The 72,089-nt window shown below is 39.1% G+C and overlaps 1 protein-coding gene and 2 long non-coding RNA genes across 4 annotated transcripts; 1 reads left to right on the forward strand and 2 right to left on the reverse strand.

Moving 5' to 3' along the window:
* Nucleotides 1-7,214: 7,214 nt before the first annotated feature.
* LOC102414238 (C-X-C motif chemokine 6) lies at nt 7,215-9,377 on the reverse strand. The gene is made up of 4 exons (XM_025289907.3): nt 9,184-9,377; nt 8,911-9,043; nt 8,704-8,787; nt 7,215-8,351 (listed from the first exon to the last, which is right to left on the reverse strand). The coding sequence occupies exons 1-4, from the start codon at nt 9,287-9,289 to the stop codon at nt 8,336-8,338; spliced, it is 339 nt and encodes a 112-aa protein (XP_025145692.1). The 5' UTR covers nt 9,290-9,377; the 3' UTR covers nt 7,215-8,335.
* Nucleotides 9,378-9,506: 129 nt separating this feature from the next.
* On the forward strand, nt 9,507-51,504 carry LOC102413257. 2 transcript variants are annotated; one of them, XR_003110566.3, is made up of 5 exons: nt 9,507-9,731; nt 12,428-12,609; nt 26,172-26,292; nt 42,116-42,176; nt 51,375-51,504. It is a non-coding gene; the product is annotated as an uncharacterized LOC102413257 (long non-coding RNA). The 2 variants fall into 2 exon arrangements; XR_327656.4 differs by lacking the exon at nt 12,428-12,609.
* Nucleotides 51,505-56,724: 5,220 nt separating this feature from the next.
* LOC112586168 lies at nt 56,725-59,483 on the reverse strand. The gene is made up of 3 exons (XR_003110567.3): nt 59,402-59,483; nt 58,734-58,795; nt 56,725-56,861 (listed from the first exon to the last, which is right to left on the reverse strand). It is a non-coding gene; the product is annotated as an uncharacterized LOC112586168 (long non-coding RNA).
* Nucleotides 59,484-72,089: the final 12,606 nt, after the last annotated feature.

Genomic DNA, 72,089 nt, shown 5'->3' on the forward strand with positions numbered 1-72,089 from the left:
GGTGGTGAGACATGGTGTAGGAGTGGAGGGAGAGGAGAAAGAAGAAGTTGGAGGCGGAATATCTTCCTGGGTGCTATTACACAAGAACATTGCAAAGTTCTGCAGGCATGTGGATTTTTAATGATGTTGATTGCTGCCATTTGTTGAACATTAGATGCATGATGATCATTTTTCAATCCTCTTTTGCTGCATAACAAGCCATTCCAAAACTTAGTGGCTTACAAGTCTGTCATTTCTGATAATTCTGTGTGCTAATGAGAGGTTGAAGAGCTGACTCATTGGAAAGGAGCCTGCTGCTGGGAAAAACTGTGGAAGAAAGAGGGAAAGACAAAAGAAGAAGGGGGTGGCAGAGGATAAAATGGTTACATAGCATCATTAACCCAATGGCTTCCCAGGTGGAGCAGTTGGTAAAGACTCTGCCTTCTCAGTGCAGGAGACAGAGATGCGGGTTCAATCCCTTGGTTGGGAATATCCCCTGGAGGAAGAAATGGCAACTCAATCCAGTATTTTTACCTGAAAAATCCAATGGACAGAGGAGTCTGGCAAGCTACAGTCCATAGGATTGCAGAGCCTGACAGGATGGAGCATGCGTGTACCCCGCACCAAGTCAATGGACATGAACTTGAGCAAACTCCGGGAGATTAGTGGAGGACAGCAAAACCTGGAAGGCTTCAGTCCCTGGGATCCAGAGTCTTACATGACTTAGTGACTGAACAACAACAACGAGAAGTACTTCTGCTTTCATCTTGCCTGAGTACACTTGAGTGGGGGTGGTCAGAGGGCAAATGGAAGGGCTGAAAAGTCCAAAATGGCCTCATTCACTCGGGAGGTGGTTCGTCCTGGCGACTGACTGAGATTTCTGCTTCAGCACCTGGGTCCTCCTGTTCCTCCTCCTATAAGTAGTATCATGATATTTCTCAGGAATAAATGAAGGAAGAAGGAAGGAAGGGAGCGGGAGAGAGAAATGAGGGAAGAGAAGAGTAGGAAAGGGAGAGGAAGGAGAAACAAAGAAATGAAAGACAAGAATGCGACTTCCTTGGTGGTGCGGTGGTTAGAAATCCACCTTCCAATGCAGGGAACTCGAGCTCAGTTCCTGATGGGGGAGCTAAGATCCCATATGCCAAGGGATAACTAAGCCCACTAGCTGGAATTGCTGAGTCCGTGTGCTTCAACAAGAGAAGCCAGTGCACCTCAGTGAACACCCAGCACAGCCAAAACACAAAGAAAAAGGACAAGAGCCTTCCACTCTCCTCCCCTTCCCATTCCCTCTCCTTTCTTCTCCTCCTCCTCCTGCTCCTTCCTTATGAAGAATGGCCAGCATGCCTTTTCAGGATCCTCTGAATGGCGCACCACGGCTTTTTTCCCGTATCTGTGGTGGCCCCAGATAGCACAGAACAAACATCCTCTCTGGGTTCAGCTCACCACTTGAGGGCACTGTCTTGCCCAAAGCTATGCCCACTCAACACAGGTAGCCCACACCAAATGGCTGGCCAGTGGGGGATTCAGGGGTCTGTCTGCTTGCCACAATTCAGAATAACTCTACAAGGCCATCCCAGCTCCAGAGCTTCTCATAAGCTCCCCCTGAATCTTCTGTTACAGTGGCAGTTCTCCATCTACCCACTGCTGCTTCCTTACTTGCTAAGAGATGTTACTTTTAGAGCAGTCCTAAAGACATTTCCCGCAGGTAGATCTCCTCTCAGAGTTTGATTCTAGGCACTGCCACTTAAGATGCTATTTTTCTCTTTTTCTCTTTAAAAAAAAAATCTAGTTTCTTTTCATGCAACTTTCAAGAGAAGCTTTGTAAGAGAAAACTGAGTATCTTTGCTGCCAAAGGACCTTAACTAAAGTTGAGAGCTTCTCATCTTTGTTAACCTGGCATCATAAGATCCCGTACAAGGTCTGGTATGAAACAAGATTATCAATAAATGTCAATACTGATGTTTCATTGATTTATCAATGATAAACATGGGTAAACATTCAATATGGATGAATGTTTATAGAAGGGAAATACATCATACATTTTTTTGATGTTGTCACATCATTGACAGAAAATATGTAGCATTGTTTTCAGAGGCTTTCTGAGAAAGACTGGTGGAAAAAAATAAGATTTCTTAAAACACTAAAAATTAATCATTCACACACATGTAGAAAGGATAGTAATAAATATGAAAAAAAATTAAAAATTGAGCTTTCGTTTTCTCATTTAAAGAAGAATTTGAGTTAGGAGACTCGAGAAAGGAACTACATTTATCAAAAAATGACTTTGTTCCAGGTTAGTCCTTATTGCCTGAGAGATAGATATTATTGTACTGATTTTACAGATGAGAAGACTGAGGGATGCAGAGGTTAAATAAATTGCCAATGTCACATATCTAAAAATACAAACTAGACTTGAGATACAATTGTTTTAACTTTGCTCTTTATCACAAACTACAAAGAAATATAGCTGGTCTCTCTTACTGGGAGTGAATCAAATCAACTATTTTTCTCTTTATCAAATCTGAGAAGTGGGTCAGAAATAATCATCATACATTTATGTGGTAGTGGTACACATCCATTAAGAAAATGGATTTTTCAGAGGGTGGGGGATGTTCTTCCAGTTTCTCAATATTTAAGAAATTGGAATCTATAGGCTTTGTAGATGCGAAGTTTTGAAACTAAACTCTGTTTCTCTGTGTCATTATTTCACTCTACATATTTGAAGTATGAGCAATCCTTTTCAGAAATATATTATTAATTTTTCTGACTAAAAACCACCAAGGACCATCAGTCAAAATCAGAATCACATGCATGCTCCTTGTCTTCCGTGACTTAGTCAGTGAGGCAAGTTGAAATCCCCAGATGCTTCTGCTGCCTGGTAAATTTCTCAGTTTGTAACATCCAGGAAAGAGATAGAAGTTATGAACAACATGAGAATTAACCACAACAATTCTTTTCCTTATTCAAGAATTAAAACTATGATAGATAAACTAAACCACTAGTCATATTTTATCATAGATCTTGTCATATCTTCAGGAATTGAAGGATTATGTGAATGTGACACACCCAGAGGCAAACAAGAAAATCTGGTAGAATGAACAGCATTGATTGTACACTGAAAATTGTCTGGATTGGGGGAGTAACATACAGTACATTTTATCTGAGCATTTGTTCAATTCCCAGTGATTTCATATATGACAGTGAATTTCAGAGGGATAACAGAGTGAACATAGTATGTAGAGACTTGGAGGAAAATATAAGGTATATCCTTAGAAGACAAATATTAGATTAATTTCCCCTGGATCTGTTCCAGTATTCTTGCCTGGAGAATCCAATGGACAGAGGAACCTGGAGGGCTCCAGTCCACAGGCTCGCAAAGAGTCGGACACGACTAAGCGACTGAGCATGTGCACATGTTATTTTTGATCTTGCTAGTGTCTTTGATTGTCTTTGTCTTTGTCTTTGTCTTTGATTTTGCTGGTGGCAGGATCAAAAGTAGCATCAGGGTTGATGAATAGTAGCTGTCACTGAGGTTCTTGTGTAGATTATACTTTGGTAATATACTGTGATCAATTTTATTTGTAGAACGGGCAGTTATGGCAAGCCCATAACAAATACAACTTCAAGAATATTGCAGTGAGGTGTTAGTCTATGATCTACAAGCAAACTAAACTTTTAAATCTTGCTTCTGGGGAAAAAAGATCTTGAATTATGATAAAGAAGTAATTAGTAATGTTTATTTCTTCACATAGCTTGTGTTTTATCCATTCAAAAGGCATCTAATACACTTTCATTGGCCATTTATCAAGCACCTAATGAGTATTTTGGAGCTGATATAATAAATGAGGGATTGTTTAAAAGACTGAAATTTATAATTCAAACTTTTATAGTGACTTGGTTTGAGTTTTTAGTGTTTCCTTAGGATAACGATATAAATCACAAGTTTAAAGGAAAATTGCTATTTGAGAGAGCAATAAAACACTACAGAAGTTGAATTTTTTTTAATTTGAGGTATTTTGTGCTTTTTAATATTGCTGAAAAAATTTGTCAGCAAATTCATCTCTTTGAATCTACTCTAGGTGCTATCATATCTTTGTATCTCTGCTTGCCTTACACACACTCTATTATATAGATATATTAATATGTAATCATAGAACATCTGTTAATCTAGTTGATATTTTATATATATGGAGAGAGATGAAAAGATATAGAATTACTTAGGTGAACTATGGGTATGTTAATAATACATTAGTATACACTATTAAATGTACGTATATGTTAATATAAGCATCAGTTCAGTTCAGTTCAGTTGCTCAGTTGTGTCTGACTCTTTGCGACCCCATGAATCCCAGCATGCCAGGCCTCCCTGTCCATCACCAGCTCCCGGAGTTTACACAGACTCATGTCCATCGAGTCGGTAATGCCATCCAGCCATCTCATCCTCTGTTGTCCCCTTCACCTCCTGTCCCCAATCCCTCCCAGCATCAGGGTCTTTTCCAATTAGTCAACTCTTTGCATGAAGTGGCCAAAGTACTGGACTTTCAGCTTCAGCATCAGTCCTTCCAATGAACATCCAGGACTGATCTCCTTTAGGATGGACTGGTTGGATCTCCTTGCAGTCCTAGGGACTCTCAAGAGTCTTCTCCAACACCATAGTTCAAAAGCGTCAATTCTTTGGTGTTCAGCTTTCTTCACAGTCCAACTCTCATATCCATACATGACCACTAGAAAAACCATAGCCTTGACTAGACGGACCTTAGTTGGCAAAGTAATGTCTCTGCTTTTGAATATGCTATCTAGGTTGGTCATAACTTTCCTTCCAAGGAGTAAGTGTCTTTTAATTTCATGGCTGCAATCACCATCTGCAGTGATTTTGGAGCCCCCCAAAATAAAGTCTGACACTGTTTCCCCATCTATTTGCCATGAAGTGATGGGACGAGATGCCATGATCTTCGTATATTGAATGTTGAGCTTTAAGCCAACTTTTTCACTCTCCTCTTTCACTTTCATCAAGAGGCTTTTTAGTTCCTCTTCACTTTCTGCCATAAGGGTGGTATCATCTGCATATCTGAGGTTATTAATATTTCTTCCGGCAATCTTGATTTCAGCTCATGCTTCTTCCAGCCCAGGGTTGCTCATGATGTACTCTGCATATAAGTTAAATAAAAGGGTGACAATATACAGCCTTGACGTACTCCTTTTCCTATTTGGAACCAGTCTGTTGTTCCATGTCCAGTTCTAACTGTTGCTTCCTGACCTGCATACAGATTTCTCAAGAGGCAGGTCAGGTGGTCTGGTATTCCCATCTCTTTCAGAATTTTCCACAGTTTATTGTGATCCACACAGTCAAAGCCTTTGGCATATATAACATATTAATATAAGCATATATAACATATTAATCCATTTAGAGTTTGTGTGTATGTATACTAATTGGATTAGTTGCTCTCTTTTTGTTTTCTTGCTTTTCCTTAGAATGAGCTATTTATGTTAAATTGCTATTTCCATACCAGCGAGACAGTGGGATTTGCTTAGGTCACTAACCTGTTTAAGCCCTATGTGTTACTATGTGTTAGTCACTGTCTTAAGAACAGAAGGGAATATGATAAATATAGTCCTCCCTTTATGAAGTTTACAGTGAAGTTGGAATGCTGCTGCTGCTGCTGCTGCTAAGTCGCTTCAGTCATGTCCGACTCTGTGCGATCCCATAGACAGCAGCCCACTAGACTCCTCTGTCCCCGGGATTCTCCAGGCAAGAATACTGGAGTGGGTTGCCATTTCCTTCTCCAATGCATGAAAGTGAAAAGTGAAAGGGAAGTCGCCCAGTCGTGCTCGACTCTTAGCGACCCCATGGACTGCAGCCCACCAAGCTCCTCCGTCCATGGGACTTTCCAGGCAAGAGTACCGGAGTGGGGTGCCATGTGTATAGTCTCCATAGGCTCTACAGTCATGTTGGTGACAAAATGTTATGAAGGAAAAGAACAGTCATATGACAGGATATAAAAGGGGCTTTAATCTAAGTGGGAGAGAAGGGTCAGAGAGGCCTTAAGTGACAGGTAAACTGCCTTTGGAAAAAGGATGGGAGTTAGTCAGGTGAAAGTTGAGTGTTCTGTGTTATAGATTTATGCTTACCAAAGCTCTCATTGGATTATTTGTAGACAAGAAAGGAAAAAGGGTAAAGGAATTACAGTTTATTTAGCACTTACAATGAGCCAGGTAATTGATTTTAGGATACTATCTACAACCTGAGTTTCAAGATAACTTATTTAATTAAGTCAATCTGTATCAGGTATTGAAGATACAGAGATGAATGAAATGTGGGAGATGCTCTGGGAGAACTGTAGTAGAGTAGGGTAAACATCCTTTTAAGCAACTAAAAGCGATGCAATATTGGCTATTCCTGTGAATTCAGATACTTAGAAGACACTATGGGAACATCAAAATGGAAACCATAAATTCTGCTGGTAGTGCCAAGGAAAACTTGAAGGAAAAAATGAAGGAAGTATTGTTTTAATAGAGCTTTGAAGGGTGAATAAGCTTCCTTCTATAGACAGAAAAATATGAAGGCCTTTCCAGGGACAGGGCCTACCAAAGGCATAGACCTGGAAGGAACATGCCCAGTAGGGAAACTAAATTCTTGACTGCAATTATGCTACGGAAAAATGACTTTGAAGTAGTAATCAGGAGTCATAAGACAGAACCTGATTTGTCATGCTTTGCAACTTGTATTTCATGTTTAGGAAACAGGGAGTCAGTAAAGGATTTAAGGTAAGGAAGTCTTACATATTTGTGTTTTTGAAAGAGCCCAAAGGTTGTTGGTGTTATGAAGGAACTGGAAGGGAAGTGAGCTTGGAGATAGGTTGAACTAACACAAGGACATTGGGAAATGAGGGTCCTGTCTGCTAGTCAGAGAGGAGCATGGTTAATTTTTACAATTTGGTAATGTAGAACCAGGGGCTTCCCCAGTGGCTTAGCAGGTAAAGGATCCACCTGTAAGGCAGGAGACACAGGAGATGCAGGTTTGATCCCTGAGTTGGGACAATCCCTGGAGGAGGGCATGGCAACCCACTCCAGTATTCTTGCCTGGAGAATCCCATGGACAGAGGAGCCTGGCAGGCTATAGTCCAAAGGGTCTCAAAAAGTCAAATATGACTGAAGTGACTTAGCAAGCACATGTGCAATGTAGAATTAAGGAGGAATGACATTTTTGTAACAGTACAGTAAACTATGAACTTAAGTAAATTTTATAAATCTTTTATTTTTTTCCAAAGAACAAAAGAAGCACTATAAACCATTGAGATACATTTAAAAAGTACAATTTTAACATAGTAATTGTGATGCATATGTAATTCTTTGTAACAAAATGGTCAAACACTTAAAAAGATACAGTATATATGTCTGCACATTTTAGCAAGGCTGTGCATTTTTTATAAACTACATGAGTTTATATTCAAAGACTTTGAATACGCTTTCAGAACTTTCAAAGTATAGATCATTGTTAAGACTGCCTTCACTCTTAAAAACCTAAAGGAATGTATTTCTATAAAAACTAGAAATAAGGAATTTACCTAGTTCCTAGATTATTTATTAGTCCAGAATACATACTTAGTGGCTAGAAATATAATACTCCTAATAAAATAGCTAATAAATACCATATAAAATCAAAGGTTTAATGAGTAAGTCATGACATTATGCCATACTAGGAAGACATCAAATGTCTAAATTTACAGAAAAAGAATATATTAGTCCTTATAGAATTCATATATTTAGAAATTCTAAATAAGGAAATATATTCTACACAGATAACTGTATAACACTCATATTTCTAATGCAGTATAACTTAAATATCTTCCAAGGGTCAAGAGTAAGAAAATTCTCTAACATATTCCCCAAAAAACAATACTAAAGTTGTTCCTATTTCATAAGAGAGTGAGGATAACAATTTATCTCCATATACAGCATTCCAATGAAATTCCATTCACTCTCACACAGCTTTTTCCATGGCAGTATAAGAACTACATTCTAGAAATAACAGTAGTCACGTTGAAAGGATTAACAATCAGTGATTCCTTGATTCACAATTTAGTCAACTCTTAAAGATTTCAATAGCATAACAGTTAAAATAACAGCAAATAAGGAGCAGGAAATAATATGCTAAACAGGACATAAACTGAGTAGAAAGCTGCAAGGACAAGCATAGATTCCCTCTTCCTTTCTCTCTTTCATAGTGGGGAATTCGTACAGAAACCTAACTCATTGGAGAAAATGAGCCCTTGCTTCTTGTCTTCAGTGGGTCCAGAGGTCCCCAGAAAATTCTGCTGAAGAACTGGGCAATTTTTCTAACACATGGTCTTTTCTTTCAATTGTTCTTTCCACTGTTGAAAAAAAAAATTATATCAGTTTAACCAAATTTCCACACACCTGTCTACCCCAACTCATTTTCAAAACAGGATTTAGGGATCAATAAAAAGCAGAGGGTGGAGTCCTTAACAAACAAAATACATCTCAATAATGAGTTCTGTGTAACCTCCTAGGCAATTCTTGTTGAGATTCAAGATAAGAGTTTCCCCAGGACCTTCGAAAACAACTTTCCCTTCTTCTCCGGAACATCCTTTTTATTTTAAACATGGTCTGAAATGTGGTCGCCAAATCTCAGAGAGTAAGGACTTTGAGAAATCCACACTCCAAGAGAGATTAAGAAACCAGAAAGAGCAAAGTGACAGATACCTGTCCAATATTTTCTGAACGATCTTCTTGATCAAAGGAGCTTCTGGGTCCAGACAGACTTCCCTTCCATTCTTCAAGGTGGCTCTGCAGAGGGAAAACGAGGATGCGCCCATCAACGTGGGGGCTGAAGACTAAGGCGGGGGGGTGTGGGGGGAAGCTTCCCTCTTGCAAAGGTCACGGTGGACAACGCCGAGCACCAGGACTTACATCACTTCCACCTTGGAGCACTGCGGTCCCGCGGCGATCACCTGCAGATCACTGACCGTTTTGGGATGAATTCCCGGTGTGGTGGTTAAACATACACAACGCAGCTCTCTCACAACGGCCGCGACAGGACCGGCTGGGATAGGAGAGACACCGTTATAGGGCAGGTTGCTGGGAGAGCTCTTCCCCAGCCCGCCCGCCCGGGACACTTCCCCACGCCCGGGACGCCGCTCCGCTCCACCCGCCGGGTGCGCTCGGCTGGTCTAGCGCTCTCACCGCTGGCGAGGGGCCCGGGCGGCGTCAGCAGCAGCAGCGCGAGTAGCGCGCACAGGGAGCCCGAAGGGCCGGAGACGCGGGCGGCGCGGCTGGATAGTAGTCTCATAGTGGCGAAGAGAGGACTGCAGAGGGTTCCGAAGGAGGCAGAAGGCGCGGGATCCGAAGCTCCAGAGCGCTTGTGACTGCCTCGGGTCTTCAGCGTACCTTTTATAACCCTGGCCCCTTCCTCCAGGCAGGAAACTCAACCTTTAGGATGCTTGGGAAATTCCCTGAACTAAGTGGGGGGCGGGGAGAGGGGGCCGGGTGGAGGGGCCTGGAGGAGCGGGGTTTGAGGAGAGTGGTTGGGAGGAGCAGCCCGCAGTGGATCTGTTAGGTCGCCCAGCGGTGCCTGGAGTGGATGCTGCTTTCGCTGGAAGTAAGAAGCAATCCTGCGGAGATTTTGTCCACCCGGGCCAGCCCGGGCTAGCGAAAGCTAGCTTCTCCTGGGTGACAGGTGTCTTTTCAGAGATGCCCCTCATCTTCATCTAAACAGAAAGACTAGGCACAAAGTAAGCCGCTGGAAGGGTTCTTTGGGGGGGGGGGGGGGGGTTTGTTTTTGTTTTGTTTTTCTTTTTGTTTTTTATTAATTTGGCTCTGCCCCAGGCGAGGTTGGGGCGGGGGGTGGGGGGGGGCGGACATGTGGTATCTCTGTTCCCTGACCAGGGATCCATCCGCAACCCCTGCATTGGAAGCATGGAATCTTAGCCATTGAACCTGCAGGGAAGTTTAGCTGGGAGGTTAGATTTTAGAAAAAATTTCTGAACTCTTTCCCAATTATTATTATACCTGTAATAATTGTTACTATTCAGTTAATGTAAGCTGTAACTCAAACTACACTAAACTGAAAAACCTTTCACTCCTGCTTGCCGGCAAACCATTCTAGCTTCTTCAGATTAGTTTATAATTCTCTGGACTTCAGCCAGCAGTTAGAAGCCAAGATAAGATGATGAAAGTATCTGTACTCCCACTTGAAGTCAGTGGCAGGAACAGGCTGCAAAAGCAAGTCCACTTTCTGGGAATTCTATACATAGTTTTGCAAACATGCATGTCAAGGTAGTTTAACAAAAATCATCAAAAAATCACCCACCAAATCGCCCTGGGAAAAAATGCCTTGCTTTCAGCAGTTCAATACACTATGGAATTGGAAGACTCTGTGGTCTTGGTTGGGGGTGGGATGAGTGCAGACTACAGCAATGCCCCAGAGCCCATCCTCTTGGTATGGCTCCAAACCTAACCAGATGTGTAATTGCCCCAGTTTGGAGAAGCCCTGGAGTCTAATGAGTTTAAGGGGCTCATCTGGAAGTTTGGTTCTAGGGATCTGAATCAGTTTGGCAGTGAGATGGCAACCCACTCACTTCACTCAATCAACTTCATGGGATGGGAAGATGACTCACACACACAGGCTTCTGGAACCATCTAGCTTCATAAGCAGTGGTGTGACCAAGCCTGTTTCCACAATCCTGCTGTAGTCCCAGTGAGCCTACAGCTGCTTCCTGAAGCTGTGGGTGAGGTAGCTTTTTATCTCCTCTGTGGAAGCAGTTAGTTTTTTTGCTTGTTTTCGTTTTTGGCCGCACCATGTGGCATGTGGGATCTTAGTTCCCTGACCAGGGATTGAACTCACATCCCCTGCATTGAAAGTGTGGTCTTAAGCACTAAACTGCCAGGGAAGTCCAAAGAACTCTAAAGTTTTAACAGCTGGGTCTTTCACATGTCCAGTTTCATGGCAGGCATGGCAACGATATTGGAATGGCATGTAGGCTTTCTTCATGGAAATCTCACTAGATCCTATTCTGGATTGTTCTCAAGACTTGTGTCCTCACAGTTGGCAAGCCAAGGCAATCAGTGAGCATGATGACAATCAGAAATCAGTCATGGAACAAAATTCTTTTCCTTGTCTCCCATGACCCTGGAAAATTTTCTTAACACCTCCACACATCTTCTTTGGTAGGTTATCACTTCCATTGATGAGCAGGGAGGAGGTTTCATAGACCTTTAGAACTTTTAGTCTAGAAGAAAACTTAGGAAGTTCCCTAAAGAGGGCTGAGAGGTTTGACCTCATTTTGTGGGAAATTAAATGGGAAGTTCTCTATCCTGCGTAGCTTCCTGATCCCATCAGCATCATACCTGACTCAACTAATGCAATCCTTCGTCCTTCTAGGGAGTGGTGACCTGGGAAAATAGCTTCAGACTTATTATATTGCCTTTTTAGACATTGTGTGTATGTGTATGTTAGTCACTGTTTTGTCCAATTCCTTGCGACCCCATGGACTGAAGCCTGCCAGGATCCTCTGTCCATGGAATTCTCCAGGCAAGAATCTGGAGAGGGTTGCCCTTCCCTTCTCCGGGGGATCTTCCCCACTCAGGGATTGAACCTGGTCTCCTGCATCGTAGGCAGTTTCTTTACCATCTGAGCTACTAGGGAAGCCCTTTTAGACATTAGACTGTATCTAAAGACAAAAGCTTCACTGATGTGGATCAGATAAAACTTCAAAAATATAATTAAAGATCTTGGGAAATTAAATTCAACTTAATCACTGGGAGGAGGGGTGTGGTGGTGGTGGGGAAACACTCAAGGTATAAGATTTTATGGGAGGAAATTGTTTAATGACTCAAATAGGTTATTGAGTTTTTATAAATGTGCTTGTGTGTGTGTGTGTGTGTGTGTGTGTGTTTCAGATCCAAATAAGCTGTGTTAGGTATAAAGGAACACATGAATTAGTTTTGGCATCAAATGGTAAGATCATAGAAAGGTCATGAAATGTAATTTCCATTTCCCTGAACACTCTTACAGATTGTATGCTTCACCTGGTTTGCACCCTGAATCAACTTACCTTGGGTTGCTTACAGAATATAAGGCAAAAATAAATATTAATATAGCTAGAAAGCAGGTAATAGGAAGTCCTCAATAGGAATTGGCTGTTGGGTTGCCAAGAAGCAGCAGGTAACTTAACCTAAGTTCTCACTGAAATCATTCAGGTGCGTTGCCCATTCTGGCTCCTGTCTAGGCATTCCCAATGTAGACCTTGTGCAAAAGCAGATAGAATGTGGCTGGTCTGAAGACTTCCTACAGTTCACAATGACACCCAGTACCACAGGAGGTGGAGCACTTCAAAAGTAATTGCTTCTTTATTGCAAGTCTAAAGGGAAGCCATTTTGGCCTGCCTGCAGGTAGTAGAGAAAGACACTGTGTTACTTTTCTCTCAAGGTATAACAAAACAATCCACAAAATGACATCCTGCTAGCCTGAAAGGTTGACTGTTTGTCAAAAGCAACCTTTAGTCATAACACCACAGAGGAATGTGAGAGGAATTAAAACATCCTTGATGGTTTGCAGCTCTCAAAACACGTTCATGATCTTTCGAGCCTCATATTGCTTCTCAGAGGCAGGTAAGAAATATTTTCTTATCATTTTTCAACTTGGGATAGAAAGGCCAGAGAGTTAAGAAATAGAAAATTTAAGATTGGAAGTCAAGCACTAGAGAATCCACCTCACGAAAATTTTAATAGTTTCCAGATTATGAAGCACTTTCTTCATAGTATTGGCAAACACTCTGTGGCTCTCCACATCTGGTTAACCTCTTTACTTTATTGCCCAATAATCATATTTTAAGCTGTTGAAATCCACAGTTTATCTACTCCTGAGGTCACAATGATGTCAAACATCCAAGAGGCTTTCAGGCTAACCAGTCAAAAACTGCTGCCTGCTTTCTAAGTCCTTTTCTTTCTTCATGACCAGTTCAAAGTCTTAGCTTCTCAGAAAGGTTTATATGACAAGGCCAATGGAAATGTATTCCTTCCACTTTTGATCTTTGAACAATTAATGTACTTGTAAACCTATCTCCTGAGACAGAGTTAATTATTAATTATTCCATAATTTTTCTCTTGTCTCTCCCATGTTAACCATAAACTTTAAAATCAGCCCTGATGTTTTATATTTCTCCCATGACGTCCCATAATTCCAAGTTCAGTAGCAAGCAGTCTATGAATATTTGATGGCAAATATTGATAACTTTTAAATTTTGTAGTGTTAAGTTACAAGTAGATCTTAAAGTTAATGAGGAAAGAATAGGGTGGTTTACTGTCATTAATCATTTGAACTTATCTATTTGGAATTGGCTTTTCTTGATGTTGGAAATTGTTTCTGCTTAGGGACTATACAGATGGTATTTTCAGTCTTTGGACTCCGAACTATTCAAAAGAATGTTCAGAAACCAGCAGGATATTTGATATTAAAAGAAAAAATATACTCAACAAAAGTATTGACCAAAATACGTATTTTATGTAACTTAGTGATTGTTGGAGATAAGTGATCAGGGAAGATTCTGACTAGGTTATACTGTGTTGAATGTTAACAGTATGGGGATATTATTCTAAATTGATCTCTTCCAACAAATCAGAGAGGCCTTTAATGATTTAGTATATGATTTAGGCCATTTAGTTTGTGACAGGCCGTTTCACATATTTTTCTAAGTTTCTATTTTTTTAATGTCTACTATTCTTTGTATTACCTTTAAGAAATGGTATATATTGCAGTAATAAAAGATGTAGACATATCATTATCAAGTTAAGCACATCAAAGATAACAGTTTATCAATCAGTAAGAGCTGAAGTGGAAAATAGTTACTTGTTTGCATGCAAGTAACAAAAGAAAAGGAAAAGGCCAGTTACTTTGGGGTTAACTTGGCAACATCAACGCAGTTCATCTCCTTCCACATTAGGCTTGACAGACCAATGAAAAAGGAGCATCATTTAGGGATTAACTTGGCTTCAAAGTTGCCCCAGAATTACTACATGTCAAGAATGTTTTCCCTACTTTTGTTCATTATATAATTTTCCTGCTACCCATTTACAATTAAATCTGCTTGCTGCTGCTGCTAAGTAGCTTCAGTCATGTCCAACTCTGTGTGACCCCACGGACTGCAGCCTACCAGGCTCCTCCGTCCCTGGGATTCTCCAGGCAAGAACACTGGAGTGGGTTGCATTTCCTTCTCCAATGCATGAGAGCGAAAAGTGAAAGTGAAGTTGCTCAGTCATGTCTGACTCTTCGAGACCCCTTGGATTGAAGCCTAGCAGGCTCCTCCATCCATGGGAGTGTCCAGGCAAGAATACTGGAGTCGGGTGCCATTGCCTTCTCCTGGAGTAAATTAGTACTGAATTTTGATTGAGTCTAGACTAAGCAAGGCTCCAAGTAACAGTAGGTGGGCTTTTCCTTGCCATCTCCTGGGCATACGGGGTAGCTAGTTATTTTTGTTCAGCCTTGCAATCCTGGCCTGCCAGAAATTTTTTGACAAGAGATGACTACACAGAAAATAAAGAAAAGACAAGCATTAAAATGTTAAATGTTGTCAAAAGCTTTGGGCTTCTCAGAAATGGGAAGTTTTCAGAAATTTGGTCTGGGCTCAGCAAGAAAAGAAAATCTTAGAGGGGATCAGCTAGTTTAAATAGCTTCTTTTTTTTGATACTACAGAGATCCTTTGTGGAAGTTAGACTTCTAAGATTGCACTTAATAATGGTCATTTACTATACTGTTTTTGAACTCCATTATCTTCGTAATATTTTTAAGGAGAATATCCACTTCTGCATGAACTTACAATACCATTCATTCTTATTTAATATATATTAGAACATAATTGATTGCTGTTTTAATAAGAATAATTGTGATGTGCTTATATGTGTGTAATTTATGTACTTCCTAGAGAATCAGAACTCTATTGGCCTCCCTTTGTCACTACTTGAACAAATAGTGAAAGACTCAACATTTGACAAGTAATACTTTGGCCACCTGATGCAAAGAACTGACTCATTTGAAAAGACCCTGATGCTGGGAAAGATTGAAGGCAGGAGGAGAAGGGGATGACAGAGGATGAGATGGTTGGATGGCATCACTGACTCAAAGGACATGAATTTGAGTAAGCTCCAGGAGTTGGTGATGGGCAGGGAAGTCTGGCGTGCTGCAGTCCATGGGGTCCTAATCCTGAATATGATGGTATTAGGAGGTCAATCCTTTGGAAGGTGAGGAGGGCTGATCTATCATGAATGGGATTAGTGTGTACATAAGAGAGGCTCCACACTGCTTCCTTACTCCTTTTCATTGTGTGATAACACAATGAGAAGGCACGATCTATGAAGAGAAAACAAGATCTCACCAGACACTGAATCTTTCAGGACCTGGATCCTAACCTTCCCAATGTCCATAGCAATAAATTTCTGTTGTTTATGAGCTACCTAGGGACTTTGTTATAACAGGCCAAAGGGACTAACACAAACAGTAGCAACACCAACAAAACAAAATTAAAAACATAAAACTAGGAATGGACTATATAGTGACATTCACCACAAAACTTTCCATAAACCTTATCATGCATAATCACTTTTATGCATTTTTGAAATATTATTTTCATAAAAACTTGGAATTAGGAAATTGAGCCCAGTGACATAAGAGGTGTTGCAATGCCAAACCAAAAGTCACAAAATCCTAGAAATTCTGGCTAATGATGGACTATGAGTAGCTTACTAACCTGTTGGGGTTTTAAAGCATGGCTTTCCTCTGGAGGGTAAACTGACCAGACCATTAATAAAATGTTTTGCTTTGAATCATTTTGGTTTAAAAAATTTTTTCAGTTTTAGTAAATCAGACGGAAGTAATTTTCTTTGGAACAGAATGTTCCTTGGGAACAACTTTCATTTTTCCCTAGTGTAAATTTGAGAACTAAACTGGTGAATGCTATGATCAAGGCCTATGTCATAGAAAAGAAAAAATAATAGAGGCTAAGATATTAGAAATAGACTAAAGCTGGTTTTGCTCACAATATGATTATGCACAAGTAATTTTTTTAATAATAAATGACAGTTTTGAAAGTTTTATATGAAGTATATCCAATTAGCTTTCCATGAAGATTTGAAAATAAAATCATAACTTAGATTGAAAGAGTACAGTTAATGAAGGGAAGAATTGACAACCTGTATTTCATTAAAATGAAAACTTTATTTCTGCAAAAGACATTACCAAGAGAATGAAAAGTCAGACCACGGACTAGGAGAAAATATTTGTGAAAAACATATTTGATGAAAGACAATTGTCAAAAATACCCAAAGAATTCTTGAAACTCAAAAATAAGAACACAAATATCATGATTAAAAAATAGGAAAAAAGATTTTAGAAAAACTTTACCAAAGAAGATATACAGATAGCAAATAATAGGAGATACTAAATATTATTAAAAGATATTCTATATTATATATCATCAGGGAAATGCAAATTAAGACAACAAGAGTGAAATACCACTACACATCTATTAAAATTATCAAGATCCAGACACTGACACCACCAAATGCTGGTGAGGATGTTAAGTAATAGGAACACCGCTCACTGGGCTTGGGAATGCAAAATGGCATAACCAGCTTGGAAGATAGTTTGGCAGGTTCTTACAAAACAAAACATATTTTCTGTTTACAGTCTCTCAATCATTCTCCATTACCTAAAGAAGTCAAAAACTATGTCTACACAAAAACTTGCACACAGGTATATACAGCAACTTTATTTGTGATTGCCAAAACTTGGAACCAACCAAGATGTCCTTCAATAGGCAAACGGATAGATAAAGTATGATATATACAGACAGTGGGATATTATTCAGTGCTTAAAGGAAATGATCTATCAACCTACAAAAATAAGGAAACTTAAATGCCTATTATGGAAAGAAGCTAACCTGAAAAACCATACATACTGTATATTCCAACTATAAGACATTCTCACTGGAGAAGAAGAAGGCAAACCATCACTTCATGGCAAATTGTTGTTGTTGTTCAGTTGCTCAGTTGTGTCTGACTCTTTGCAACCCCATGGACTGAAGCACATCAGGCTTCCCTGTTCTTCACCATCTCCCAGAATTTGCTCATACTCATGTCCATTAAGTTGGTGATGACATCCAACCATCTTTCACCCCCTTCTCCTCCTTTCCTCAATCTTTCTCAGCATAAGGGTCTTTTCCAATGAGTTGGCTCTTTGCATCAGGTGGCCAAAGTAGTGGAGCTTAGCTTCAGCATCATCCCTTCCAAGGAAATCAAGGGGTTGATTTCCTTGAGGATGGACTGGTTTGATCTCCTGGCTGTCCAAATAACTCTCAAGAGTCTTCTTCAGCACCACAGTTCAAAGGCATCAATTCTTCAGCACTCAGTCTTTTTTATCGTCCAGATCTCACATCTATATATGACTACTGGAAAAACCATAGCTTTGACTATATGGACCTTTGTTGGAAATGCTTTTTAATAATGTCTCTGCTTTTTAATATGTTGTCTAGGTTTGTCATAGCTGTTCTTCCAAGGAGCAAGCATCTTTTAATTTCATGGCTGCAATCACCATCTGCAGTGATTTTGAAGCCGGAGAAAATAAAGTCTGTCACTATTTCCATTGTTTCCCCATTTATTTGCCATGAAGTGTTGGGACCGGATGCCAGATCTTCATATTTTGGATGCTGAGTTTTAAGCCAGCTTTTTCACTCTCCTCTTTCACCTTCATCAAGAGGCTCTTTAATTCCTCTTTGCCTTGTCATAAGGATGGTGTCATCTGCATATCTGAGGTTATTGATATTTCTCCCGGCAATCTTGATTTCAGCTTGTGATTCATCCAGCCCAGCACTTCACATGATCTACTCTGCATATAAGTTAAACAAGCAGGGTGACCACACAGTCTTGATGTATTCCTTTCCCAATTTGGAACCAGTCTGTTGTTCCATGTCCTGTTCTCACTGTTGCTTCTTGACTTACATACAGGTTTGCAGGAGGCAGGTAAGATGGTCTGGTATTCCCATCTCTAAGAATTTTCCACAGAATTTTCATGGTAAATTGATGGGGGAAGTGGAAATAGTGACAGATTTTATTTTCTTGGGCTCTGCAGCTTTTAAATCACTGTGAATGGTGACTCCAGCCATGAAATTAAAAGATGTTTGCTCCTTGAAAGGAAAGGTATGACAAACCTAGACAGCATATTAAAAATCAGAGACATCACTTTGCCAACAAAGGTCCATAATAGTCAGAGTCATTGTTTTTCCAGTAGTCATGTATGGCTGTGAGAGCTGGACCATAAGGAAGGCTGAGTGCTGAAGAACTGATGCTTTCAAATTGTGGTGCTGGAGAAGACTCTTGAGAGTCCCTTGGACTGCAAGGAGATCCAACCAGTCAAACCTAAAGAAAATTAAACCTGAATGTTCATTGGAAAGACTGATGCTGAATCTGAAACTCCATTACTTTGGCCACCTGATGCGAAGAGCCAACTCATTGGAAAAGACCCTGATGCTTGGAAAGATTGAGGGCAGGGAGAGCAGGGGTGACAGAAGATGAGATGGTCAGATGGCATCACCAACTCAGTGGATGTGGGTTTGAACAGACTGTGGGAGATGGTAATAGACAGGGAAGCTTGGCAGGCTGCAGTCCATGGGGTTGCAAAGAGTCAGACGTGACTTAGCAACTGAACAACAGCAATATTACATTCTGGAAAAGACAAAACTATGGAGACATTAAAAAGATCAGTGGTTGGGAGAGGTTGAGGGGCTGGGTAGGGAGAGCATAGAGGATTTTCAGGGCAGAGAAAATGCTCTGTATGATATTGTAGTGATGGATACTTGTCATTATGCCTTAGTCCATACCATAAAATATGTAATACCAAGAGTGAATCTTATTGTAGACCAAGGATTCTGAGTGATAATGATGTGCCAATGTAAGCTCATCGGTTGTAAAAAATGCATCACTCTGATGGGAGAATTTGTTAATGGGGAAAGCTATGCTTATGTAGAGGCAGGAAATTTCTATACTTTCCTCTCAATTTTCTGTGAACCTGAAACTATTAAAAAATAAGCTTTTTTTTTTAATTAGAAAAAATTTTTGAACAAAGTGTTTTTTAACCATGATTGTTGCCCTATCTAGATTCTACTTACATATCAATGCCACTAACTTTCTGTGACATCTTAACTTATTACTTCTTTAAGTGAAAATACTAAGACCATCTTCTTCTTCATATGACTGTTGAGAAGAAGAAAGAGGATAGCTATGAACTTTTTATTTTTTATATTTCAAATTGAGATAAAATTTACATGTGAAATGCATACATCTTAAGTGTACAGTTCAATGAGTTTTGAAATATGTAGACAAGTAATCAAGATATAGAACATTTCATCACCTCAGAAAATCTGTGTTCTTTTCCATTCAGTCTCTCTTCTCCAGAGGAACCCATTACTGTTATTAGTTTGGCTGTACTTGAATTTCACATGAATAAAATCATTCAATATGTATTCTTTTGTGCCTTGTTTCTTTTGCTTAACTTAATGTTTGTGATATACATCTGTGTTATTATCAATATTAGTAGCTACCAGGGTCCAGCCCCGGTTGGATCCAGGGATTCCCTCCGGAGGACAGCGTCGGCGATTAAAAGAATAGAGAAAGAGATAAGGAAAGAATTTTGCAGTTAAAAAAATAGAGGAGAGAAAAGAGGCTGATATTCCTTGGTTTATGCAGAAAGCCAATAAAGCCCCAGCACGGGACTTGCTCTGTTCATGTAGGCTGCAGTTGCCCTCTCAAATCGCTGAAGGTGCCCCATCTTAGGCACCTTCTCGAGTGGGTCTTAGAAGCCCAGGCAGGAAAGTGAATGCAGAGAGCCCCTGCACTCCAGGGGATCAGCCTGAAAAGGAAAAGGAAAGAGAAAGAATGACACGGGGAAACCAAGCCTGATGAGCAAGGCTCGTAGCTTTATTTTCAAAGGGAGCTTATATACCTTAAGTTGTGCATAGAGGGTGTGAAATCATGCAAAGTCAGCAGTCTTCGATCCTTATCGAGACCAGGCTTTCTTTTCTGCAAACTTATCCTATACAAATGGTTTAGGTGATTTACATCATCTTCTGGCCAGAAGGCCTGTTAACATTTTATGACTCTGATAAAGGTTTGTCAGCCATAAGACTTATTTTCTCTAAGAGTAATTATTTTAAAGTTTGGCGCCATCCTCCGAAGGTGTTTAAGTTGCATTCCTATAGGGCAGAGGTGCAGTGGGTTTACAACAAGGAAAGAATTTATTACCTTAAGGTCTAAAGTTCTTAGCACCAAGGCCACTACTTATTTTTTCTAGGTACCAACTCTATTAATTAATACACTTTCAAGGATACAATACAGGGGATGTGGAAACTTGGCAGCAAGCATTGGCTCAACAATGAAATCTTCTACTAGTTCTAACAATTCCTAACTCTCCGAGAGGCTCTATACTATTTGAATATCTTAAGCTTCCCATGCCTCTCTTGGTTGGGAGACTGTAAACAATCGTATGAGTAGCTGTAGGAGTCTGGGTAAACCTGTCAGGCAAGTTAGAGAGCCATCTGAGGGGTTTGGATTGAAACACTCCTATTATGCCCAAGAGGCTAATTAACTAGAGCTCTAAGTTGATTTCCTTCAGAGAAAGGTGATCGGGGATAGCCCCCCGTTAATGTCAGAGGAGTTGGTGAAAGTCGTAAAATAGTAAAACAGACAGATTCTGGTTTTGGGGTAGATGCTCAGGCAGGTCCAGGGAGGCTCCTTGAGTCCTGACTCGCCTTTGCATATCAGGCCTCTCCGCATGACCTTTGTCATGGGTGGGAACTCCCGTGCTGGCTCCCTGCAAGTAGCTATTCCTTTTCATTCAGCTGAGTGTTCCTTAAATAATTCATATGAGATTCAGGTGTACAAATACACCAAAATTTGTTCACCCATTCATCTGTGAATGGAAGACTGGGTCATTTTCAGTTTGGAGTTAACAATTTGGCTTTATGAGTAAAGTGTCCATAAACATTGTATAAATATTTTTGTGTGTTCTCAGAATAAAGATGGCCATAAATTACTGTTGTTTCTCTCATTTTAATATGACACCTATTTTTCATACCCTTGAATCTGAACTGTTTCTGTGAATGCTTCAGATCAATATAATTTGGCGGAAGTGCTGCTGTGTAACTTTTGAGTGTTTATCTGCTGTGTCCACCATTGTCTTCTGGAAAGTTCCTTCTAGGAACTCAACCATTCTGCTGTGAGAGGCTCAAACTATGTGCAGATACCACAGGGAAGAGAATCCAGGCACTCCAGTGGACGTCCCCAGTTGGGTTCCCAGCTAAAACAAGCACCAGTTGACATCCATGTAAATGATTATCTTATGCATTTCAGCACAATCAAGTTTCAAAAGACTGCAACTTCACCTATATGGAGCAAAGAACCACCTGAATGAGTTCAATCAGCTCAGATAATTCTGAGACAAAAAGCAGCTATTGTTTGAAGTCATTCGATTTTGAGTTTTTTTGTTTTTTGTTTTTTGTTTTTTAAAAACAACACAGGAACAGATGAATAAAATAAATATTTTTATTTTTTGGATTAGTACCTAGGAGTGGAATTGCTAAGTCATAGGAGAGGCACTCCAGTACTCTTGCCTGAAAAATCCCATGGGCAGAGGAGCCTGGTAGGCTGCAGTTCATGGGGTCATGAAGAATTGGACATGACTGAGCGGCTTCACTTTCACTTTTCACTTTCATGCATTAGAGAAGGAAATGGCACCCCACTCCGGTGTTCTTGCCTGGAGAATCCCAGGGATGGAGGAGCCTGGTAGGCCACCGTCTATGGGGTCGCACAAAGCCAGACACTACTGAAGTGACTTAGCAGCAACAGCAGCAGCAGGATATGTATATAGTCAGCTTCATAAAAGACTTCTAAATTGTTGTTATATTCCCACCAGTAAAGTAAAAGTGTTCTGGTTATTCCACATCCATATATATATTTTTTAATTTTAGCTTCTGGTGGAGACATTAATTAATTAATTTTCATTTTTTAGTAAAAAAATATTTTGATGGTGCCACAAGGCTTGTAAGATCCTAATTTCCCCATCAGGGATTAAACCTGTGCCCTTGAAAAATTGGAAGCATGAAATCCCAACCACTGGACTGCCAGGGAATTTCCTGGGAGAGACATTTAATGGAAAACCATTGTACTGTTAATTACTATCTCATGATTATTAGTGATGCCAAACACTTTTCCAGGTGCCTTGCTACTTATAAGTTTTCATTTGTGCAATGTATTTTCAAATATTTTGAAATATTTGGCTATTTTGTTTTAAATTAGTGTGTCTTTTTATTATTCATTTGTAGAAGTTAATTATATATTCTAGTATGAGTCCCTATTCTATACAGTAGGTCCTTATTAGTTATCTATTTTATATATATTCATGTGTCTATGTCAATCCCAGTCTCCTAGTTTCCCCTCCCTCCTTTCCATCTTGGTAACCATAAGATTGCTTCCTATATCTGTTACTCTATTTATGTTTTGTAAATCAGTTCATTGTACTATTTTTTTTTTAATTTTATTTTATTTTTAAACTTTACAAAATTGTATTAGTTTTGCCATTGTACTATTTTTTAAAGATTCCACCTATAAGTTCAGTTCAATCACTCAGTTGTGTCCGACTCTTTGTGACACCATGAACCACAGCACGCCAGGCCTCCCTGTCCATCACCAACTGCCAGAGTCTACCCAAACTCTTGTCCATTGAGTCAGTGATGCCATCCAGCCATCTCATCCTCTGTCATCCACTTTTCCTCCTGCTCTCAATCTTTCTCAGCATCAGGGTCTTTTCAAATGAGTCAGCTCTTTGCATCAGGTGGCCAAATTATTGGAGTTTCAGCTTCAACATCAGTGCTTCCAATGAACACCCAGGACTGATCTCCTTTAGGATGGACTGGTTGGATCTCCTTGTAGTCCAAGGGACTCTCAAGAGTCTTTTCCAACACCACAGTTCAAAAGCATCAGTTCTTCTGTGCTCAGCTTTCTTTATAGTCCAACTGACATCCACATATGACTACTGGAAAAACCATAGCCTAGACTAGACGGACCTTTGTTGGCAAAGTAACGTCTCGGCTTTTTAATATGCTGTCTAGGTTGGTCATAACTTTCCTTCCAAGGAGTAAACATCTTTTAATTCCACCTATAAATGATATCATATTTGTCCTTTTCTGTCTGATTTACTTTACTCAGTATGACCATCTCATGGCCCATCTGTGTTGCTGAAAATGGCATTTTCTCTTTTTTTTTTTTTTTGTGAGCTTTTATGTTTATGTATATGGACCAAGTCAAATTAAATTTTTATGAATTGTTCAAAGTAGTGGTTGAAATTTATTGCTTCAGTTTTGCTTCCATGTAGATATCCAGTTATTCCAGCAAAAGTTTTTGAAATGTTTTCCCATTGAATTTCCTAGGAACCTTTATCAAAATTCAATTAATGGTATGTATGTGTGTCTATGTTTGTATTTATTTGATTTCATGGACCTACTCCTCTTTATTTATACCAATCAAAGTGTCCTTATTAATGTACCTTTGTAAGTCTTGAAATCAAATAGTGTGATTCCTTCAACTCTGGTCTTCTTTTTCATAATTGTATGGATAGTGATAATTCCTTTACTTACATAAATATTATAAATGATATGTCATTTTTTTCAATAGAGAGCTTGTCAGAATTCTTGTTTGATATTACACTGAATATATGTGTCAATTTTGGGATAAATTTTATGTCTACAGCATTTAGTCTCCAAATCTGTGAACATGATATTGACATCTTTTCACTTTTTTAGATCTTTTCTTCTATGTTTTATAATTTACAGTACAGAATTCTTATATATATATATATTGCTAAATTTATTAAATATTTTATTGTAAATGATATTTAAATTTTAAATTTATAATTATCTGCTACTGGAATACAGAAAAATAGATTTAAACACATTGACTTTGTATCCTAAAATCTTACTGAATTCACTCATTAGTTCTGGTAAATTTTGTAGTTTTCTAATTCTATTTCTCTTTTTTCTTTTCTTTTTTTCTGTATATTAGATCTTTCATATTTATCTTGTAACTGGAAATTTGTACCCTTTACCAACATCTCTCCACTTTCTCCGCCCACCCACCCAAACCATGGTAGCCACCATTCTACTCTCAGTTTCTCTGAGTTTGGCTTTTTGTAGATTCCATAGGGTAAGTGATATTATACAGTATTTGTCTTACTTTGGCTGACTTATTTCACTTAGCATAATGTTCTTGAGTCCTTCCATGTCACAAATGGCAGAATTTCCTTTCTTTCTTATGGCTGAATAATACTGCAGTGTCTGTGTATATGTACATATATATCACATTATATATCACATTTTTTATCCATTCTTCTGTCAGTGAACACAATCTTAGGCTGTTTCTATATCTTGGCTATTATGAACAATGCTGCAGTGAACAGGGGTTACACAGATATTTCTTTGAGATAGTGATTTCATCTCCTTGGGCAGAACTAGGATTGCTGGATCATATGGTAGTTGTATTTTTAACTTTTTGAGGAGGCTCCAAACTGTTTTACATAGTGGCTGCAGCAATTTACATTCCCACTAATAGTACAAAAGAGTTCTGTTTTCCCAGATCCTCACTAATACTTGTTATCTTTTGTCTTCTTGTAATAACCATTATAGCAGGTGTGAAGTGATAGCTCCCTTGTGGTTCTGATTTGCATTTCCTTGATGATAAGTGTTGTTGACCATCTTTTCATGTATTTTTTGCTATTTGTATCTCTTATTTGGAAAAAAAAATGTTTATTCAAGTTCCCTGCCCATTTTAACATCAAATTATTTATTTTTTTAGTTGTTTGAGTTCCCTGTATATTTTAAATAAAATAAATTGTGTTTAGTTTTTAACTGTTTTTGGCAGAACAGTCACTCCATCATGGCTAGGAAAGGAAAACCTGAAAAGCTTTGTATAAAGAGCTAAGTAGTGTAAACTATTATCTCTAAGATTACTTTATGTTAGTAAAGTTACATAAGATGATATTTAAGGAAAGTCTTCCAGGGTAACTTCATGGGTTGAGAAAGTTAATATGTTCATTCATCTGGGCGTGTACCTAAACATTATTTTTTTCTCTCTGTCCCTTTCAGCCTTTTTAATCTCTCACGTCTTTTTCCCAGATTCTAGGAGGACTGTCACATTGCCTTAACTTAAAACTTGTTAACTTTACTTCTGTCAGTGGCAAGAGATTTTCATTATATGTATAATTATGCTCATTTCATTTTTTTATTCTTACACATTGTATATTGATAATATGCCACACCATGTCATGACTAAGGGTGAGTTTTCCCATAGTCAGCTCTTTTATGCCTTGAATTCTATAACTGTCCAGGGTACAAATATTGAGTTTTACTGAGGAAAGAAAAATTGCTGTGTCATTTTGTAACAGTATTGGCTTCTGTTGGAACCATCTTCAGGTCTTAAGAAACAAAACCACAGTGGATGGCCTTGTAAATGTGGGGATGTAGAAAAGCAGACAGTTACAAGAAAAGGAAAAAACACATTTCTGAAAGGAAGTTGGAAAAAGATAATCTCTAAGTTTAAAGGCAATCTCTAAGTGAAAAGGCATTAATAAAAATTTGAGAGTTCAGGGATTTAAAAGTTTGTTTCTTCAGTAAAATTTTTGAAAGACATCTCCATCTAACCTGAACATCCACTTGTAGAGTGATTTTTTGGTCTAAGGTGATAGTAGAATAAAAAATGTCTAGATTTCTTAAGCTGTCCTTAACACTCTCTGTGATCCAAGACTAGTTATAGGGCAAGTTTATATATAAAAAGGAAAGTCTTCTTTGTGGAAGAGATTATCCTAGGGAAAAAAATTCAGGGCCAAGTTGTAACTTTTTCTTCCGTATTGCATCTCTGAGTATGTTATATCATTTGTTGTTATGCTAGCCTGATAAATAATCGGAGAAGCTGTTTGGGATATAAAACGTTGATACAGAATATTTGAATCTAATCAAATGTACTATAGAATTCTCTATTGACTCAAATCCTAGAATATTAATCTGCTTTTAATAAAACATTGTAAACAAAGTTTTTTTTTTAAACCTTTCAAGTAATTTTCTGTGTTTATTTTTTTTAAGGCAAGAAATGGATTCATTTAGAGAGACACCCATTTTATACGCAGAGTGTGGTCCATTTCAAAAGGTGAGAATGGCCCCAGGAGAAACTCACTCCACAGACAGATATGGGTCATCTCAGAAGGTGAGAGGCTTAATTTCCTGTGTTTCATATTAAGTCTTTGATTATTTAAACAGGCTAGGTCTTACAATTATGTAACTGTCCATATTTGCCTACAAAGTCTTCATTGTCATTTTGGTTAAATGAATGACAAAGTATTATTCGTACATGACTTATGATCTTATATGACCAGATGTCTTGATATTTTTGACAAAATTCCTAAAATCCATTTTTCCTTATAAAAAAGGAGATATTAAACCAACTAGACTGATTCAAGAGATTACCTGAGAAGTATGGTCAAATAAGAAGTCATACTAAGCATTCTGATGTCTTGTATGGATTTATAAGTGCTCCAGAAATTATGTAAAATTCCTGGAGAATCTGATGTGTCTTAATACAACGTTTACTTTGACAAGTACAGTTTCCCTGATAACTTTAAGATCATAAAACAGAACTGGGTAAGGCTTCTGTGAACTGATAGAAAAATTGGATTCAAGCAGAACAATAATACAGGACTGAATAAAATAAGGACCTAAAGATAAGTGCTAAAACTGTATAATTCTTGAAGAAAACTGAGATTCCCAAGGTGTTAGTCTTTATGTTCTTGGATTAGGCAATGGCTCCTTAGATAAGACACCAAAGGACTAACAACCAAAAAAAGTAGACAAACTGGACTTCATTAAAGTGAAAGCCTTTTGTGTTTCAAGGGATATATTAATAAATAAAATGAAAAGACAATCCACATAATGGGAGACAATATTTGCAAATTTATATATGATAAGCATCTAGTATACAGAATATTCAAATAGCTCTTACAACTTAATGATAAAGAGACAAACAATCCAATTAAAAATGGACAAAGTATTCAAAAACACATTTCTTTAAAGAAGATATACAAATGGCCTATAAACACATGAAAAAATGTTCAACAGTGTTATTGTTTTAAGAATATTAAAACTAAAAACTACAATCAGTCAGTTTAGTTGCTCAGTCATGTCCGACTTTTTGCGACCCCATGGACTGTGGCATTCCAGGCTTCCCTGTTCATCACCAACTCCTGGAGCTTGCTCAAACTCAAGTCCATTGAGTCGGTGATGCCATCCAACCATCTCATCCTCTCTCCCCCTTCTCCTGCCTTCAATCTTTCCCAGCATCAGGGTCTTTTCCAATCAGTCAGTTCTTTACATCAGGTGGCCAAAGTAAAGAACCTTCAACTTCAGCATCAGCCTTTCCAATGAATATTCAGGACTGATTTCCTTTAGGACTAACTGATTTGATCTCCTTGCAGACGAAGGGACTCTCAAAAGTCTTCTCCAACACCACAGTTCAAAAGTATCAATTCTTTGGCACTCAGCTTTCTTTATGGTCCAACTCTCATATCCATACATGAATACTGGAAAAACCATAGCCTTGACTAGACAGACCTTTGTTGGCAAAGTAAAGTCCCTGCTTTTTAATATGCTGTCTAGACTGGTCATAACTTTTCTTTCAAGGAGCAAGTGTCTTTTAATTTCATGGCTGCAGTCACCATCTGGAGTGATTTTGGAGCCCCCCAAAATAAAGTCTGTCACTGTTTCCATTCTTTCCCCATCTATTTGCCATGAAGTGATGGGACCAGATGCCATGGTCTTCGTTTTTGAATGTTGAGTTTTAATGTTGAGCTTTTTCACTCTCCTCTCTCACTGTCATCAAGAGGCTCTTCAGTTCCTCTTCACTTTCTGCCATAAGAGTGGTGTCATCTGCATATCTGAGGTTATTGATATTTCTCCTGGAAATCTTGACTCCAGCTTGTGTTTCATCCAGTCCAGCATTTCTCATGATGTACTCTGCATATAAGTTAAATAAGCAGGGTGGCAGTATATAGCCTTGACATACTCCTTCCCAAATTTGGAACCAGTCTGTTGTTCCATGTCCAGTTCTAACTGTTGCTTCTTGACCTGCATATAGATTTCTCAGGAGGCAGGTCAGGTGGTCTGGTATTCCCATCTTTTTAAGAATTTCCTACAGTTTGTTGTGATCCACACAGTCAAAGCCTTTGGTATATTCAATGAGGCAGAAGTAGATGCTTTTCTGGAATTCTTTTGCTTTTTCTACAATACAACGATGTTGGCAATTTGATCTCTGGTTCCTCTGCCTTTTCTAAATCCAGAATAGGCGAATCCAAAAGACAGAAATATTAGTGGTTTCCAGGGACTAGGCAAAGGGAGAAAGGAAGAGTGACTGCAAGTGGGGATGGAGTTTCTTTGGGGGTGATGAAAATATTTTGGAATTAGTGGTGATGGTTGCACAACTTTGTGAACAAATTAAAAACCACCAAAAGTGTGCACTTTAAATGGGTGAATTTTATAGCACAAGAATTTTATGAAGTATATCCCAATAAAACAATAAGTAAAAAAATATTCTTGGGCCCTGCCCTAGAACTATTAAATCAAAATGGGGTACGTGATGGGGGAAGGAGTTGCTATGAATCTGTATTTAACAAACTCTCCAGAAGATTTCTGTGCATACTGTTTGAAAAGTACTCTTTAAAAATACTAGATAACAAAAAAGAGACTCTAGGTGACTCATGTTTGGAATGGAATTTCTGGCTTCTTTCACCAAGGATACAGAGAATAGAGCTCTTTATAGAGTTTCATAATAATAAAATATCAGTCAAGAACAATAATAAAAGCAATGGCTACTATATGTGCTGATGGTTTTCTTCATGGCTCAGTGAGTAAAGAATCATCTGAAGTGCAGAAGACGTAGGAGACAAAGGTTCAGTTCTCAAGAAGATCCCCCAGAGGAGGAAATGACAACCCACTCCAGTTTTCTTGCCTGGAGAATTCCATGGACAGAGGAGCCTGGTGAGCTATGTGCAAAGGGTCACAAAGAGTTGGACATGACTGAGTGACTAAGCACACACACACACCATATGTGCTATGCAGATATAAAAAAAATCATATAACCATTCAGATGACAGCACCCCACATTCTTCAAGTTCTTTCTGTAGACTAAATGGCAGGTAAAACCTTTTATTTGTTTATTTATTTATTTATTTATTTATTTTTGGTCAGTTATTTCTACAGCTCCCTTCAACAATAGTTTGAAATTTCCTTGGTTTGGTCTCTTTGAGTGTTCTTTCTCTCTTTCTCTCCCTGGTAGAAATTTTCTCAATTCAGATCTCCCTGTTTTCAGATATTTTCATTTGTACCAGACTTTGTTTACATCCAATTCGTTCATCCATATACTCAATTTGTATTTGTTGAAAACTTTCACTGTACTAGGAGTTTAACATATAGTGATGAATAGGGCTGGTCAGTTTCTAATCTAGTAGGAGAGGTTAAAATAAAACAGGCAAAGAAACAAGATAGAGTTTGTGATAGATGCTGTGAAGAAAGTAGAGTAAATTTCATAACTTGATAAAAAGAATGTAGACTGGGAATACTTATATTAGAATCAGTTCAGTCGCCCAGTCATGTCCGACTCTTTGCGACCCCATGAATCGAAGCATGCCAGTCCTCCCTGTCCATCACCAACTCCCGGAGTTCACGCAGACTCACATCCATCAAGTCAATGATGCCATCCAACCATCTCATCCTCTATTGTCCCCTTCTCCTCCTGCCCCCAATCCCTCCCAGCATCAGAGTCTTTTCCAATGAGTCAACTCTTCACATGAGGTGGCCAAAGTACTGGAGTTTCAACTTTAGCATCATTCCTTCCAAAGAACTCCCAGGGCCGATCTCCTTCAGAATGGACTGGTTGGATCTCCTTGCAGTCCAAGGGACTCTCAAGAGTCTTCTCCAACATCACAGTTCAAAAGCATCAGTTCTTCGGTGCTCAGCCTTCTTCACAGTCCAACTCTCACATCCATACATGACCACAGGAAAAACCATAGCCTTGACTAGATGGACCTTTATTGGCAAAGTAATGTCTCTGCTTTTGAATATGCTATCTAGGTTGGTCATAACTTTCCTTCCAAGGAGTAAGCATCTTTTAATTTCATGGGTGCAATCACCATCTGCAGTGATTTTGGAGCCCCCCAAAATAAAGTCTGACACTGTTTCCACTCTTTCCCCATCTATTTCCCATGAAGTGATGGGACCAGATGCCATGATCTTTGTATTTTGAATGTTGAGCTTTAAGCCAACTTTTTCACTCTCCACTTTCACTTTCATCAAGAGGCTTTGTAGTTCCTCTTCACTTTCTGCCATAAGGGTGGTGTCACTCTGCATATCTGAGGTTATTGATTAGAATAGTGGGCATCAAAGTGCTAACATTTAAGCTGACACCAAAAGCATAAAAGTGACACAGTCCTGCAACCAATCAAGAGAAGAGGACTCCAAACAGAAAGAGCAATAAGATCAGAGGTAGGAAAGACTGTGTTGTGTGTGTGTGTGTGTGTGTGTGTTTAAAGGGGACACATGTATGCCTACGGCCAACTCATGTTGATGTATGGCAAAAACCATCACAATACTATAAAATAATTATCCTCCAATTAAAATAAATAAATACAAATTTTAAAAAGTTTGGTGATGGCTGGAGTTTGGTTATAGAGGGGAAGATCACTATGAGTGAGGTCAGATAGGTAAACACGTGTCAGGTCATGCAGGAACTTCTAGGCCAGGGTAAAGAGTTTATATTTTATTTTACTTGCACTGAAAGGTCTTTCAAGGATTTTATGTGGCAATAAGATATGATCTGCTTTATGTTTTTACAAACTTTTGGTTCCTACATGGAATCATAGTAGCATAAAATTTGGACACAGAACACAATTTGAAGGCAATTATAACAGTTTATAATGTTGACGAATCAGCGAACTAAAATGGACTGGAATGGGTGAATTTAACTCAGATGACCATTATGTCTATATCGGCGGTGGAGAGTGCCGAGCTGCGACAGCGCAGGAGCAGCCAAGAGGAGCTACCCATGCCTGAGGCCAGGGGCAGCAGCCAGGAGGACCTAGCCCATGCCTGAGGCCAGGGGCAGCAGCCAGGAAGAGCAACCCCACATCCAAGGAGTGGTGGCTGCATGGGCTGGAGGGCCAGAGGACCTGTTCCATATTCAAGGTCAGGAGGGGTGGCAGTGAGGAGTTACCCCTCATGCAAGGTAAGGAGCAGCAGCTGCGCTTTGCTGGAGCAGCCGTGAAGAGATACGCCACGCCCAAGGTAAGGGAAACCCAAGTAAGACGGTAGGTGTTGCAAGAGGGCATCAGAGGGTAGACACACTGAAAGCATAATCCCAGAAAACAACTATCTAATCACACCAGGACCACAGCCTTGTCTAACTCAATGAAACTAAGCCATGCCCTGTGAGGCCACCCAAGACGGGCGGGCATGGTGGAGAAGTCTGACAGAATGTGGTCCACTGGAGAAGGGAATGGCAAACTACTTCAGTATTCTTGCCTTGAGAACCCCATGAACAGTATGAAAAGGCAAAATGATAGGATACTGAAAGAGGAACTCCGCAAATCAATAGGTGCCCAATATGCTACTGGAGATCAGTGGAGAAATAACTCCAGAAAGAATGAAGGGATGGAGCCAAAGCAAAAACAATACCCAGTTGTGGGTGTGACTGGTGATAGAAGCAAGGTCCGATGCTGTAAAGAGCAATATTGCATAGGAACCTGGAATGTCAGGTCCATGAATCAAGACAAATTGGAAGTGGTCAAACAAGAGATGGCAAGAGTGAATGTAGACATTCTAGGACTCAGGAAACTAAAATGGACTGGAATGGGTGAATTTAACTCAAATGACCATTATATCTACTACTGTGGGCAGGAATCCCTCAGAAGAAAAGGAGTAGCCATCATGGTCAACAAGAGTCTGAAATGCAGTACTTGGATGCAATTTCAAAAATGACAGAATGACCTCTGTTCATTTCCAAGGCAAACCATTCAATATCACAATAATCCAAGTCTATGCCCCAACCAGTAACGCTGAAGAAGCTGAGGTTGAATGGTTCTATGAAGACCTCAAAGACCTTTTAGAACTAACACCCAAAAAAGATGTCCTTTTCATTATAGGGGACTGGAATGCAAAAGTAGGAAGTCAAGAAACACCTGGAGTAACAGGCAAATTTGGCCTTGGAATACAGAATGAAGCAGGGCAAAGACTAATAGAGTTTTGCCAAGAAAATGCACTGGTCATAACAAACACCCTCTTCCAACAACACAAGAGAAGACTCTACACATGGATATCACCAGATGGTCAACACCAAAATGAGATTGATTATATTCTTTGTAGCCAAAGATGGAGAAGCTGTATACAGTCAACAAAAACAAGACTAGGAGCTGACTGTGGCTCAGTCAATATTAACTCCTTATTACCAAATTCAGACTTAAATTTAAGAAAGTGGGGAAAACCACTAGACCATTCAGGTATGACCTAAATCAAATCCCTTATGATTATACAGTGGAAGTGAGAAATAGATTTAAGGGACTAGATCTGATAGATAGAGTGCCTGATGAACTATGGAATGAGGTCATGACATTGTACAGGAGACAGGGATCAAGACCATCCCCATGGAAAAGAAATGCAAAAAAGCAAAATAGCTGTCTGGGGAGGCCTTACAAATAGTTGTGAAAAGAAGAGAAGCAAAGAACAAAGGAGAAAAAGAAAGATATAAGCATCTGAATGCAGAGTTCCAAAGAATAGCAAGAAGAGATTAGAAAGCCTTCCTCAGCGATCAATGCAAAGAAATAGAGGAAAACAACAGAATGGGAAAGACTAGAGATCTCTTCAAAAAAATTAGAGATACCAAGGGAACATTTCATGCAAAGATGGGCTCGATAAAGGACAGAAATGGTATGGACCTAACAGAAGCAGAAGATATTAAGAAGAGGTGGCAAGAATACACAGAAGAACTGTACAAAAAAGATCTTGACGACCCAGATAATCACAATGGTGTGATCACTGACCTAGAGCCAGACATCCTGGAATGTGAAGTCAAGTGGGCCTTAGAAAGCATCACTGTGAACAAAGCTAGTGGAGGTGATGGAATTCCAGTGGAGCTATTTCAAATCCTGAAAGATGATGCTGTGAAAGTGCTGCACTCAATATGCCAGCATATTTGGAAAACTCACCAGTGGCCACAGGACTGGAAAAGGTCAGTTTTCATTCTGATCCCAAAGAAAGGCAATGCCAAAGAATGCTCAAACTACCGCACAATTGCACTCATCTCACATGCTAGTAAAGTAATGCTCAAAATTCTCCAAGCCAGGCTTCAGCAATACGTGAACCGTGAACTTCCAGATGTTCAAGCTGGTTTTAGAAAAGGCAGAGGAATCAGAGATCAAATTGCCACCATCCGCTGATTCATAGAAAAAGCAAGAGAGTTCCAGAAAAACATCGATTTCTGCTTTATTGACTATGCCAAAGCCTTTGACTGTGTGGATCACAATAAACTGTGGAAAATTCTTCAAGAGATGGCAATACCAGAGCACCTGACCTGCCTCTTGAGAAGCCTATATGCAGGTCAGGAAGCAACAGTTAGAACTGGACATGGAACAACAGACTGGTTCCAAATAGGAAAAGGAGTATGTCAAGGCTGTATATAGTCACCCTGCTTATTTAACTTCTATGCAGAGTACATCATGAGAAATGCTGGACTGGAAGAAGCACAAGCTGGAATCAAGATTGCTGGGAGAAATATCAATAACCTCAGCTAGGCAGATGACACCACCCTTATGGCAGAAAGTGAAGAGGAACTAAAAAGCCTCTTGATAAAAGTGAAAGTGCAGAGTGGAAAAGTTGGCTTAAAGCTCAACATTCAGAAAACGAAGATCATGGCATCCAGTCCCATCCCTTCATTGGAAATAGATGGGGAAACAGTGGAAACAGTGTCAGACTTTATTTTTGGGGGCTCCAAAATCACTGCAGATGGTGACTGCAGCCATGAAATTAAAAGACGCTTACTCCTTGGAAGAAAAGTTATTGAAAAGCAGAGACATTACTTTGCCAACAAAGGTCCGTCTAGTCAAGGCTATGGTTTTTCCAGTGGTCATGCATGGATGTGAGAGTTGGACTGTGAAGAAAGTTGAGTGCAGAAGAATTGATGCTTTTGAACTGTGATGTTGGAGAAGACTCTTGAGCGTCCCTTGGGCTGCAAGGAGATCCAACCAGTCCATTTTGAAGAAGATCAGCCCTGGGATCTTTGGAAGGAGTGATGCTGAAGCTGAAACTCCAGTACTTTGGCCACCTCATACGAAGAGTTGACTCATTGGAAAAGACTCTGATGCTGGGAGGGATTGGGGGCAGGAGGAGAAGGGGATGACAGAGGATGAGATGGCTGGATGGCATCACTGACTCGATGGACGTGGGTCTGAGTGCACTCCGGGAGTTGATGATGGACAGGGAGGCCTGGCGTGCTGTGATTCATGGGGTCACAAAGAGTTGGACACCACTGCGTGACTGAACTGAACTGATAACAGTTTATGTAAAAGATAGGCAAATTATCATCTATGGGCCTGCCTCCTGTTTTTTTAAATAAAGTTTTATTTAAACACTGTCAACAGTGACTTTTTGCATATTATCTACATCTATTTTCCAACTACCATGGCAATATTTGAATAATTGTGATAGGGACTATATGACCTGCAAAGCAGAAATATGTACTGTTTTGTCCTTTATAGAAAAAGTTTATCAATGCCTGGTCTAGGTGAGAAATCTTGATGGGTAGACTAGGACGTTATCAGTGGAGATGTAGAAATGTCAGAAGATAATATATGCTTCATGTGTATACTTTATGAGTTGGATACAGCCAACTAAAGTGAAGAAGAACTAAAGGAAGCTCTTGTTTAAGGTGAAAGAGGAGAGTGAAAAAAACTGTCTTACAACTCAATATTCAAAAAATGAAGATCATAGCATCTGGTGCTATCACTTCATAGCAAATAGATCTGGAAAATGTGAAAACAGTATTAGATTTCATTTTCTTGGGCTTTAAAATCAACCCAGACCATGACTGCAGCTGTGAAATTAAAGGATGCTTGCTCCTTGGAAGAACAGCTATGACAAACCTAGACAGTGTATTAAAAAACAGACATCACTTTGCCTACAAAGGTCCATCTAGTCAAAGCTATGGTTTTTCCACTACTCATGTATGAATGTGAGAGTTGGGTCATAAAGAAGGCTGAGAGCCGAAGAATTGATGCTTCTGAATTGTGGCAATGGAGGACTCTTGAGGGTCCCTTGGACTGCAAGGAGATCTAATCAGTCCATCCCAAAGGAAATCAGTCCTGAATATTCATTGGGAGGACTGATGCTGAAGCTGAAGCTCCAATACTTTGGCCACCTAACATGAAGAGATGACTCATTGGAAAAGTTCCGGATGCTGGGAAAGGAGAAGGGGACAAAAGAAGATGAGATGGTTGGGTGGCGTCACTGAATCAATGAACATTGAGTTTGAGCAAACTCAGGGAGATAGTGAAGGACAGGGAAGCCTGGCATTCTGCAGTCCATGGGGTCACAAAGAGTTAAAAATGACTTAGCGAATGAACAAACAAAAATTCAAGAATTATTCCTAGTTGTTTAATGAAAATAATTGAGTGTATTGAGATGCCATTTATTGATATGTAAAAGACTGAGGAAGGAACATGTTTAGATAGTAGTAAAATTAAGAATTCTCTCTGAAGCAGAAAAAATTGAAATACCTGCGAAATATCCAAATGGAATTGTCAAGGAGGTAGCTGTATATCAGTGTGGAACTCAGGGGAGTTGTCTGTGCTGTAAATGTTGTGTGGGAGACATCAGCACAGAGAACTACGTATGGAATCTACCTGGTGAGAGATATGGAAAGAAGTCATGGTCTAGAACAGTGCCTTGAGGACCTCAATGTACAGTGGTCTCAGGTGTCAAAGTACTGGATTTATCCTCGTGTTTTTTGTTTTGTTTTTTAACTTTAAACACTTATTTATTTTTGGCTGCACCACTTGGTTTGTGGGATATTTAGTCCCCTGACCAGGGATCAAACCTGGGCCCTTGGCAGTGAAAGCATGGTGTTCTAAATGATGGACCACCAGGGAATTCCTTTATCCTTATTATTTAAGTCATTTCCTTCTTTCTGCATTACCCAACCTTTCTCATCTTCTCTAGGATCTGGCACATTATCATATCAATTTTTAAGTAATTTTTATAATATCCTGCAAAACAAATGCTACTATTCTCTATAAACATAGAAGGCAGAAAAAAAAAAAAAAAAACCCAGAGTGATCCTAACATCTTGCTGAAGATAATAATGTCATTAGTTACAAAGAACAAATCACAATATAAGCAAAAAATAAATGTATTAAAAAGATAATGGAAGGTAACAAAATTTCTAGCAGGATCAGAAGATGTTCATCAAGAAGAATATCCGAAACACACAGCAGCATGGGGCTGATGAAGACAACCCAAGCTTCCTCTCTGGTCACAGACACCATGGCTTTCATCACTGCCACCCGCTTGCCATGCTGAACAGTGGATGCTTTTATGAAAACTGCTGCAGCTGAAGCAAGATATGTCTGCTTTCACTGCCCCTACGTGTTGCTTGGGTTACAGTGCCTCCTCTAGCTGGATTTCACCACAAAGCACCTAGTTCATGAGGTGCTGAAACCTACTGAGGACTTCTGATAACATTTCCTGAAGCATCTATTTAAATGCAAAAGAAATTCCATTGAGAAGACAAAGTGGGTTTCCCCTGTTTCTTATCACCTGTTGGTACACGCATGATAATAGTATCTCAAGTATGAACACTAATTTTGTAGCAAGTCAAAAAATTAGTCTTGCTTGTCATGGGGGACAGCGTTTTACTCAGCCTTAGATAGACAGTTAAGAGAGTCAGACTCAAAACTTCCCTAGTGGTCCAATAGCTAAGACTCCACTCTCCCAATGTAGGGGGCCCACGTTTGAAATCTATTCAGGGAACTAGGTCCCACATGCCACAACTAACAGTTCCCACAGAACTAAAAAAAAAAAAAAAAGATCCTACATGCTATGAGCTTCCCAGATGGTGCTAGTGGCAAAGAACCTGCCTGCCAATGCAAGAGACATAGATACACGAGTTCAATCCCTAGGTTGGGAAGATCCCCTGGAAGAGGGCATGGAAACCCACTCCAGTATTCTTATCTGGAGAATCCCATGGACAGAAGAGCCTGGTGGGTTACAGCCCACAGGGTCACAAAGAGTCAGGCAAGACCAAAGCAACTGAGCATGCACGCACCCACATACCCACAACAAAGACTGAAGATCACTTGTGCCACAACTAAAACCTGGAGCAGTTAAATAAATAAACATTTTTAAGAAGAGTATCATACTCAACAGACATTCACGTGCCTTTTCCCAGACTTCTTTTTCAGTTTAGTGAGGCATTGGGATCATGGGATCTTATAACTCTTCTAGCTGTTTGATTGGTTACAGTCCATAGGGTTGCAAAGAGTCAGACAGGACTTAGAAACTAAATAGCCACAGCAGCCAGGCAACTGTTAGCCAGCAACTTTTTAACAGATGTTTTAAATCATGAATCTCTAACTAAGCAGTTATCCAAGATTTCTATTAACACTTCCATGAGTCATTTAACATTTTGATGTCTTATTTGCCTTGTGAATAGACAACATTCATTTCATGTATTGAAAGTACAGTAACCTTTGTCATGAATTTCCTTTCAATATACCCTACTATGGAGAAGGCAACGGCACCCCACTCCAGTACTCTTGCCTGGAGAAATCCCATGGGCAGAGGAGCCTGGTGGGCTGCAGTCCATGGGGTCGCACAGAGTCGGACACAACTGAGCGACTTCACTTTCACTTTTCATTTTCATGCATTGGAGAAGGAAATGGCAACCCACTCCAGTCTTCTTGCCTGGAGAATCCCGGGGACAGGGGAGCCTGGTGGGCTGCCGTCTATGGGGTCGCACAGAGTTGGACACGACTGATGCGACTTAGAGCAGCAGTAGCAGTATACCCTACTATCCACAGGTAATGCTGCTGCTGCTGCTGCTGCTAAGTCGAGTCAGTCATGTCCAACTCTATGCGACCCCATAGATGGCAGCCCACAAGGTTCCTCCGTCCCTGGGATTCTCCAGGCAAGAATACTGGAGTGGGTTGCCATTTCCTCCTCCAGTGCATGAAAGTGAAAAGTGAAAGTGAAGTTGCTCAGTCGTGTCTGACTCTTCCCGACCCCATGGACTGTAGCCCACCAGGCTCCTCCATCCATGGAATCCACAGGTAATGAAGCTTCCTTAATTAAAAACTGTTTAGACTCAATTTGAGGGGCCTTCTATAAAGATACTCAAGATAGAATTATTAATACTTTTCCCTTCTCACCTCTAACTTCTAGCAGCCAATGTGATTAATTTTTCCTTAGACTACTCTGGTGATATGGTATCAGGACCTTAGAAAAGATAAAAATAGTCTTGTCAATGTCATTACAGTTCACGTTGAATGCCCTTGCAATGAGATACCCATGGACATCTCTTCCTTTAATGTTACAATTTTATAATTTCTTCAAAGAATTACAGTTTCTCTGTAATGTACCCTCCATTGAAAAACACCAGGACTCAAACCACAAAGGTCTTTTGTTGCTAATTTATTAATGCATTTATTATACAAACATTTTTGATTGCTATCTTTGTATGAGAATCAAGACTCTTCTCTCATAATTTTAATGATAGGAGGGGCAAAATCAGGAAAGGTCCTTCTGTTTGCTTTTTAACTGATAGAGGCATATCAGTTAAAGAAAAGACTTTAGTAGTTCAGAGTCTAGTTTGTCATTAGGAGACTAAAGCTTTTCTATCCCTATGGCACCTTTCTAACTGTTTCTTAGTTCTAAACAGTGGTTCCTTAGATAACTAAGTTCCTTTGTGGAGTTAGCAGAGACACAAGTATGCCACTGGATTTTGGTCTTTCAAGGACTGAGTATATGTAGACTTCACTTAGGGAAGGAACCCTGGCTACCCACAACCCTCAAAGCTTTTAATGTGGAAGGCATGCCTTCAACACGCTGTCATGACTTGAGAACCTATAACCAAGATATGAGCTGAGATCCCAGGACTGATTTTGTGGTCTTCTTTAGTTCCTATTTTAAGGGTATAATACTACTTCCCTCTCTTGCTTCTCCCAGTTTCTAATTACTCCCACCAAAGAACAGAGTGATGGGATGGTCACTCACATTCTCAGTTCATGTATGTCTCCACAGAAGCACTTAGCTGCTTCTAGCATCTGATCTCATATTTTCTTAGTGAACTTTATCTACCAGAATCTGCTTTGTTGCTCCTCTCTCCACTATCCTCAGAAACAGCTTTTTCAGTATCCACTCCTAGGAGGTTTCTATTTCTCCCTGACATTTGGTGGGTATTTTAAGAATTAAATATACATAGCATAGCATAGCATCCTTTCTTTTGTTCACTTTCTTTCTCTTCCATTTTCTTTCCTTCCCTTCTCCAAATTCTAAATATCCATTCAATAATCTTTAATACACAGGCCAGAGTCTCAGAGGTATTGATAATCTTTGGTCACTGAAAAACATCTATCAGTTCAGTTCAGTCACTCAGTCATGTCCGACTCTGCAACCTCATGGACAGCAGTACGCCAGAAAATCTTCGGTCACTGAACAACTTCTATAGGAAGACATTTTCAACAGATTTGCATCAGTGTCTTTCTCATTTTATTATTCTGCCTGTATTTCTCTAGGATGATTGAACCAGTGAAGTTGCTCAGTCATGTCCGACTCTTTGTGACCCTAGGGTCTGTAGCCTACCAGTCTCCTCCATCCATAGAATTTTCCAGGCAAGAGTATTGGAGCGGGTTGCCATTTCCTTCTCCAGGGGATCCTCCCAACCCAGGGATTGAACCCAGGTCTCCCACATTACAGTCAGACACTTTACTGTCTAAGCTACCAGGGAAGATTGAGCCCCTATCTGAAAGATATAATTCTGTAACTAAAAGTACAGGTTTTGATACTTCGGCAATTCTGCCATGAACGTTAAGACCTATCCAATTACTGAGCCTGAACTATAGCCCAAACTTCATAGAAGACTACCTAAAAGCTAAGAAAAAGCTGAGGCTTCTAGATAGAGAAAAATTTCCTCTTTTGGGTTTGTTTTTAAAATTTGGTGATCACTGGTCCTGACTTACAGGTTAGCCTAGGGATCTTCCTCCCCTGACATGTTGGACAGTTCCCACAAAACCTAGTCTCCTTATCTTTCAAATATATATTCCTCTAATGGCTCTGATGCAGGAAGAAAGGTGGTTTAAGAGCTGCCCCATCATCTATAGTTGGTACTGTGAAGACCAGCAGATATATGAAGGGTCAATATGACCTTTTGCTTCTCTCAGTTCATAGAATCTCTTATGTCACCGTGTGGCAGCCATGGGAAGGATGCTCCCACTGATGCTACCAACAGATAGTATATCTGAGATGGGGAGATGCAACTCCTCTCTTATGCCTGAGACATCATGTGAGCCCCTGTAATACACACTGTTGAAAATCTTAAACATAAGCATCAAGGCTATAATAAGTTAGGTAAACATTTGGCATGTTAGATCCTATTAAGTTATAAAATCTGCTATTCCCTAGAAATGACTGATGAATTTACATCATCCTTCACCCCTAAACCATTTTCAGGTGTGTTTGTCTCCAGGCAGTTCAGTTGCCCTGGTTATATTTGATTTATCAGGATTCAGAACAGCACTGTATAAAGATAATGTGCTGTGGCAGTGTGTTTCATGCTAGCCTTTTGTCTTGTTCTTCCTCAATGTCTAGGCAAACAGTTTACCTTGTACAAGGAGTCAAAAAGCACCAGAACTTATCATTAAGACAGCCTCATTCACTTCTTTCTTTGTCCCTTCTTATCTCAGCAAGACCTACCTGAGGTGCTGGTCCACTTAGCTCTAAGGCTGGTACCAGACTTCATCCTGGCCCAGTGCCTGTTGGTTGATGGCTCTTTCATGTACACTACAGTGGCCCATGTCAAGACGGGGTGGTAAAAGCCCTCTTCCTCTATGGTGGACATGCTTAGAGGGCGACTTTCCATGAACTTCATTCCAGCCATCTTCAGAGGGGAGACATTTCCCTGCAGTCCCGTAGCTGATGTGATTTAAATGTTGAATTTTACAATGAAAAAATTGTTTCATGTCCATGTCCAACAATGAGTATTTTTGGCTTCAATGTCTGACTTAAGGATTCATTTGTTACTCATCAACATATCCAGTATTGGGGTTTGTAGAAAACTCCTGACACTTAGTGAGAGAGGTAAGGATGACCTATCTGTTGACTTTGTAGTATGAGATGCTGCAGTGTCAAATCATAGAGCCCCAATTAAAAACAACTTTAATGCCTAATTGCACATTTCCACGTCTGTGATCAGTCATTTCTGAGAGAGTTTTCACCAATCTGATTGCCTTGATCATATTGATACCTGTAATATATATTTTAGCATTTAATGTTTTGATACATATTAAAATTGTGAATTGGCTCCAAATCTATTTAAGCATTCTTTTGAATCATGGAAACCTGAAATGATACCACTGGATATGAGCTAATAGGAGATTTGCATGTTCAGTCTCTTAGTCATGTCCGACTCTTTGTAACCCCATGGAGTGTAACCTGTCAGGTTCTCCCATTCATATAATTTTCAAGGAAAGAACACTGGAGTGTGCTGCCATTTCCTACTCCAAATTAGGAGTTTTACAAATCTATTAAAGGTGCATAGTATATTGGGGAAATGAAAAAAGATAGACAGAGCAGAGTTAGTATATAAAAACATCTTACAGAATTTTTGATCTTTCTATTATTGTGATTGAATGTAGAAATAAAGTTCTATGATGATGCTATAATTCATCTATCATTTCTCTGAATGCTGGTTACAAAGACATTCCTTGCTTGTATTTTTTTAGATCATTTGATGGCCATATTGACTAAAGCAGAAGGTGCTTGTCCCTGGCAACGGTTGCTGATGTGAGTAAAATTAGTCTTAACTATCCTTGTGCTGCTGGGATACATGATACTGGTTAACAGTCTACAAAAATAACAGGATGTGGTGTAACATGACGCACTAAATCCTCTGCCAAATCAGTTTTTTTGTTTTTCTCAACTACCTTCCTCTTTTCATCTGACATTTGACCTGGTTGTGCCTTCCTTACCTCTATTCATGAAATCTAAACCTCTCACTAGGTCAACACTAGAAAGATTGTCACAACTGGTGTTCTGTTCAAAACCTCTTACTCTAAATACAGGTGAGAAAGACTTTTGTTATCTAAATATCTGCTGCAGAGTAAGCCCAGCGTCTTGGATCTTCTGATCCTCCTCTTTGCTCTTTCTTTCATTATCCCACCACTCACTAGCCCCATTCTACTCTTACTATATGAACAATAGTTAATATTTGATGATAACTTCTTTGTGCCAATACAATTTATGAATTATCTTCATTTAATCCTCTCCTCAAGAATTCATGTAGTTCCTTTAGGGGTGAGTGTCAGACTTTATTTTTTGGGGCTCCAAAATCACTGCAGATGGTGATTGCAGCCATGAAATTAAAACACACTTACTCCTTGAAGGAAAAGTTATGACCAACCTAGATAGCATATTAAAAAGCAGAGACATTACTTTGCCAACAAATTTCCATCTAGTCAAGGCTATGGTTTTTCCAGTGGTCATGTATGGATGTGGGAGTTGGACTGTGAAGAAAGCTGAGCTGAAGAATTGATGCTTTTGAACTGTGGTGTTGAAGACTCTTGAGAGTCCCTTGGACTGCAAGGAGGTCCAGCCAGTCCGTCCTAAAGGAGATCAGTCCTGGGTGTTCATTGGAAGGATTGATGCTAAAGCTGAAACTCCAATCCTTTGGCTACCTCATGCAAAGAGTTGACTCATTGGAAAAGACTCTGATGCTGGGAGGGATTGGGGGCAGGAGGAGAAAGAAGGGGATGATAGAGGATGAGATGGTTGGATGACATCACCGACTCAATGGACATGAGTTTGAGTAATCTCCAGGAGTTGGTAATGGACAGGGAGGCCTGGCGTGCTGCAATTCATGGAGTTGCACAGAGTTGGACACGACTGAGCGACTGAACTGACTGACTGACTGTATACAGATTTGAAGAGGTTGAGTGAATTGACTAAAGTCACACAGGAATGTGGTAGAACTGGAGTTCAGGATCAGACTGTCTGACAGCAGAGTCAATACAGGTAACATTACCTGATAGTCTTCCTTGTCTCTCCTAAGGTTCAGTTTGCGTATACACAACCTTGCCTGCCAAGGAGGATGGGACCTGACCATTTCCAATGGCAGGCAGATGTGCCAAAGAGGCCACTGTGAACATTTCATGCTCTCGAAACCTATCCCCATCCACTCCTCCATGTCTGTCTCGCTGTCTCTTCTTTTTCTATGCCATTCATTCATTCCTCAAATATTTATTGAGATTCTACCAAGAAATTCTCCTATTACTGAAGATACAGCAATAGGCCAAAGTTTCCCTCTCAAGAACAGTCACTATTGAGAGTGACAGTTGACAAATTATATATATGTATAAGGCGATGGCACCCCACTCCAGTACTCTTGCCTGGAAAATCCCATAGACGGAGGAGCCTGGTGGGCTGCAGTCCGCGAAGAATCGGACACGACTGAGCGACTTCACTTTCACTTTTCGCTTTCCTGCATTGGAGAAGGAAATGGCAACCCACTCCAGTGTTCTTGCCTGGAGAATCCCAGGGATGGCAGGGCCTGGTGGGCTGCTGTCTATGGGGATGCACAGAGTCAGACACTACTGAAGCAACTTAGCAGCAGTAGCATACATACATATATATTAATATATTAATGTAAAAAAATATATACACAATCGACAAGTTTATATATATATACACACAATATACATAATGTATATATATACAAATTATACAGAGTGATTTAAGAAGGACTCTATCATAACTATATTTCAGCAAAACACTGAAAGAAGTGACAGACAAATTTTGCTAGTTTTAGGAGAAATAGTACTCCAGGCAGAGAGACTATCAGGAGCAAAGATCCTAAGACAGGAGTTCTATGACATATTTAAGGATCAGCATGGCTGTAATTACTAGTAAAAGCAGTTTGAGATGGTGAGGTTGAAAGGTTTGTGCATTGTAGGGTATGAGAACTTTAAATTTGCTCTAGCTGAATTATAAGGGCATTTAGAAGATTTTTTAACAGAGGAGTTAAATTACTTGTCTTTTTCAGGGTTTACCATGCACAGTGTGAACTAGAACAAACAAAGATGAAAGGAGCCCAGTGCATAGGATTTTACAACAGTTCAGGCACAAGATAATGATGCTTCCATTTGTAGTGGAAGCCTTGAAGCTGGTGAAAAGTCATTAGGTAAAGATGTCTTTGAAAGGTAGAGCTGACAGGACTTGCTAGTGAATTGACTGTGTGGCAAGAAATACATGATGTACTAAGGATGGCTCTGAGATTAGCTTGATCAAGTGGAAGCATGGAGTTACCATCACAGAGACAGGGAAACTCAAGGAGAAGACTGGATGGGAAGTGGCTTGGGATTTAAAGTTTTATGTTGATCTTTCTAAGGTTAGAAATTCCAATTTGATCACGCAAGTAAAGATGTAAAGTATTGAACACCTGCATATAGTCATATCTAGTTCAACAGAGAAGTTTGGCTTCAGTTCAGTTCAGTTCAGTAGCTCAGTCGTGTCTGACTCTTTGCGACGCCATGAATCGCAGCACGCCAGGCCTCCCTGTCCATCACCAACTCCCAGAGTTCACTCAAACTCATGTCCATTGAGTTGGTGATGCCATCCAGCCATCTCAACCTCTGTCATCCCCTTCTCCTCCTGTCCCCAGTCCCTCCCAGCATCACAGTCTTTTCCAATGAGTCAACTCTTCGCATGAGGTGGCCAAAGTACTGGAGTTTCAACTTTAGCATCATTCCTTCCAAAGAAATCCCAGGGCTGATCTCCTTCAGAATGGACTGGTTGGATCTCCTTGCAGTTCAAGGGACTCTCAAGAGTCTTCTTCAGCACCACAGTTAAAAAGAATCAATTCTTCAGTGCTCAGCTTTCTTCACAGTCCAACTCTCACATCCATACATGACCACTGGAAAAACCATAGCCTTGACCAGACAGACCTTTGTTGGCAAAGTAATGTCTCTGCTTTTGAATATGCTATCTAGGTTGGTCATAACTTTCCTTCCAAGGAGTAAGTGTGTTTTAATTTCATGGCTGCAGTCACCATCTGCAGTGATTTTGGAGCCCTGCAAAATAAAGCTTGACACTGTTTCCCCATCTATTTCCCATGAAGTGATGGGACCAGATGCCATGATTTATATAAATTTGGGAGTGATTATCACAGGATAGCATTTACAGTTAAAGAACTGGATTGGGTCACTCATGGAAATGAGTATAGAATAAAGAAGAGAGGCGCTCCCTTAATAGTTCTATTAATGTATCTTCACTGCACATCAGAATTTCCATGGGACTTTAAAATATATACGCATACCAGAGTCCTAACAAAAACTCATCAAATCAAGATTTTTGTGAGTAGAACCCAGGAATCTACATTATCAATAAACTTCCCTAGGTGTTTGGGAATTAGAACTATAAGCATCTGTTTATGTTACATTAGGAATTACTTTTTAATGCTAAAAAGATACTTCTTTCCATATAAACTGCCATCTACTCAAATGTAAGCTATGGTTTTCCCTCACCATAAGTGTTCTACTCATTTTTTGCACAGTTAGCTCATACAATATTTTCAAAGAATAAGTCTTCAGTGCCATCATATTGTTCTCGAAGGCAACAGTCCATAGCATGGCTTCAAAGATCCTTTCTGGTGTTGGCCATCTGTCTTTCCACATCATAAGGCATCAGTTCCCTACCTCCTACCCCCTTCACAAGGCACTGCAACCAAACACTGGCTTTCCTCAGTCCCAAGTACACATCCACTTCCTCTTGCCCCTTGGTTTTGCACTTGCTGAATCCTCTGATGACTCTTTTTTTCCCTTCTTTAACCTAACGAACTCTTACTCATCTGTTGACCTCATCTCAATCATCATTTCCTTAGGGAAGGCTTCTCTAACTTTTCTGACTAAGCCAAATCTCCCCATGGTAGTAGGTTATGAAGTAAACATAGGAAATTACAATCAGCATTTTTTTAAAAAAGGAAATAGAATGGGAACAAAAATGTCAGAGTGGGTTGCACATGGTAAGGTAAGTATTGTCTTATAAACTTTTGTTTCTTGTACATGCAGAAGAAGATGCATTTTCCTTACAATACTTTAACAGTTGCAATATGTTGTGTGTGTTATTAGTAGCTTCAGTTCAGTTCAGTTGCTCAGTGGTGTCCGACTCTTTGTGACCCAATGAACTGCAGCACGCCAGGCCTCCCTGTCGATTACCAACTCCCGGAGTTCACCCAAACTCATGTCCATTGAGTCAGTGATGCCAGCCAATCATCTCATCCTTTGTCGTCCCCTTCTCCTCCTGCACTCAATCTTTCCCAGCATCAGGGTCTTTTCAAATGAGTCAGCCCTTCACATGAAGTGGCCAAGGTATTGGAGTTTCAGCTTCAACATCAGTCCTTCCAATAACAGCCAGGACTGATCTCCTTTGGGATGGACTCCTTTGGGATCTTGCAGTTCAAGGGACTCTCAAGAGTCTTCTCCAACACCACAATTCAAAAACATCAATTCTTCAGCTCTCAGCTTTCTTTATAGTCCAAATCTCACATCCATACATGACTACAGGAAAAACTATAGCCTTGAGTAGATTGACTTTTGTTGACAAAGTAATGTCTCTGCTTTTTAATATGCTGTCTAGGTTGGTCATAACTTTTCTTTCAAGGAGTAAGCGTCTTTTAATTTCATGGCTGCAATCTTTTTGGGGTGGAGGGGCTTTATTACTAGCTTGGAGAAGGCAATGGCAACCCACTCCAGTACTCTTGCCTGGAAAATCCCATGGATGGAGGAGCCTGGCAGGCTGCAGTCCAATGGGTCACTAAGAGTCGGATACGACTGAGTGGCTTCACTTTCACTTTTCACTTTCATGCATTGGAGGAGGAAATGGCAACCCACTCCAGTGTTCTTGCCTGGAGAATCCCAGGGATGGCAGGGCCTGGTAGGCTGCCATCTATGGGGATGCACAGAGTTGGACACTACTGAAGCAACTTAACAGCATTACTAGCTTGCTGACTGACAAACTGTAAGTCTCATGACTGTGTCCCAAGTCCCAAAGTGTCTTGAAAGACTGTGTCTGCTTGGCTTTCATTTTATCCATTGTCCTTGATCAAATGGCTAGCCCTTATGTGAGCAATCAAAGTACATTTGTGGGAAGGAAGGAGAAAAGAAGACAGATGTGGGAATTGATATTAGAAGTGGGGTAAGCTGGAACTGTCACACTTTGTAGTATGACCGTAACTAACTGCCAAGGCAAATTCTGTAGGCTTGTTGATCTCATATGTGAAAACCATAATATGTCTCATAATGTTTATTTATTTTTTTAATGTTTAAATAAACAATGAAACACCTTCATTTACAAGTATAAAGTGAAATGGGAAGCTCAGCAAATCTGATATTGTTGTAGATTACATTGTTTCTTAAGAGGAGATTTAGAAACCCAAGTCTTCCTGAGAACTGCAGTTAAGATTTTTTTTTTTTTTTTTTACTTTGGAAATTTATGGAAAATTTAAAGATAATATCAGGCATAATGAATGGGTGCCTTATTTCTGCCTGGGAATAATTTTTTCTTCCCTTTGAGATCTCTTTTACTCACCCCTATAATCACTGTTTCCAGCTTTCCTACTCAGTTATAATTTATCTGTAATCAACCAAACTAACTTCCTGAGAAAAGGGAATTTATTTGCTGTTTAACTAAATATTTCAGTTAAGAGTTAGTGTCAAGTCTAGCCGAACCCAGGACCCAACCACTATCAGTCACCAAGCCTGGTTTCTTGGCCCCACCTTCCTGGTGCTGGCTCCATTCTTGGGTTCCATGTACTTACAAGTTGATGGCCAGGTGATTTCAGTTCCTCTATCTTCTTAATTTCATCCAGTGTATTTCCCAGCAAAATTTCCCTTTTGTTCCATTAAGGTTCAAATATGGCCCTGAGTCAATCATTTTGTGCAGAAGAACGTGAATTCTGATTGACCAGGTCTGAGTCACATGCCTAGAGTGGATTCAACTTTCATAAAGTACATGGACTGAGAATGGGGGTTGGAGGGGGGTTGAAGTGGTTTCTTGGAGGGAAATCAAGGTCTGGTTATCAGAAGGAAAGTGAATAAAGGCAATAGCAACCATTAAGCACCCTATCTACCATGACTCCTCCCTCTCATTTTCAGCAAATTATCTTCATTTTTACCTCAAGAGACCATACAGTTAACTGCGATTTTCTCATCTCTCATCTAGCTGTACCAGCCTCTACCCTTACTTTATTTCCTGTCATAGCAGGGCTTTGGTATCTGAAACACCATCCACGTGGGTAATTATTAACTTGAATCCTGTTCTTTAAGTTCTCTGGGACTTTACTTCATCAGTTATCTTATTTCTCCAATTTATTTACTCCTTGCTTTTCTCACATAAATCTATTCAAAGTTCCATCTTTACCAAAACTCCTCTTGACCTTACAACTCCCTTTGGTCATCAGCCAGTCTTGCTCCTTCCCTCATAACCAGATTTATAAATGTTTTTTTCTCTATTAATTTCTCTTTCATTTGCTCCTAATTTTATGACAATATGACTTCTGTCTTTATTAAAATTGCTATGGTTAACATTACCAATAGCCTTAAAAGGGAACCAAGACATTTCCTTTTAATCTCTCTCATTTAGTTTTTATTGACCTCTCAGAAGAAACAAACACCAACGTATGCTTTTTAAATCTCCTCTCCTGCATATTTCCACTTCCACTGCCATTCAGGATTCTATCATCCCTCCCCAAATATTTCTACAGTTTTCTACACATGATTTTCTTGCAAACAACTCTCCTTCCTTGAGTACAGCTGACTGCCATCACCAGTTAAAATTAAAGAACTAAATGTGATCATCTTACTTCCTTTTTAAAACCTTGTATCAAAACCCACAAGATTAAACAGCTTTCTACCCTACAATTAGATCAAGGTGTCAACTGTGATCAGTGGTGAGATGAGGCAGAGTAATTTGTTACCGATAAAATATCTAATACTGATAAAATATCTAGTTTTCTCTCTTTTTGCCCTTTTACTTTTGAATTAAAAATATATCTCAAAAAATAGATGTCAAGATGATAATTTTATTAAAAAACTAACTCCCTTATTTGCATTCTAATATACTACCATAAAGAAGTCTGAGTGCAGAAGAACTAATGCTTTTGAAGTGGTACTGGAAAAGACTCTTGAGAGTCCTTTGGACAACAAGGATATCAAACTAGTCAATCCTAAAGGAAATTAATCTTGAATATTCATTGGAAGGTTGATGCTGAAGCTGAAACTACAATACTTGGGCCACCTGATGCAAAATGCCAAGTCATTGAAGAAGACCCTGATGCTGGGAAAGATAGAAGGTAAAAGGAGAAGAGGCCAGCAGAAGATGAGATGGTTAGATAGCATCACCAACTCAATGGACATGAATTTGAGCAAACTCCAGGAGATAGTAAATGAGAAGGGAGCCTGGTGTGCATGGGTCATAAAGAGTTAAATACAACTTAGTGACTGAACAACAATAAAATACTACCTTAACTGGAAGAGAACTAGGAGAATATATAGTCAAAGTACTAGAGCTTATAGATAACTTTTCTTATATTCATGAGTGTATCTTATATATATAAGCATCATCTATTAGTTAAGGCAGAAAAAAAAAAAAAGTTTGAAAACCCACAGCTTAGCATACAAAGTCCTTCAAAATCTGAACCTTCTTCTCTTAGTTTTCTCCACTGTCCCTGCTAATACCCTAGCCACACCAAAAAATTTTTTTAACAGTTCCTAAGTTCCTAAGATGTTGTACGTTCTCCCATGACACTGTTGATCCCTGCTATCATCAATGCACTCACATCACAAACTCCTACTTACCCCTTGAGATTCCCTTTAAATGTCACTTCCTCCATGATGCTTTCTTAGCCTCTCATGAGGTGTCTCCCTTCTGCTAGGAAGGCAGGAATCTGTGAGCCACAGGACAAGAGAAACTGAAGAATTAGTAGTACATTCTCAGTTTCCATGCATTTGGCCTCACCAAGTTGAAAGCACAACTTAGTGGTGGGCCAGCTGATATGGGAAAGACTAGAAACTGAACCATCTTAGAAAGTGAAGGTGCAAGTCGTTCAGTCGTGTCCAATTCTTTGTGAACTCACGGACTATACAGTCCGTGGAATTCTCCCAGCCAAAATACTAGAGTGGGTAGCCATTCCCCTCTCCAGGGAATCTTCCCAACCCAGGGATCAAACCCAGGTCTCCCTCATTGCAGGCAGATTCTTTACGGGCTGAGCCACCAGGGAAGCCTGAACCATCTTAGAAGGTTGACTCAAACTGTAAACCTAGCCCACTTCATTGACCTGTTACTGGGGGATCACTAAAGGCTTTCAACCCATAATACATAATTTAAGAAGATGGCTCAGGTACACTTTGGGGGCTACCTGACAAGCTAATTTATGCTAATGAGTTATGCCCCTTCAATTGGTCATCTGCATCACAGACTCTTCCAAAATTAAAGTAGAGTGAATCAATGCAAGGCAAATGGGAGAAAAAATTCAAAGTCAGAGAGAGGGGTGGAAGCCTCAGTCATTTATAAATTGCATAAACAGGAAAACTCTCTATTGCATCTGTAGATAACAAGCCCTTTGTGTGCTTTATTCAATGGCTTAGAAGCTTTGGAGGCTGGTTCTTTCTAGTGGAAAAGTGAGTTTTGTAACTTCTATTGGTGTATGCTAAAGTGTATTCTGTCCTTTCTATTCTTCCTGAAACCATTTTCTTTTGAGGTTGAGAATTTCCTCAAGGATATCTAAGTATTCAGCAGAAGAGATGTGACCCTATGTGTTATTGTTGGTCGTTATGGCAACTATCAGCATAAACAAAACCACCCCCACAACCTCTATTCTCAATCCATTCTCAAAAAAGAAAAAGATACCTTAGGGGCATAGCCATACCTAATGTGAGATTAGATGTACTGGGGGCTGGGAGTACTAATAAAGATCTTTACTGTCTCTTTCAGATATGGCAAATGCAATTGACTCTTCTGAATAATCAGATGGATAGTCTTACCACCAGAATGCACAGAGGAATGGCCCCAAAATTGTACAGATGTACATGTATCTGTTTTAAAAAATAATTCTGTATTTTTTTAAAACAATAGAAAACTGTAAAGTGGAAAATAAATAAAGGAACACACAAAAATGGGAGTTCCTATAGCAAGTCTGGCATCCTGGTACACAATGATCTTTTCCTACTGTCTGGCTCACATCTCATGATTTTCCTCAGTTTTTCATAATCATTTTGCCATCTTGATCATGTAACAAAACTGTCTTAACATCAAAGAACATATACTATTTGGTGTTCTCTTTAAAAACACAGATGAAAAAGCAGTATATAAAAATGTTTAGCTATTTCCACAGAAGGTTTCCACTTCCTTCTAGGGTCCTATAAAAGTAAGATTCTCTACCTTAATAGCAATGGAATGTATGGAAAAGAGAGACAGCCAAAAGCACCAGAAATGAACTTTTAGGAATATCAATTATTTGCCCCTGTTGCAGGATCATAGAGAAAACTAAATGACTTCTACAAGAGCAATATTTCCCAGAACTCTATACTGGGAATTACCCTAAAGGAAGACGTCATTACTTAAGGAACCTATTTCCTGTAAGTTTAGTCAGTATAAAATATAATGTAAAGCCACACCTGTGTATTCTATCTGCTTACCTCTTGTTTTACACAGGATAATTAATGGGTAAAGTATGTTTGCCTTTTGAAATTCTGATGACTTTGTCTGATACTATATAGGTCTATAGATAACTAGCCATATGTTCTTATGTGAAAACATGAAGCATTACAATGAAATCAAGGCAGTGGGTGGCCACAGAACATAATAGTCAAGGATGTTTAAGAGCTGTGAGGACGGGACTTTGCCTTCCTCCTCAAACCGTCTTCTCCAAATCTCTCCATTTTCCTTCTAGCAGGTTCCTTTTATCAAAATACTTTTCTTCCAAAGAAAAAAGAGGCCTGATCTCAGTCACACACATCTTTCTGTAAAAGTTTATGCCTGGTTGGGTGACAGAAATACTGTTTTTGGCATTTTAATCCAATTGTCTAATGGGGTAGGGGCAGTTATCCTCACTAAAGAATTTCAGGCATAAGGGAGTAGCTGGGGAATTTGAGGGAGGAAAAAGGTACTTTCCAGTCACAGTCTAAAATTGCAACAATCCTGCTCATAGAAAATCCGCAGTGCCTATGCTGATAGGAAACCTGGCCCAGCTGGGGTTGAACTCTTTGAAACTTCAACTATACTGCTTTGTGTCTTAGTAAGTTTTCTGTTAGGTGTTCCAGTATCATTATACTTAATGAAATTTGACTACATAATTATTTTATGATTAATGTGTGTTTTTACTTTCCAAATGACATTTATTTGTCATTCATACAGAACAGCAGGAAACCATTCAAATGATAAAGTCCTAATTTTCCTCTGATCACAACACACTTCTTTCTCTTCTTTCAGCTCTGAAGTACGATCCTTTAAGCTTTATTTTTTTCCTATTTCTACCACCTTCAAAATAGTTGTTTTTTATTCTTCTGTCTTAGCATCTCTTCCTATTGATACTAGATTATCAAACTCCCTTTAGCCCTCTTGTTTTCCTGTAAACTCTAGTATAATTTTTTGACTACATTATTATGTGATAGTAGTATATTCTCCCTTAAAGAGCTATTTCTATTTTTTCTTATTCCTTTTTTTTCCTCTTTATTATAAGCCCGTTATGAAAAAGAGCTCTGTTTCATCTCTGTATTCTAAAAAACTTGCACCATGAATTCTTAAATCGTAGTTGCCCACTATATCTAGATTTGAATTAATTAAAGATTACAAGGCTTTTTAGGGCTTCCCTTGTGGCTTAGCTGGTAAAAAATCCACCTATAATGCGGGAGACCTGGGCTCAATCCCTGGGTTGGGAAGATCCCCTGGAGAAGGGAAAAGCCACCCACTTCAGTGTTCTGGCCTGGAGAATTCCATGGTGTGTATAGTCCTTGGGGTCGCAAAGAGTTGGACACAACTGAGTGACTTTCATGAGGCTTTTATGACTTATATCCCAAATATACTAAGAACTCTTAAAACTCATCAATAAGAAAACAAGTAACCCAATTCAAAAAATGGGCAAAAAAAAAAAATCTGAACAGACATTCTAATATAGAAGATATAGAGATGACAAATAACCATACAAAAAGATTGCTCCACATGATATATCCTTGTCATTGTCATTACTGTTGTTGTTCAGTCGCTAAGTCATGTCTGACTTTCTGTGACATCATGGACAGCAGCACACCAGGCTTCCCTGTCCTTCGCCATCTCCCAGAGTTTGCTCAAACTCATGTCCATTGAGTCAGTGATGCCATCCATTGCAAATTAAAACAACAATGAATACCACTATACACCTCTTAGAATGGCTAAAACTCAAAACACTGGCAAAGATATGGGACAGGAGGAACTCTCATTCATTGCTGGTGGGAATGCAAAATGATACAGCACTTTGGATTACAGGTTGCTAGTTCCTTACAAGGCTAAACATAGTCTTACCATATTATCCAGCCATCACACTCTGAGGTTTTCACCCAACTGATTGAAAACCTGCGTCTAAAAAAAGAACTTGAACAAGAATGTTTATAGCAGTTTTATCTATACTTGCCAGAAATGGAAACAAACAAGAAAGCTTTAATAGGCAAGCGCATAAATAAGCTGATGAATCCATTTGATAGAATACTATTCAGTGATAGAAAGAATGAGCCACACAAGGACATGGATGCATTTTACATCCATGTTGCCAAGTGAAAGAAGCCAATCTGAAACAATACTGTATTATTTCTATTTTCGTGGCATTCTGGAAGAGGAAAAATAAACAGAAAGTAAAAAGATCGGTGTTTGCCAGGGGCTTTCTGTGGGGAAGGTGCGTGGTTTCAATAGGTGAAATACAGGGGATGTTTTAGAGTGGTGAAACATGCTACTTCTTGCTGTAGCATGCTGACACATGTCCCAACACGGGTGAAACTTGAAGACACTATGCTAAGTGAAATAAGGCAGTCACAAAAGGACAAAAATGATATGATTCTACTTATACAAGGTATCTAGATTAATCGGGTTCATAGAGACAGAAAGGAAATGGCCTCTCCAGGGACTGGATGAAATGGTGAGTTGCTGTTTAATTGGTACAAAGCTTCAGTTTGGGACGATAAAAACATTCTGGAGATGGATAGCGGTGATAGCTTCACAATAGTGTGACTGGACTAATGCAACTGAACTTGACCCTTAAAAATGGTTACATTAGTAAATTTTATGTTATGTACACTGTGCACACACACAAAATTTTTCTAACTTTTTGTTCTAAAAAAATGAGTGAAAACTCTTTGCAGGTAAAATAAGACCTTCTTATTATAAGTATTTAAGAACTAATACTTCAAATATCATGTAGTTCTTGCCTTAAGTAGAATAGCAGGTAAAGCACCCAGCATACTGCCTGGTATAAGGTGGAGTTTAATAAATGATTAAGCTGCATGATTATGGCTATCTATCATATGGAGTTTTGAAGTATGTTGTTGCTGTGTGATCATATGGAGTTTAGTGGCTATATGGGGTGGGTCTATATAAAGCTCTAATCTCTTTTGGTGCCCGTTGGGTCCACCCATTTCTCAAACAGAGAACTATAAATGAGTGGAAAATAATTTTGTGGACTACTGACTGGGAGTCTGTCTCTTCGGTTTGACAATGCAAGGTCAAAGTGCCTCAGGAAGAATCCTAGCGGTTAGGTCACAGGTGATACCTAGCCTTCACCTAGAGACAGACCTAGCGTAGGAAGTAAGAAGTTCAAGCAAGGGTGTCTATGGAGTTAAATAAAACTTTGTGAACTAATGTGTTTCTGGAACATTATTTCCTATGTGTATTTTTTCTTTGTTCTATTTGATAACTTTTTAAAATGTGTCAGTGGATCTCAATTATATTAAGGAAAACACAAAGAAAGGGGTTTTCCATGTAGAGATCTAACATAAAAGGAAGTTCCATGAACTGAGAAAGCCAGCTTGACAGCACTGGTGGGAGTCAGCATGAGAAGGGCCCAGTAAGGGAAACTCAGGAGGACAGGGTCAGGCACTTAGAATCAGATAAACACTTCTTTACACTTTGATTCCTAACATCTGGCCAAAGAGGTTCTGTGCTTTGTTTTAAGAGAGGCAATCGGGCTTCCTAAGTGGCTCAGTGGTAAAAGAATCTGCCTACCAATGCAGGAGATGTGGGTTTCATCCCTGGGTTGGGAAGATCCCATACAGTAGAAAATGACACCTCAGTCCAGTATTCTTACCTGAAAAATTCAATGGGCAGAGGAGCCTGGCCAGCTACAGTCCATGGAGTTGCAAAGATTCAAGCACAGCTGTGCATGCTCACAATATTTCCTTGTTATTGTTCAGTCACTCAGTCATGTCCAGCTCTTTGCAACCCCATGGACTGCAGCACACCAGGATTCCCTGTCCTTCACCATCTCCCGGAGCTTGCTCAAACTCGTGTCCCTTGAGTTGGTGATGCCATCCAACCATCTCATCCTCTGACATCCCTTTCTCCTCCTGCCTTCAATCTTCACCTGCATCAAAGTCTTTTCCAATGAGTCAGCTCTTCCCGTCAAGTGGCCAAAGTATTGGACCTTCAGCTTTATCATCAGTCCTTCCAATGAATATTCAGGGTTGATTTCCTTTAGGAGTGACGGGTTTGATCTTCTTGCAGTCCAAGGGACTCTCAAGAGTCTTCTCTAGCACCACAGTTCGAAAGCATCAATTCTTTGGTTCTCAGCTTTTCTTATTGTCCAATTCTCACATCCGTATATGACTACTGGAAAAACCATAGTTGTGACTATACGTACCTTCCTGGACAAAGTAGTGTTGCTGCTTTTTAATACACTGCCTAGGTTTGTCATTGCTTTTCTTTCAATGTTTCCTTACATAATACCTAATCTTTGAAAGAGGAAAGTTTTCAAAATGCTTTGGCCTGATGTTTAAACTTTTTTTTAATGTATTTATTTATTTGGCTGCATTGGGTCTTAGTTGTGGCACACAGGATCTTTGCTGCATCTCGTGGGTCTTTCTTTGTGATGTGTGGACTCAACTGTGCCTGCTTCAGTAGTTGTGGTGTCCAGGCTTGCTTGTCTCGGAGCATGTGAGATCTTAGTTGACCGACCAAGGATCAAAGCTGCATGCCCTGCGTTGCAAGGCAGGTTCTTAACCACTGGACCACCAGGGAAGTCCTCTGATATTTAAATTTTTGTATTCACATATTTCAAAGAGAAGTAGAAACTCAAATGAAACAAATGCTATGCTGTGCCTCTTACAGGCTTTGCCAAGTCAAATTTGCTTGTAGTACAATTTCATTCCACACCATACACACACAACAAAAGCTTCTTGAGAATTATTATCTAAGGGAGTATGATGACTCATTATCTTGATTTCACAGAAGGAAGTCAAACTGAAAATTCAAGAATAAAAGAGAAATCTCAGTAAGAAATCTCTCAGTTTCTTCTCTTTTTGCAAAATTCTCTGGAATGGCTTCTGATATTCCAACTCCTCTGCTTTGATTTAGAAGTTTGCAATCCCAGAGTCAGAGAGGGACCAGCTTATTCAAAGCATTTAAAAGGCCATACTACTTCTAGAACACCAATTTCATTTATTTGTTCTGAATGTTTGACCATCTGAATGTATTTTGAGCTGATTATCTTAAGCTATAAGATAAATATACACAAAACAGAAGAGATAAACTGAAATGAGCATTTTTAAAGTGAGCAATCTATTCTGGAAATTCTGAAGTGAATATTTTTGGCTAGAAGCTCTCTTATAGGAATTACAAAGAGTAGATTTATTCTCAAAAAGTGGTAGATTGTTTGGTAGGCTTCTTGCTTTCCTTTTACAAGCATGTAAAAAGTCAACTTGTTGAAGTGTGAATATTTTCCAAAAGTTATAGAAAGAATTCAAAAGACTTGTGGATTTTTAAAAAATCAATGTAGAAGTGATTTCACCAAAAAGGCAGCCTAGGACACCCCAGCCTCCCTCCCACAAAATTAAAAATCCACCAGCTAGTCACAAATAAAAACATCTCTGGGGGAGCTCTGGAGTCCGTTTAAGAAACTGGCAAACCCAGTGGAACAAAAAAGGAGAAGCAAGACAGTTTTGTTTTGCCTGCTTTTCCCCATCTCTCAAGCTGGCTTAGGGCCAAGAGGGACCTCCCCAGTAAAAATTTCCCCTCACCAGGAAAGCACAGTGAGCAACCAGCTTCTCCAGCTTTTGGGGCTGGGCACAAAGGTCCCACTTCCGTCTTACTCCACCCAGACCGTTAATGCTGAGACATATAGAGACGGCTAGGAACAGGAAGAAAAGCAGAGGCTGCCAGTAGCAGCCCACAGAGGGAGCAATCATAGTTCACAGTGGCCTGCTTTGCAGACAAACCCAGCGTCATTTACCACTGGGAAAAAAACCAATGGCCAGACGAACTGCTGTAGACCTCCTGTAGATCTTAGCAGCATTTGTAGCACAGGTATTTGTGTTTGCTGGTGCCAGTCACCTAAGGCCCTTCCTTCTCTCTCCCTACTGCCCCTACTGGAGCCCAGAAATCACACTGGCAGCCAACCCAGTCCTCTGAATCTCTGAGAATGGAAGACACCAGCTTAGAACCCCATAACTGACCTTCTTCATGGTGCATGTACCCCAGCCTGGCCCCCACATCTGTGCTCTTGTACACCACTGGCCTGACACCTATCATCAGATTCCACTGCCACGTGCCTGCCTTGGGAGAAACTGTAGAGCCATGAGAGACCATGTCAACAGCTAGGGTCCCCGAGCTGTTTTGGGGCCTGGATCAAGCCCTATCTTCTGTCTCTGGTCAGCATCACTGTGCTCATCATCAGCCAGCAACTTCACCTGTGCACTTGCATGCCCTTAGCTTGACCTTCATCATTGGTCTTCAGGCCATAAACCCATGATGAAAGCCAGTAGCCATGGTACTGCTTACTGACAGCCAGGGTCCCTACCACTGCATGCGTGTTAGCAACCACTCCCTATCACTACAGAGGCATCTGTAGCACACCACTGGCTCCAGCCACTACTGCTGCCTACTCTGGTCCCTGTATGTGATTGAAGTTCAGTTGTTATCAGCATAAAATAGACTACTATTTATAAGAGGCTTTGTGTAATACTTTGATAAAATAAGAATTTACTGTATGTAAAAGAAGATTTTAAAATGGATTAAAAAAAGATAAACCGCTACAATATTGTAGAGTAATTATCCTTCAATTAAAATAAATTAATTTTTTAAAAAAGATAAAGAGAAGGAAATCAAAGTACATACCACTACGGAAATCACCAATCCAGAAAGGAACACAGCAAGAGAGAAATAAAGGAACAAGGAACCTATAAAACAATCAGAAAGCAATTAATATGATGAGATTAGTAAGTTTTGAGCTGTCAATAATTACTTTAAATGTAAACAAACTAAAATTCTTAAATCAAAGGACATAAGTGTGGCTAGATGGATCAAAACAAAGACAATTGCATGCTGCCTACAGGAAATTCACTTCAGTTTTTAGGGCACACCCAGACTTAAATTAAGGGGATAGAAAAAGATATATCACTCAAGTGGAGCCCTAAAGAGCAGGAATAGCCATACTTATATCAGACAAAATAAACTTTAAGCCTAAAATAGTAATAAGAGACAAAGAAGCTCATTGTATTGATATAATGACAAAGCACTCAGTTCATCAAGAAAGTATAACAATTGTAAATATATATATATATCCCAGCATCAGAACACCTAAATATATTAAGCAAATTCTAAGACATCTGAAGAGGGAAATAGACAACAGTATAGTAATATTGTGAACTTTAATACCACACTTTTAACAACGGATAAGTCATCCAGACAGAAAATCAACAGAGAAACATTGGACTTGGACTATACTTTAGGCCAATTGAGCCAAACAGATATAAATATAGAACATTTTATCCAATAGAACTTACATTCTTTTCAAAGTCATGCAGAACATCCACCAAGAGAGATCATATAGATAAGTCACAAGTCTTAGAAATTGTAAGGTTGAAATCATACCAAGTAAGTTTTCCAACCACGATGGTATAAAACTAGAAACCAATAACAGGAAGAAATCTGGGAAATATACAACTATGGGGAAGTTAAACAACACACTTTTGAGTAAACAATGGCTCAAAGAAGAAATAAAAGGAAAAATATAAATATATCTTGAATCAAATGAAAATGAAACACAACATATCAAAACAAAGGGGAAAAATCCTTTGGCGTTTGTCTTGACAATGATTATTTTTAATATGGTACCAAAAGCACAAGCTAAAAAGCAAAAATAAATAAGTGTGACTACATCTAATTTAAAAGTTCCTGCATAGCAAAAAAAAAAAAAAAGAAAAAAAGGAGCCTACAAAATAAGAGAAAATATTTGCAAATCACATATCTGATAAGAGGCTAATATCCAAAATATAGAATGAACTCAACCACAGCAACAAAACAACCATTTTTTTAAAAAATGGCAAAGGACCTGAATAGACATTTTTTCCAAAGAAGACATACAAATGGTCAACAGGTACCTGAAAAGGTTCTCAACACTATTAACCATCAGGGGAATGCAAATCAAAATGAGAATGAAATATCACCTTATACTGATTAATGGGGTTACCATAAAAAACACAAGAGAAAAGAAGTATTGGCAAGAATCTGGAGAAAAGAGAATCTTTAAAAAATTAAAAATAAAGCTACTATATTATCCAACAATTCTATTTCTGAGTATATATCCAAAGGAAATAAAAATAGGGTCTTTAAGAGGTACCTGCACTTCCATGTTCATTACAGGATTGTTCACAATAGCCAAAATATGGAAACAACCTAAAGTTGTTTCATTCATTCAGGATGAATGAATAAAGAAGATGTGGCACATATATAATTGAATATTATTTAGCCATGAGAAAGAAGGCAATTGGCATTTACAACAACATGGATAAAACTTGAGAGCATTATGGTAAGTGAAATAAATCAGGTAGAGAAATACAAACACTGTATAATATCATTTCTATGTGAAACCTTAAAAAGCCAAAGAAACAGAATAGAGTGGTAATTACCAAGACCTGGGATGGGGAAAATGGGAAGATGTTGATTAAAGGTACAAATTTCTAGTTATAAGGCAAATAATTTCTGGGGATCTGGTATACAGTATGGTGACTATAGTTAATAATACTGTATTATGCACTTGAGGGGGCTTTCCAGGTGGCTCAGTGGTAATGAATTTGCCTGCCAGTGCAGGAGATGCAGGTTCCACCCCTGGGTTAGGAAGATCCTCTGGAGAAGGAAATGGCAATTGAGAAGGAAATAGTATTCTTGCCTGGGAAATCCTAGACAAAGGAACCTGGCTGGCTACATTCCATGGGGTCACAAAAGAGTCGGAAATGAGTCATTTTTATACAAAAAAATGACTTTTTTGTATAATAAGAACATTATACACTTGAAAATTGCTGATAGTGTAGATCTTCAATATTCTCATCACAAGAAATGGTCATTATGCTGCAGGATGGCTGTGTTAGCTGAAGCTATGGTGGTGATCATTTTGTAATATATAAGTATATCAAGTAAACACATTTTACACCTTAAGTGCTTTATATCAATTATATCTCAATAAAGCTGGAAAAAAATAAAAGTCAACGTACTAGAGTTCCATGAGTTATGGACAGAAGATCAAATGATTTGGGTTCAAGTCTCTGCTCCGCCACTAACGTGTAATCTTGGGTAAGTCATATTACTAAGACCTTTGATCTTAGCTCTTAGCTTTTATGCCTGGAATAAAAAGAATAAGTTCACTCAAGATCACCATGATATAAACTGAGACAGAATTTAAACTCAGAAAGTCTAATTCCTAGGAATGAGTTCTTAACCTTTAGACCAACTGATTTTCTACAGATGCTAAAGTAACTCCATAAATTACCTTTTTTCCAATAAATGGTGCTGGAACAACTGAATGTCCACATGGAATAAAATGAATATTGGTTTTTGCTTCACACCAAATGCAAAAATTAACATAAAATGTCATATACCTAAACATAAAAGCTAAAATTATCCAATTTCTAGAAGAAAACACAAAATAAAATTTTCAGACCTTGGATTAGGCAAAGATTTTTAGGCAAGATTATAAAAGTACTAATATGAACTTTTGAAAAAATTGTTCAGTTTGACCCTATTGAAATTCGAATCTGCTGCTTTTCAAACACTTCTAAGAAAATGAAAATTTAAGACATAAACAGGGAGAAAGCATTTGTGTTGAATATATCTGATAAGATTCATAATTGAAATCTTTAAAAACTCATACAGATCAACAATAAGATCATTTAATAACAAAAAGGGACAATTTTTGAACAAGTACTTCATAGAAGAAAGTATATAATTGGTCAATAAGCACGTGAAAAATGCACTCAAGATCATTAGTGGCTAGATGGGTTGATAGCTTTATCAAAGCTCATCAAAAACTACACTTTATAAGGGTGCTTTTTACTGTGTGTAAGATAATTTGGATTCATCTGCTTTTTCATATCCTTATTCAAATGGAACATCAGTATGACAAGTTCCAGGATTTGTCAAAAATGGGAAATAGTGTCATCTTCGTTTCAAAATGACAGGTCTTAAGTATGGGGAAGAAGCCAACACCCTTTTGGAACCATGAGTATTCCTCAGACTCCATCTGTTGCTCTGATTGGAATTTCAACAGATTTACAGACAGACTCCTACAGGAGATGCTGCAGCACCCTCAGTTGCTTCATTCACTAGGTCATCCATAAATTGTGGGGCAGTTTCTACCACTTTGCTTCATCATCTGAGGCTCAGATGACTCCAAGTCTATCTGAAATTTTCATTTCAGCGAGGGAGGCTCAACAAATGGTATGAAAATTTCAAAAATGACTAATACAGAGCTCTCTCTTTTAAAAACCATAATTTGAGTTAAATAATTTTTAAAAGTTCTTAAACTTGTCATGTTTTAAAGATAAATAACATGGTTTATAAGCAAGAAGCTAAAAAAGAAAATAAAGACAAATTTTAAAGTACTTACTGACTGTACATTATTATTTTTTGAGTTTTTATAGCAACTTTATTCTTTTTTTATAAATTTGCTTTTAATTGGAGAATAATTGCTTTACAGCATTACATGAGTTTCTGCCATACGTCAACATGAATCAGCTATAGGTATACATATGTCCCCTCCCTCTTGGACCTCCCTCCTACCCCATCCCACCCCTCTAGGTTATGACAAAGCACAGATTAAATAATGATGCATTATTAAAATAAAATTTTATAAATTTAAAATATAGAAAAAATAAAATATCATCATTTATGATGTTTACCCTTTAAAGTTAAATACTATTCAGAAGCAAAAGTTTTATTTGTTTTGGCTCAACACCATTTTTGGTGGTTAGTCACTAGGTCATGTCTGACTCTTTTGTGAACCCATGAACTGTATCCTGCCAGACTCCTCCATGGGATTTCCCAGACAAGAGTTCTGGAGTGGGTTGCCATTTCCTTCTCCAAGGCATCTTCCTGGCACAGGCATTGAACCTGCATCTCTTGCTTGGCAGGTGGATTTTTTACCACTGAGCTACCTGTGAATCTGATATTCAAAAAGCAAAAGTAGTGTGCTTTTAATGTTTCTCTAGTGATTTAAAACAAATTGCTAAGCACACTCATGTTTCTAATTTTTTATTTTTCAATGATTTACTAGAGTAGTTAACAAAATCAACTACATTCAATTTCTAAAGGCTTTGTCAAAAAAATATGAAATGAAAAATAATTTTCAAGAGCATTTCTTCAATCACAAGTACTTCAAATAATACAGGTTAGATATTATCTTTATGTCTGCAAAATCATACTTCTCATGTTTGTTTAACGTAACTATCATGATAAATATGGAGGAAACTTGATTCAATCTCATTAAAAGTACGAGACATTGTACTGATCATAGGATTTTACAGATGGAAAAAGAGCCTTGGTTTTCCTTCCCAAGTGCACACTTAGACACACTTATACCTCTAAGAAAATTTCCATTTTATAAAATATAAATTTATTGTATAAGCCAAAAAACTTATGTTAGCATGCTCTGTACCATCAGAAATAGCAACCTGGCTGACTTCCGTTGTCTTATAAACAATGAGATAGCCACTCAGAGTAAAAGTGTAAAAGCAATTTTGAAGAACTTGGGAACAAGTAAAAGCAGTATGTGAAAATAATTATTAATCGCAGGAGAGCATCACGCACACTCTCAGAATGTTTCCACTCTGGTCCAAGCAATGGGTGGGACAGGGCTAGTTTCAAGGCCGACATTGGGGATGACATGAAGGATCACAGACTTGGTGACCTGTATGGCATTTCACCAGAAGCTGTGTTAGCATAAAACGTTTTGGCTTTTCTCTTCAGCTCTGCCAGAGAAAATAATTTCCTCTGAGAATCTCTAGCTTAGAATCTAGGTTAATGGAAGGTTTTTTTCTAAACCAGCCAAATTTTCTTTTTCAGAATGAAACCACAGAAGCAAATATGGTTTGAGGTTAACTAAATCCCATAACGAGGAAGAAGGAAGTTTGTCAAATAAAAGCTCAAAGGGATTTTTGATGAAAGAATTACTTAAATTCCCTTCTTCTTCCCCACTAAGAGAAAGAAATTCCACAAGCATATTAAGCCTTCACACATTCAATTATAAAACCTTTAAAAATGAAAGTTAAAAAAAAAAAACATTTAACAATTAACTATCTAACCAATTCTGAAATTAAGCAATATTAACATATTATATTAGCTTTAGACCTTTTTTAATGTAAAAAATGATATAGGTACTAAAACCCCACTGGGTAATCCTTTTTTTCCTTTCACTAACAAACTCCTATAATAGTGTCATTCTCATTAATGCTCTGAACTAATGAAATAAAATTCCTATGTTAAGGCAAGACAAAAAAAACTTAACATCAATTTTTTTCTCTGCCCATTTCAGAATCCTACCTCCTCTCTAGTGTGCATTATTCGTCTGGCTTATACATTAACCAGACCTCCCCAATGGCAAAAATACCTGCTCAGCCACAAATTTCCATTTTTCTTCTTCTGGCACCAGCCATGTAACTCCTTTAGAAGATGACATTTCTTTCTCAGTTCTACAAAGGGTCACAATGACCCACCACTCGCCTTCTATGCTCAGACCTCTTTGGTGAACTTTGGTGAACAATGCCAATGTATCATTTCCTTTAAAGATAGTGGTTGGTGCTGAACAGACTGGTCAGACGGGAAGTTCTTAGAGTAAATATTTACGGCCTTATTATTACTAGCTATACTGTTACTATTCTGCCTATTTTATAAGATTATTGCTTCTTGCATTATCAAAATTTGTGACTAAGCCTCATATAAAATTAATGTTGATTTGTTGTTATTTAGATGCTAAGTTATGTGTGACTCTTGTGACCCCATGGACTGTAGCCCACCAGGCTCCTCCTTCTTGTCCATGGGATTTCCCAGGCAAGAATTCTGGAGTGGGTTTCCATTTCATTCTCCATAATGTTGATTGCTGCTACCACTACTGCTAAGTCACTTCAGTCGTGTCCGACTCTGTGCGACCCTATAGACAGCAGCCCACCAGGCTCCCCCGTCCCTGGGATTCTCCAGGCAAGAACACTGGAGTGGGTTGCCATTTCCTTCTCCAATGCATGAAAGTGAAAAGTGAAAGGGAAGTCGATCAGTCGTGTCTGACTCTTAGCGACCCCATGGGCTGCAGCCCACGAGGCTCCTTTGCGCCATGGGATTTTCCAGGCAAGAGTACTGGAGTGGGATGCCATTGCCTTCTCTGATAATGTTAATTAGGTGACTTGAAATGATTGATCAAATATATAGTCCTGTAAGGGTCTTTTCTGGTAGCTCATCTGGCAAAGAATCCGCCTGCAATGCAGGAGACCCCAGTTTGATTCCTGGGTTGGGAAGTTCTCCTGGAGAAGGGATAGGCTACTCACTCAGTATTCTTAGGCTTCCCTGGTGATTCAGATGGTAAAGAATCCACCTGCAATGCAGGAGGCTGGGGTTGGGAAGATCCCCTGAAGGAGGGCATGGCAACCAACTCTAGTATTCTTGCTTGGAGAATCCCCATGGACAGAGGAACCTGGTGGGCTACAGTTCATGGGGTCACAAAGAGTAAGACACAACTGAGCAACTAAACACAGCACAACACAGCACTGAGATCGATGATAGTAATAGTGAAACTCTAGATATGGGAAGAACAACAAAGTGGGACTGTTTCCTGAACCATAACAGACTAGGAAGACAGGCAGTCCAGAGAATTTTGGCTATAGTTAACAAGGCTTAGTGCAATAATAGCACACTGAGTCTCTATTAACGAAATCTTTGCCTGACCTGGGAATGAGCATTCCAGCACTGTGGGACAAATCGGGCACAAAATGCCTCCCAAACCTCAGTTGAAATTAAAACCAGAAAAGAAGGGTTGTAAAGTAAATAATATTGCCACCATCCAATTCTCTAAGAATCAAGTCACTAACCACTGTGGTCACTGACCTACAGTAATCCTGAAAGCAATTCATGGTGAAGATCAATATGAGGCACTTTGTGTTCTAGGAAAACTGGCAGAACAGGCCTTCAGACAGATATTTTTAGAAACAAGTATCCTGCATCTTTCCATACTAAAAACACTAAAACTATTAGCTAAGATGTTCCTTGCAAATGGCAGTAACTTTCTACCAATATATGAGCTTGATTGCATATACACCTTCATCAAAATCACATAAATAATAACATCCTTCTTATCTTTTCAGAACAGTTATCAGAGTTTCCTTAAAGATTGTCTCTGGATTAAAATCCTAAGGTTGGCTTAATAAAATTTTCCATTTCTATTTTAGATTGGCTATTGATTAAATTTTCATCAACAGAACCTTTCCTGCAACGCATATTTCTAAATAATAGATGCAATACCATTATTTGGGGCCTTAACATTTACATGAAAGGCATTGTACTGAACATATCAGTTTTTTAATTCAAAAGTCTCTTTTAATCCAAATTAATCCAAGTATTTAATAGATGGAGTAGTTACTCTGTATCATGGCACTGTTTATTAAGTTAACTATTGAGGGACAGTAGTTGTCTCCATGTTTTACTATTATGAGCAGTGTTTTATGAGCATTCTCATACATCATTTCTTATGTACATGGTTGAGAATTTCCTTAAGGCAGAAAGAAATGATAATACATATCTTCAGTTTCAATCCAATAGTGCCAAAGTGATTTCCAACATGATTCTGTGCATTTCCACTCCCTTCAGTGAGGAGTTGTCGTGTCTGACTCTTTGCAACCCCATGAACCATAGCCTGCCAGGCTCCTCTGTCCTTGGAATTCTCCAGGCAAGAATACTGGAGTGGGTAGCCGTTCTCTTCTCCAGAGGACCTTCCCAATCCAGGGATCAAACTCTGGTCTCCCACATTGCAGGCGGACTCTTTTACCATCTTAGCCACCAGCGAAGTCCACACTCCCTTCAGCCATGTCCAAGTTCTCATTTTCCCACATCCTCACCAAAAGTCAGTGTTACCAGATTTACCAATTTTGGACCACCTGATAGATATGAAATACTATCTTATTGCAGCTTAAATTTGTTTTTCTTTGATAACTAATGAAACTAAGTATGTGTTAAGTTTCTGTGAATTACCTATTCACATTCTTTTTTATTTTTCTATTGAATTGCTTGTCTTTGTCTTATTGATATACAGCATTTGTTCTATATTTCAGATAGTAATTGCAGAAGAATGAAACTTTTTTGAGACCATTTGCAAGCACCAGTTTCATTTTAACTTCAAGTGAATCTTAGTAGAAAAATTTTACAATTTGTTTCACTTCTCAAGACTTACTTACCTATTCTAATACACCTTGAAATATAGATGGCAGAAATGCTAAGTTAGACCCTTTCCTAGGAGAGGCAGATCTCTGACAGGTGACTTTGACTCTAGGATTCTGCAAAGACCTTACCAAACTTCCTTTGCCCAACACTACAGTCTAAAATGTTGCTAATTTTGTGTCTTTCTGGTGAATAAAATGAATAGAATAATAGTTAACTTCCATTCTTCCTCCGGTTCTTTGCAGGCATTGATGAATAAGATGACTATTTCCTAAAGCAGTGCTTTAAGTGACAGATCAGTGATACAAATTTTAGCAACTTACAGTAACCTGAATGCATTCTTTGGAAATGATCTGCTAAGGTAATTCCTTGCACTTATTGTCATAGCTACCACACCCAAGGTGGCAGAAGTGCTATATTCTTCTACTCTTTTGCCCTGAGGTTTGCCAAGATAAGAGCCTCTTCCAGGTGGTTTCCAGTTCTATTGGCTTTGCAAAGATGAGTGGCTTCTCTCTCCTCTTCTTTCTACCCTTTCTAATTGTTTTTGCTATCCCGGAGTATAGAAAATGGCAACCCACTCCAGTATTCTTACCCGGAGAATCCTGTGGACAGAGAAGCCTGGTTGGCTATAGTCCAGGGGGTTGCAATCATCTCAGCCTCTGTTGTCCCCTTCTCCTCCTGCCTTCAGTCTTTCCCAGCATCAGGGTCTTTTCAAATGAGTCAGTTATTCATATCAGGTGGCCAGAGTATTGGAGTTTCAGCTTCAACATCAATCCTTCCAAAGAATATTCAGGACTGATTTTCTTTAGGATGGACTGGTTGAATCTCCTTGCAGTCCAAAGACTCTCAAGAGTCTTCTCCAACATCACAGTTCAAAACCATCAATTCTTTGGTGCTCAGCTTTCTTTATAGTCCAACTCTCACATCCATACATGACTACTAGAAAAACCATAGCCTTGACCAGAAAGACCTTTGTTGGCAAAGTAAAGTCCCTGCTTTTTAATATGCTGTCTAGGTTGGTCATAACTTTCCTTCCAAGGAGTAAGTGTCTTAATTTCATGGCTGCAGTCACCATCTGCAGTGGATTTTGGAGCCCCAAAAAATAAAGTCTGCCACTGTTTCCACTGTTTCCCCATCTATTTGCCATGAAGTGATGGGACCAGATGTCATGATCTTAGTTTTCTGAATGTTGAGTTTTAAGCCAACATTTTAAGTTTTTCACTCTCTTCTTTCACTTTCATCAAGAGGCTCTTTAGTTCTTCTCTGCTTTCTGCCATAAGGGTAATGTTATCTGCCTATCTGAGGTTATTGATATTTCTTCCTGCAATCTTGATTTCAGCTTGTGCTTCATCCAGCCCAGCATTTTTCATGATGTACTCCGTATATAAGTTAAATAAGCAGGGTGACAATATACAGCCTTGACATACTCTTTTCCTGATTTGGAACCAGTCTGTTGTTCCATGTTCAGTTCTCACTGCTACTTTCTGACCTGCATACAGATTTCTCAAGAGGCAGGTAAGGTGGTCTGGTATTCCCACCTCTTTGAGAATTTTCTATAGTTTTTTGTGATCCACACAGTCAAAGGCTTTGGCATAGTAAATAAAGCAGAAATCGATGTTTTTCTGGAACTCTCTTGCTTTTTTGATAATCCAGCAAATGTTGGCAATTTGATCTCTGGTTCCTCTGCCTATTCTAAAACCAGCTTGAACATCTGGAAGTTCACGGTTCACATACTATTGAAGTCTGGCTTAGAGAATTTTGAGCATTACTTTATTAGCATGTGAGGTGAGAGCGATTGCGCAGTAGTTTGAGCATTCTTTGACACTGCCTTTCTTTAGGATTAGAATGAAAACTGACTTTTTCCAGTCTTGTGGCCACTGATGAGTTTTCCAAATTTGCTGGCATATTGAGTGCAGCACTTTCACAGCATCATCTTTTAGGGTTTGAAATAGCTCCACTGGAATTACATCACCTCCACTAGCTTTGTTCCTAGTGATGCTTCCTAAGGCCAACTTGACTTCACATTCCAGGATGTCTGGCTCTACATGAGTGATCATACCATCATGATTATCTGGGTCATGAAGACCTTTTTTGTATAGTTCTTCTGTGTATTCTTGCCACCTCTTCTTAATATCTTCTGCTTCTGATAGGTCCATACCATTTCTGTCCTTTACTGAGGACGTTTGACTGTATTTATGGCAAATAACAGTAGCTGTAGCTACTTTCTACCCAATACTTCCTAAGAAAAGAATTGCATCTTACTCACTCGGAGAAGGCAATGACACCCCACTCCAGTTCTCTTGCCTGGAAAATCCCATGGACGGAGGAGCCTGGTGGGCTGCAGTCCATGGGGTCGCTAAGAGTCGGACACGACTGAGCGACTTCACTTTCACTTTCACTTTCATGCATTGGAGAAGTAAATGGCAACCTACTCCAGTGTTCTTGCCTGGAGAATCCCAGGGATGGGGGATCCTGGTGAGCTGCCATCTATGGGGTCTCACAGAGTCAGACACAACTGAAGTGACTTAGCAGCAGCAGCAGCACTCATAAATAAGATTACCTGAAGTTTCCAGCACAGAGATTAATAATAGATGTTTGATAATGAATTCTTGTGAAAATGATTTGAGTGAGTTTAATAAGATCTTGTGATGTAATGAAGAGACAGGATTGACTTAGGGACCAAAAGACCTAAATTCAAATCTTGGTTTGAGGTAAACTTCAGCAAGTTTCTTAGACTTTCTAAATTTTAGTCTTATCAATTGAAAAATGGTATTTTATTACCTTTTCAAAGTGTTGTATTAGAATGAGATCATAAATTTACCAATTAGATAACAGGTCTTTGAATGTAACACATGTGCTTAATTTACATTTTATTGTGAGGACTGCAAAGATTGTAAGCCTGTTACACTAAAATTCCATAGGGTAAGGACTATCTTTCTTATATTTTGAACAATCATTTTGCTTAATGCTGTATGGACCCAGGGCCCCTGTGAAAAGAGGTTCCATGGAAACTTAATGTGAAGTTTTCATTATAGTTTTCAGTATATCTATATACAACTTTTAGTGGCCATACTCTTATCTCTGAGTAGTGAAGTAACTAATAAATACACATGGTTCTTTTTCAATATAAAATGAAACACAATTACTATCTTTAGAAGAATAAATAGTTATTTATACTGAAAGTAAGGAAGTATTTTATTAAAAACAATTTTATCACTAACTTTTGCAATAATACAGTGCTTGCAAAAAATATCTGGCATTATTTGCTCACTATTTTCATAGAAATTCAGAATTCAGAAATAACTTTACTGTTGCCATTAGCAGTACATCCTCTCAGTAGCTACGACCTCTTTAAGCTTCAAGAGGAAAAGCTCAGCACTGCAGAATCCTGGGAAGTTTTAAGGGCCTCATGATGACTATTGCAACGTAGACTTAAGAATAGGTTCATTCTAAGCCCAACTCAAAACTGTAAATGCTTTTCAAATCTTTATATAGGTTAATACCCATTTTTCTGTGGCTTTTTTTTAATACTCTATTCACAACTGAGCTTCCCTTGTGGCTCAGCTGGTAAAGAATCTGCCTGCAAGGTGGAAGACCTGGGTTTGATCCCTGGGTTGGGAAGATCCCCTGGAGAAGGGAAAGATCACCCACTCCAGTATTCTGGCCTGGAGAAATCCATGCACTGTATAGTCCTTGGGGTTGCAAAGGGTTGGACACGACTGAGCAACTTTCTCCTTGTGTTTGTGGCTCCTGCCAACTTATGTTTATTTATTTCTTCGCAGCCAGTGATTCTTGGGAGGGGAATTTCAGGAGAGACTGAGCCACTCAGAGAGCTCATTTAGTAATTCAACATTTTTCTTATGAGTGCTTGGACTTTGTATCATATAACAACTACTCATGAGTAAGAAAACAATCCCCACATGGATCCAGGTATTCTTTGCATTTTGACTCTCGAGATTTTGCTTCTTCATAAAAGTGTATTTCCCTTAAAGTCTAGAACATCAGATAATTCAAATCCTTCAAATCAAATTGGGGACAGATCTAATATCACAAAAGTTATAACACATATGATACCAAAGGCACAAACAACAAAATAAAAAAAGAGGTAATTGGACTTCATCAAAATTAAACACTTGAGCATCTAAGAACACTATTAACAGAGTGAAAAAGAAGCCCATGGAATTGAGAGAAAATATTTGCAAATCATATATCTGATAAGGATTTAATATCTAGGTTTTATACAGAACTCCTACCTCTCAACAACAATTAAAAAAAAAAACTCAATTTAAAAATAAGCAAAGGACTTAGACATTTCTCAAAGAAGATATATAGATGGCCAATAATCACAGGTAAAGATACTCAATATCATTGTTAGGGAAATTGAAATCAAAATCAACCTGAGATATCCTTTCAAACTGATGAAGCTGGCTACAGAAAGAAGAGGGGAAAGAAAGAAAAAAAGGAAGGAAGGAAGGGAAGGTAAAGGAAAGAAAAGGAGAGAGAGAGAGGAGAAAGGAAAAGAGGGGGAAAGGGATAAAATAAGAAAGGAAAGGAGGGGTGAAGGAAAAGAAATTATGGATTGGTGAGAATTTGGAGAAATTGAAATCCTATGCATTGCTGGTGGGAAGGTAAAATGGTGCCACTATGGGGAAAAGCTGTTGGGTGTTTCCTCAAAAGACAGAATTATCCTTTGATCCATAAATTCCACTTTTAGGTATATTCCCCAAAAAATTGAAGGCAGGAACTCGAACAGGTATTTGTACACCAACACTCATATTATTA

Source organism: Bubalus bubalis, chromosome 7 (genome assembly GCF_019923935.1).
Source record: "Bubalus bubalis isolate 160015118507 breed Murrah chromosome 7, NDDB_SH_1, whole genome shotgun sequence".
NCBI lineage: Eukaryota > Metazoa > Chordata > Mammalia > Artiodactyla > Bovidae > Bubalus > Bubalus bubalis.

What these genes read in the sequence shown, in the direction of transcription:
- LOC102414238 (XM_025289907.3), bottom strand. Translation starts at nt 9,289, where the DNA reads ATGAGACTACTATCCAGCCGCGCCGCCCGCGTCTCCGGCCCTTCGGGC. An exon ending in GCCCGGGCCCCTCGCCAGCG is followed by an intron (nt 9,044 to 9,183) that starts GTGAGAGCGCTA and finishes CTCCTATCCCAG; the next exon opens with CCGGTCCTGTCGCGGCCGTT. An exon ending in TGCTCCAAGGTGGAAGTGAT is followed by an intron (nt 8,788 to 8,910) that starts GTAAGTCCTGGT and finishes TTCCCTCTGCAG; the next exon opens with AGCCACCTTGAAGAATGGAA.